Source organism: Tachypleus tridentatus, chromosome 7 (assembly GCF_004210375.1).
Source record: "Tachypleus tridentatus isolate NWPU-2018 chromosome 7, ASM421037v1, whole genome shotgun sequence".
Lineage (NCBI taxonomy): Eukaryota > Metazoa > Arthropoda > Merostomata > Xiphosura > Limulidae > Tachypleus > Tachypleus tridentatus.
In genome coordinates this window covers 124,148,188-124,220,276 of record NC_134831.1, presented here as the reverse complement: position 1 = coordinate 124,220,276, position 72,089 = coordinate 124,148,188, and the positions used below count along the sequence as shown (strand labels likewise).

At 35.3% G+C, this 72,089-nt stretch overlaps 1 protein-coding gene across 1 annotated transcript; it reads right to left on the bottom strand.

Moving 5' to 3' along the window:
* Nucleotides 1-32,299: 32,299 nt before the first annotated feature.
* On the bottom strand, nucleotides 32,300-70,793 carry LOC143257795 (glycine receptor subunit alpha-2-like). The gene is made up of 9 exons (XM_076516827.1): nucleotides 70,580-70,793; nucleotides 53,748-53,826; nucleotides 53,030-53,127; nucleotides 50,636-50,703; nucleotides 48,190-48,416; nucleotides 44,146-44,228; nucleotides 42,612-42,746; nucleotides 36,075-36,451; nucleotides 32,300-32,380 (listed from the first exon to the last, which is right to left on the bottom strand). Exons 2-9 carry the CDS (start codon nucleotides 53,804-53,806, stop codon nucleotides 32,300-32,302), a joined length of 1,128 nt encoding a protein of 375 aa, XP_076372942.1. The 5' UTR covers nucleotides 53,807-53,826; nucleotides 70,580-70,793.
* Nucleotides 70,794-72,089: the final 1,296 nt, after the last annotated feature.

The following is a 72,089-nucleotide window of genomic DNA, read 5'->3' as shown; positions in this document are numbered from 1 at the left end:
CCATGCCGGGCCCAAAATACAGAAACAAACACTAATAGTACGAATGCCATTGTTTTTAATGGACAGCTTAAATTTCAGGAACTTTTTGTTGTGATACAAAACTGTTATATGTGTCAGTGTATCTGTTAAAGACTTAAGTATGATCTTTTATCCTATCTGTGTTGTTAACGTTAATGTGCGTTCGTTAATACAACAATGAGATGAGTTGTTACAATTATAATATCTTATTATTGTCATAATTACAAGAAGTGAAAATTGATATTTCCTGTATGTATGTCTTATGTTATTAAAAGTAAATATAAAATAGTTAAATAATTCTCGAGTGAAACCTTTTAAATGACATTACGTTTCCGGAAATAGAGATTGTAAACTGTATACTTTATTTGTACAAAAAGAAATACCACATGTAGTGAAATGCAATATAGACTTAAAACTAAATAGTTATGTTGTGTAAAAGTGTTCTGTGCCTCCGGGAAAGACTTTATTCGCTGATAACATTCAGTAATAGTTGAAACTCATTCTACTCGGAATCCTTGTATAGGAGAGCTGACGAGAATACGCTTCAGATAAATGTCATGCGAAGCATACGAAATAGATCAAGAACTAGGTATTACAATGTAAATTTCCCGACGGAAAACAATACAAAACGCTGTTGGTTATACATACACTTCTTGTAATCTAATGCGACTCTCTTTTTTTTATCCAATTAAAATAGAGAAAGTAACCCTAGCGGACCTCATTTGTATCCTTTTCAGTGTCTTGTGAAAACTGTAGAAACTTTCAGCTTGTCACGTGACAATCGCAGCCAATACAAAGTCGCAATGAAACGTCATGTGTTTGATAACACTGTTTGATGTATAGTAGGTAGCGATGTGCCATCGAATTGATCGCTTTTTTGTGATGATGTGTAACAGCCGTTTCCAACACAAAATACTCGTACACTCAGGTTATAAAGATGTGTTCAGGTCGGGGATATTCTGTTTTACTGAATGACGGCTAAGCGTGTTAAGGCGTTCGACTCGTAATTCGAGGGTTGCAGGTTCGAATCCCTGTCGCACCAAACATGCTCGCCCTCCCAGTCGTAAGGCAGCTAGTCCTCACCACCTACAGCCAACTCTTGGGATACTTTTATCAATGAATAGTTGGATTGACCGTCACATTATAACGCTCCTACAGCTAAAAGTGCGAGCATGTTTGGTGTGACGAGGATTCGAACCCGCAACCCTCGGATTACGAGGCGAGTGCCTTAACCACTTGGGCATGCCGGGCCTAACAAAAAGCCTTTAGAGTGTGTGTTTTCTTATGGCAAAGCCACATCGGGTTATCTGATATGTCCACCGAGGGTAATCGAACTCCTGATTGTAGGGTTTTAAGTTCATATACTTATCGCTGTCTTGTTTAGTAATCAAGAACATAATTTGGTAATTAAGAATAATTTTATTATAAGCATTTTCATTTGAAGTAATTATTAATTAACTTTTATTATACGTTTTATTGTAGTGTCGCAGTGTTGCTGATAGATGTAAAAATAGTCCATCCAAAGTGAGCGTTATTAATCGTGTAGCAGCGCTATATGTTACGTTTCAGTTCGCCCAGCTGTTTGAGATCTGGACGGTTATTACACTGACTTACTAATATGTTGTGATCGATTCGTAGAAACAGTAATGATTCACCACATGCTTTCAGTCCAAGAAACAACCTCTTCTGTTTTCATAACAAGAAACGCTAGTTTGCCTGGACTACAACACAAACTAGAAAGTCCATTCTTGAAAAAATGGAAAAGTGTGATTTCTTTTTCTCTCTTCTTATTAGAACCGGAACGGCTAGGTATAAAAACACTCGACCTGTAATCCGATGGTTGCGAGTTCGAATTATTTATGCAGGAACCGAACCAGAAGCTCGCTTATTTATATGTCATATAAAAATGATTGAAGTCTAGTTGAACGAAATTCTTTTCACGTCGCATTAGAATTGATCTGAGAGTATCTATTTTGTTTTGTCTGGTACTGTAATGTGATGTTGGAAGCCGTGCAGCGTGAGGTATCGGAAATTTTCTTTCTGAGAAAATGGGCACAAATTAATTTCATAGAGCAAAATAGGGCATTGCAACAAAAATAAACATGTGATTTAAGAGTTTCCTGCCAAGCTAATAGTACGGTTTGAAAGATTTTGAGAAAACTGATATTATTAATGAGAGTGCAGATTAGGTTACACATCAATCTTGCTTAAAAGATTCACCTAGTCGAAGGCGGTGACAGGAGTGGGATTGGTTTTAAAATTTCCAAACACTTGCTTAAAAAAAGAACAATTTAAGCTCAGCTGTGGCTACTAGTAAAATAAACAACAACAAAGAAATAGTGGAAAGATAAACAGCATTATAAAAATTGAACATTTTTCAGCATCCTGCACTACAGTGTAACAAGTGATAAGAAGTGACCAGATAACCCGTTACGTTGCTTTACGCGTAACAACAAACAAACTAAAAATACTAATAATAACTGTAACAAGACAAAATAAATTACCTTAATTGTTGTCATAGAATTATTTCAAAGTTATTCCAACAGTAGAAACATAATGCATTTTAAATGTGCTTTAAATATTATAAAGAAAATGCTGGTAGAATAGTTATATTAACACTACAACAATTAATCGGATGTTTTATTGGAATATAGTGATGTTTCTCTTCGTCGTCCCACCACGGTGGCCATCTCATCACGCTAGAAACAGAGTTTTGATACCCGTTGCGGGCAGAGCAGAAACAACCATTTGTGTAGCTTTTGCTTAATTACAAACAGACACAACCATTCAACTTTTTTTTCTCACGGCAAACTTTTAGCCTAACATAATTAATTTCTCAATTAGATCTCCCGATGGGACGGAAATGAACCTTCGGATTCACAACGCTAAAATCAGGAGTTCGATTCCCCTCGGTCGATTCAGCAGATGTGGCTTTGCTATAACGAAACACATACAAACATTATCATTTGGTTCAACACAGATAATAATGAAGAGCTACGTCGTGTCACTGTTTGAATTACTAGACAAAAGTTAACATAAAATTATTTTTAGGCTTAATTTCTGAATTAACGTTAAAATATACCTTCTACTAACCTTAATTTTTTTAACATTTTATCTCCAATAAAAAAGTATGCGATTCGTGAAATTGGTTTAGTAGTATAATGAAAAGCGTAAGAGAAAAATTCATGCAATATTCGCGGTTCAACTACAAATAATATGAAAATAAATCATATGTGGATGGCATAAGCACAACATCTCTGCGGAATGGATAGCTAAACTAGGAGCATGCGCGCATAATAGTGGTTTTGTTACGTTTTGTTTTTGAATTTCGGGGAAAGGCTACACCAGGACTATCTACGCTAGCCGTCCCTAATTTAGCAGTGTAAGACTAGAGGAAAGGCAGCTAGTCATCCCCACCCAGCGCCAACTCTTGAACTACTCTTTTACCAACGAATAGTGGGATTGTTTGTAACTTTATAACATCCCCGCGGCTGAGGGGTCGAGCATGTTTGGTGCGACGGGGATTCGAACCCGCGACCCTCAAATTAGGAGTCGAGTACCTTAACCACCTGGCCATTCCGGGCCTAAATGTCGTGGAAATAGCACTCGTTAAAATGGAAAAACAACAATAATAATTTTCTATTAAATCTTACCTTAATTCTTACTTGTAAGTTTTTCATATAAAACTGATAAAATATTACACTTTACTGTCTAGCTCACAACAATGTAATTTGGTAAGTAGGGTCTTGACTGCTATTGTGTCTCTCTCATATCTCATGAGACCAGGCAATTAGCGAAAAGCCACGTCGGCGTCTGATATAAAAGATACAGCGTGGTTATACACTCCTCTTTTCTTTCTTTCTTATAACCTTATAATACTATGAAACTAATACAATTTCTCTGTAGTGAGAAGAATTATCCAAGTGCATAGAATTTCGATATAAGAGACTTAAGGGACTTCAGAGCTCGAAAAGCAACAGTAAAGCACACGCTTCGCAATTTCAGCAATGAATCACTGTGACGAAGGTTGTTGTCAGCTGGCTGCTTTCCTACTTCTGGCTACTGTCTCCAAATTATTTATGAATATACCTGAGTCTTAAGGATCTCTGGCCTTGCTGTTCAGCATAAGATACAACCCAGGAGCAAAGCATTAATTTTAATTATTACTAGATGACATAACTTAATGGATATTATATGAGTAGTGAATGTATTTAATGACATTTATATTCTAAACCAGTATATATAAACTTAATAATATTTTCGTGTCTATTATTAGTATCCACTGGGTAACAAAGTCTTGTGAAATATCATGGTACAGTACCCACTGGATAACAAAGTCTTGTGAAATATCATGGTACAGTATCCACTGGATAGCAAAGTCTTGTGAAATATTATGGTACAGTATCCACTGGAAAACAAAGTCTTGTGAAATATGATGGTACAGTATCCACTGGATAACAAAGTCTTGTGAAATATCATGGTACAGTATCCATTGGATAACTAAGTCTTGTGAAATATTATGGTACAGTATCCACTGGATAACAGTCTTGTGAAATATTATGGTACAGTATCCACTGGATAACAAAGTCTTGTGAAATATTATGGTACAGTATTCACTGGATAACAAAGTCTTGTGAAATATTATGGTACAGTATCCACTGGAAAACAAAGTCTTGTGAAATATGATGGTACAGTATCCACTGGATAACAAAGTCTTGTGAAATATCATGGTACAGTATCCATTGATAACTAAGCTTGTGAAATATTATGGTACAGTATCCACTGGATAACAAAGTCTTGTGAAATATTATGGTACAGTATCCACTGGATAACAAAGTCTTGTGAAATATTATGGTACAGTATCCACTGGATAACAAAGTCTTGTGAAATATCATGGTACAGTATCCACTGGATAACTAAGTCTTGTGAAATATCATGGTACAGTATCCACTGATAACAAAGTCTTGTGAAATATTATGGTACAGTATCCACTGGATAACTAAATCTTGTGAACAAACGATGATACGTGTCCATTAAATAACTAAGGCTTGTGAATAATTATGAATAATTTAATTAGCCACCCCAAAAAAAAGAGAAAAACGTTGTATTTTTCTTTCCTAATAAATGTTTAAATTTCAAATTCCTTTACACCTCTGAAAAATTACCTAAACCATTATTTAATAAAAGCATGTATGTGTGTGTCTGTCCGTAATATTTGACAAAAGTATGTATATGTGTATTTGTTTGTTTGTTTGTTTAAAATTGACGAAACTTTGTTGGGATGATTATTATTATCAAGCCTCGAGGCCCGGCATGGACAAGTGTGTTAAAACGTTCGACTCGTAATCTGAGGGTCATGAGTTCGAATCCCGGTCGCACCAAACATGCTCGTCCTTTCAGCCTTAGGGGCGTCATAATGTAGAGGTCAATCCCAGTATTCGTTGGTAAAACAGTTGCCTAAGAGTTAGCGGTGGGTGGTGATGACTAGCTGCCTTCCCCTAGTCTTACACTGCTAAATTAGGAACGGCTAGCGCAAATAGCCCTCGAGTACATTTGCGCGAAATTCAAGATAACATAAATATCAAATATCAAACCTCGCATGTATACTCAGAGCCCCCTGACGAGTGACATAAGAAGCTTGACGTTCAAAGCTGACATTATATTTTTCCCCACCGGGATGATTTATGTCATTCCCGTGGGTTGAACGGGTACATCAGCTAGTGAACAATATTACATGAGGTGGCTCATTGCTTTTATTTTTTACGTTATAAATCATTATTTTATTCAAGATATTTTTTCCGCAATCTTTAGAGATTTCATATTTTGCTCTAAGACTTACGTTGAAGAAGGAACACACGGAGCTAACAACATTCGTGCCTTGCTATAAAACAAAACCATACTTTGAGCTGTTAAGTACTTAAAGTATCTGACACAATCGTTAACGATTCGAGTTGCTTTCGCGCTCTTGTTTTGAACGATGTCGTAAAGGTGTCTGATGATTGTACCAATGGAAAGGAAACTTGAATCTATCTCTCTGAAGGATGAAGGTAATTCTAACGAAAGGAAGGTATTTCTTGATATTGGATTTTGGAACGCTAGCTTTATGTTAAAATCCATGATGCATTATAGATATTACAAAGAATGCGACACGGCGAAAGTTTATGAGACACATTCATTTCAAGATTTTTTATATATTTTTTAGTAGTTAGAAAATTAATTTTGGTTGTGCTTAAACTTTATTTTTTCATTAAGAGTTTCTCTCTTCCTCGGTAGATAAGTTCAGACCCAACTTCAGATAGACAAGGCGAGTAATGGAAAACTCTGGAAGACTTTTTAAAACCCTTTATAGTTTTTTTGCCTTTTCTATTGTTAATAGTTCCCACCGTTGATGAAGTAATCTTTCTCACGAGACATAAGCTTTGATAAATTGATGTTAAAATAATGAAATACGTTACTTTAATAGCTTTTGTAAAAATAATACAAAGAAATCTTTAAACGGTCACGCTTATGCAAGATGAATCACTTAAGTAGCTGGTAATAGTGTGTGGTCCTTTTGACCTATGCCAGCCTCGTCGTCATGGGCGACGAGTTATTTACTCCTACGGAGATTCAGACACATTTTTGTCTCTAAATTAGATTAAATTGTAATTGTCAATAAATAACATATTACAGGTTCAAAAACAAAATGCATTCCTCTTTAACACATGGTTAAACTGTCACTGATCTTCAGAATTTGGTTTACAGCTTTCTCCCATTCTCTTATTTTTTAATTTTATTCGTTGTTAAAAGGTCAGCTGACTCGCTTCTTTCAACATTAAGGCTCTGCATGGCAAGATAGTTAAGGAGCTTCACTCATAATCTAAAATATGTCTTTCTCTTTTTTATATCTATAATAAAAGTATTTTTAAAATGTTGTTATTGTGTATTAAGCACAAAGCTACGCAATGGGCTATCTGTGCTCTGCCCACCACGGGTATCGAAACCCAGTTTTTAGCGTTGTAAATCTGCAGACATCCCGCTGAGCCACTGGGAGGCCTTTAAAATATATTACTTTATAATAAAAGTCACAATATATACAATATTTCCGTATTGTTAAGGTAATAATGGACACAATAAACCATTATTGTTAAGGCAATAATGGATACAATAAACCAGTATTGTTAAGGTAATAATGGACACAAATAACATAAAACTGTAAGGAACTTTCATCCTCTCTTATCTTGTTTGTTTATTTTTGAATTTCGCACAAAGCTACACGAGGGCTATCTGCGTTAGCCGTCCATAATTTACCAGTGTAAGACTACAGAGAAGTCTGTTAGTCATCACCACCCACAGCCAACTTTTGGGATACATTTTTACCAACGAATAGTGGGATTGACCGTAACTTTATAACGCCCCACGGCTGAAAGGGAGAGCATGTTTAGAGAAACGGAGGTTCGAACCCGCGACCCTCAGACTACGAGTCGAATGCCTTAACCCACCTGGCCATGCCGGGTTCTTCTCTTTTATCTTAGACATAATGGAAAAGCCTCACACAGAAAGTTTTCCATGTTTAAATTAAAGCATAAATAATTTGAAGTTTTCCAAATGTAATTCCATATATTACTGATTCTATATAATCTCATTAGATGAGTCTCCGCAGTCCAGAAACATTTTCGATTAAATAACTTTTTTTTTAAATCAATAACAGCGTAGGTTTGTTTCTTACATAACCAGTTTATCGGGTTTGTGTTGTTGTTTTTCAATCCACTCATTTTCTATACGTTTACAGTTCCTCACATATATTAACGTTTTCCTCTTCTTTCCATATTAGACTTAATTCTCCTCATACATTTTCGTAATATTACTCGTGTCTCTCCTATCACGTTTTCGTTTTTCGTACATCACTAAAAAATAACGTGGATAACTCCCTGTCAAAAACAAAAAACGACGTTAAACTTCCAGCTAGTGGCATTGCTCTATTAAACGATCTTACAGTAAATATCGGTAAAGTTATAAATATAGGTTTTCCACGTGAGAAAAGCATTAGCTATTTCTGACAGTGACAATTGCAGGTCAATAAAAAAAAACAACATCTATGGTTAACGAGCGTTAGGAAAGACCTCAAAAGCGTAGCACCTCTACAATTACAGAATTACTTGGCTTCAAGTTGGGCTTTCTCGATAGAGGATTCATGTTATTTCTTTACAACTTACCCTTATACAAGAATGCTTGGTGTACGAGCTATACTCTGAACCTTTTTCTGACTAATATGTTAGAGTTATTATGCTCAGACTTGAGATAAAACAAACCTATGGAACCTTTGCTCTCTTCTCAAACCAGTCAAAGCACATTGATAAAGCTTTTGACGTCTCAACTCTGCATTGATATGAAATGAGAGAATTTTATCAGTACGTTTTAAAGATCCGGGTTAAACAGAGAGACAATAACTAGTGGTATAAATGGAGTGTCTAAATAAACTGCTGATAACACAACTCTTTTTATGAACTAAAATAGCCTTTTAACACGTGGATTTGAGTGTATTAAAGTTTACTCTATTAACATGTGAGATATGTCGGTCAAGGTGAAGCCGTCTTTTCTTATATGACTACATATATTGGTGGGTTTTACATTAGAGAGTATCTTGTTCAATACTTACAAATTTTATTAAAGAATATGCTTCAGTTCAATTCCATATCCTACTTTATACTGCATACACACTTTGCTTTCACTATGCCTATTTAGAAATATGTCAGAAGGCCTAGAAAGCTAAAAATCTGCTTTCTACACTCGTGGTGATACAGAAAAGATATACAATGGTGTTAATATTGTTTACATGAATAACAAAGTTTACTATAACGCATGCTTTTCTGTTTGCAGGCTAAACAAGCTCACATATTCTCAAGTACCATACCCAGTATTTACTTCAGTCATTCCCTACACTGAATATTTGAAATTTTAAGTGAATACAATTTCTTTGACAAGCCTGATCTCGTTTAATAGTTATTAGTATAACACAAGCTCCACTTAAAGAAAAACTGAACCTTTCATGTGAACAAAGTTAATATTCGTTCCAAACCCATGTGTTCAGCAGAATTTAAATGTTCTGCTGATTGGGTAGTACTCTTGTTGTTTAGAAAGAAAGTAAGAGGTTGCGAAAAACCACAGGAGTTAAATAATAATATAGGCAGTGATTTGACCAACATATTTAACCGTACCTAAGTGTGTATTAGGCTTAGATACCTAAACAAACATTTTAAAATGATAGGCAGTTCAATTACCTACAAGTAAAGATTAACATCCAACTTTAATGGGCCCTCGTAATCTGAGGGTCGCGGTTTTGCATCCCCCTCGCACCACACATGCTCGCCCCTGTCAACCGTGGGGGTTTTATAATGTGACGGTCAATCCCACTATTCATTGGTAAAAGAGTTTGCCCAAGAGTTGGCGGTGGGTGGTGATGACTAGCTGTCTTCCCTCTTGTCTTACACTGCTAAATTAGGGCCGGCCAGCGCAGATAGCCCTCGAATAGCTTTGCGCTAAATTCAAAAACAAAAAAACAAACAAACTTTAATTGTTTAACTTAATGAAACATGTCATCTAAGTACAGAAAAGAATGACATCTAAGTACAGAAACTATGTCGTCTAAGTTCAGGAAAAATGTACTCTAAGTACAGAAAATAATACATTTTAGTAGAGAAAAGGGGATATTTAAGTAGAGATAAAGTTTACAGTGCAACCCTCAATGTTTTATGTAGCTCATATGAGCTTCGTGACCACGAAGAGACTGGCATCGCCCTGTTAATCGTAAATGGGTGACAGCTGTCGTGAATTTTCTTAACATTGTTTAAACATCATTGCTACTGGACTTAGCACAGGAAATAGCGCACGTAAAAAGTTTATACATATTTAAACACAAAATCGAAACTTACGTCAACGCTTTGCTCTTAAATAAATTAAAACAGAAAGCCTATTTATATAATTATAGAAAACGTAGTCATTCGTTTTTTGTTTGCTTGTTTGTTTTTGTTGTGAAAACAATCGAAAATAGTTCTTTAGAAGTCATTATTATGTGGCTTCACTTCGTCTCTCTCGAGTTTCTCACAGAGTAAACTGTAGTAAATTACTCAACAGATTTCCTCTAGGATGTATGAGGTGCTCGTTAATCAAGAGAAGTGCATTTAATGTACATTTTACTGGCGAAATCAAACACGAAGTTGCTCCGAGTTACGTTCAAAATTGTTTTGTTTGTTTGTTTTGAATTTCGCAAAAAGCTACTCGAGGGCTATCTGTGCTAGCCGTCCCTAATTTAGGGAGTGTAAGACTAGAGGGAAGGCAACTAGTCATCACCACCCCTCGCCAACTCTTGGGCTACTCTTTTATCAACGAATAGTGGGATTGACCGTCACATTATAACGCCCCCACGGCTTACAGAGCGAGCATGGATAAGTTGGATAAGTTCAAGATAATCCTGCACTCAGAAGTTCAAACTTTACAGCTACTCATAATTAAGGTTCGGAAGTTTTGTTAAACTCACACGTAGGTGACAGAGAAACCATCGCGTTAATACTAAAGTTAAACATGGCTTATAGGGTTGTGTTTGTGTGTTTTTTCTGATAGCAAAGCCACATCGAGCTATGTGCTGAGCCCACCGAGGGGAATCAAACCTCTGATTTTAGCGTTGTAAATCCGTAGACTTACCGCTATACTAGCGGGGGGCTGGCTTAGGGGGGGAATAAACTCACTGAAAGTCGCACGTGATTAGAGCGAAAACTCAACAATTGTTAAAGTCACTCATGACTAACAGAGAAATAAATGCGTTAAGATTAACGTCACGCGAATGCGTTTTAAAATATATACATGTTTGACATACCTCTCTGTTATCTAATAAAAGATATAATAAATTAAAAAGCATTTCCATGTGAGGAACATTTCTTCGCCCCCTGTACACCTCCGTTATCCCACGTTTTTGTCCCTTTGTTTTTGTTTTTTGTTTTTGCATTTTATCTAAGAATTTAAATATCACGCCAGTAGTTCGTCAAGACGTGTGCTGTAATATTGATTATAAAGTAATTAGTGAATACTTAAATTACTAATAAACACGATAGACAAAATAGTTTCAAGATCCTCACATAAATTTGTTACAATGTAGATTAACCGTCGGCAATTATTGTATTTCAATATTTCGCTTGGTATCTGTATTTTTTGTATCTTTATTAAACATTCAAGAAAACGCTCCCGATCGATCAGTTCCTAAGCATACTTAAGACATGGAGCTGTTACATACTGAATGAAGGTTACTGGTTAGGTTATATAATATAGGATACGTAACATCTGTACAATTAGAATATTGTGGTTAGGGTACTTGACTCGAAATCTGGGGGTCGTGGGTTCGAATTCCCGTCCCACCAAATACGATCGCTTTTTCAGCCACAGGGGCGTTATAAGTACAGTCAATCCCACTATTCGTTAGTAAAAGAGTATCCCAAGAGCTGGTGGTAGATGGTGATGACTAGCTGCCTTCCCTCTCGTCTTTTACTCTTTAATTAGCGACAGCAAGTGCTTATATTCCTTGTGTAGCTTTGTGCTAATATTCCTTGTGTAGCTTTTTGAGATATTAATAAACAGATATCGTGTACACATTAGTCTTTTTGTCATCTGACTTCCTAGTGCCATAATCTGGTCGTTAGGACTTTCAATCTGTTGGTCGTCGATTTGAATCTCATCACCAAGCATAGACGCACTTTCAGCCGTGAGGGAGTTATATATGTGACGGTTAATTCCACTATTCGTTAGTAAAAGAGTAGCCCAAGAGCTGGCAGTGAGTGGTTTTAACTAGCTGCCTTCCCTCGTGTAGCTTTGCGCAAAATTGAAAACAAAGAAAGAAATTCAAATTCATTATCGATATCGAAAAAGTCAGTGTGGCTAAATGGACTGACATATTGCATGACAGAAATGGAACTACCCCAGGATATTATTAGCTGGCTATCAAACTTTCTAGAAAATAGAAGTTGTAAAATAAATGTAAGGGGGACCTTCTCAGAGCCATTTACTCCAGAGGTTGGTGTATCCCAAGGAGGAGTAGTTAGCCCCGTTTTATGCATCATGTATGTAAGTAATATGGCATCAAAAGACCAAAATTACAGATAAACGTTAAAATTTTCGGATGTGGGGGCATAGTAATGTGACGGTCAATCCCAATATTCGTTGGTAAAAGAGTAGCTCAAGAGATGGCGGGGGGTGGGGATCACTAGTTGTCTCACATTAGTCTCACACTACTAAATTAGGGACGGCTTGAGCAGATAGTCCTCGTGTAGCTTTGCGTGAAATTCAAAAATAAACAGATTGAACTTAGTTTCTGGTGCAATAGAGTGCCCTCTTGTGAGTAAAATGTAATAACCTGAACTGTCTAATAATTGGTTTGTCCAAAACGAACACTCGGTATAAAAGCAAGCTACCGATGTTTTCTAAGATAAGATCAGATAATTAGTAATGAATGTTAATATTTATTGCATGAATGTGATTTTCTGAAAGTATAACACGTGTACAATCTCTGATGAAATCAGACTATGTTAATATTAGTGTTTTTATACAGTTATCTTTGTTGTATAAATTGAAATACTATAAATATGTTTTAAGAATAAAGGAAAACAGATTGCCAAGAAACTCAATTAATTGTAGGCCCATTGAAAGAATGCAGACAAAGAGACCAATAAATACTTGATGTGGAACGATGGAGTTACGTGCTTTGCGCGGAATTTGAAACAAGTATTCACTACTGAAGAGATAATTATCTTCAATCGTACTTGTTAATAAAGTACTTCCACTTGATGTGGAACGATGGAGTTACGTGCTTTGCGCGGAATTTGAAACAAGTATTCACTACTGAAGAGATAATTATCTTCAATCGTACTTGTCTGCCGGCATCTCATTTTGTTTGTCAGAGATACATCAGTAAGTCTTCGGATTTAAAACGCTAAAATCATGGATTCGATTCCTCTCAGTGGACACAGCATATAGCTTTGTTGTAACAAAATAGACAAACACACAGCTTATAGTTTTATTTTATATGCCATACTAATTAGTTGACCATAAGTCTAGTTTACAGTAATTTTTCATATTGGTTTTACATATTTTAACCACTTGCACCACAATACAGTAGTGTGTTGTCTGTCAATCAATCAGTTGATATTAAAACATAACGGACGTTAACACTGCAGTTTGTACTCTCTTGACGTAGCTAAAACGTACTCATGCTATAAATCACAAAGAATTACGCACTCTGTATGCTGCAATATAGCATAATGTATTAACTTAAAAAGCAAGAAATAAAGATATCTGTTACTCTTAATTTTAGTTTTAATTTCTTTTGAAACAGAACACTTATGGGGAACCTGCGGAAGTTCATCTAGTAAAGTGATTCGTGTTATTTTATAGCAAACCTGTGAAACTAAACGTGAAATTAAAATACAGTTTTCTTTGACATCAAGAGCTCTAGATTCTGCTTGTAAAATGTCTTTAAAACATTTATGTACACAAAATTTCGCATCCACAGCCAGAGTGATGGTGAACACTAGCTGTTCCCTAAAAGTAAGAGTATGGGTGTTAGGCACGGCTGACTTAAGAAAACTTTGCTACCTACGGGTAAACCATGAAAAGACAGGTTTAACTATTTTAAGTTTAACTCTGCTAACGTTTTTGCTATGAATTTGATTTTCACCGTGTTTGTTCATGTTTATCAGAGTATGCATTTTATAATAGAACATATTGATGTGTCATTATTAGAACTTATTGATGTATTAGGCTTATGATATGTCAAAAAAACAATCGTAACAATTTTTAATGGCTTTATTTTCTCTCTTTTTATCTTTATTTTATTTTTTTACCGTTGAGCGCAAACCTACACAATGGCTTTTGCCCATCAAATGTATGAAAACCTGATTTGTAGCATTCTAAGCTCTCAGACATGTCGTTGAGTCACTGGTGGCCTTTTGAAAAGTAGTAGTTATTTCTGTGTGAGTAGATTTTGATCACAGAGAAAGAGAATCGAAAACTGTACTTTTTTAGGTTCTACGTTTGTAGAGTTCGGAGTTGCTTTCTGCTACAGATATCCTGAAGAGAAACCGATTCCCTCAACCAGCTGCTAAACTTGCTTAGCAATAAAGCGAGAAAGTAGACGTGATGGCACAACCAAAATGTATTTGAATTATAAATTACTTAGGAAATAGTTACTGGTATTTCATTTATTTTAAACTTTTGTGGTTATATTTTCGTGTAGTTGGAAATCTTGCATAGGGCTTCAGAAAAATATATTCATTGGATACATAATTACGTTTCACTTTTTATTAATCTCAGTTGTACTTATTAAAACATAGAGACTTCCTTACCAAAGTAGCAAAATAACTAATAACCAACTTATGTTTGATTTTAGTTACAATATTCTAAAACAAAAAAAGAATATTAACACATTGTCTCAAACGCAACTAGTTGTTTGTTTTTTGAATTACGGGCAAAGCTACAAGAGGGCTATCTGCGCTAGCTGTCCCTAATTTTACAGTGTAAGACTAAAGGGAAGGCAACGAATCATCACCACTCACCGCCAACTCCTGGGTTACTCTTTTACCAACGAATAGTGGGATTGACCGTCACATTACAATGCTTCCACGGCTCAAAGGGCGAGCATGTTTGGTGCGACGGGGATTTGAACCCGCGACTCTCAAATTACGAGTCGAACGCCTTAACTCGCCCTACGTGACTATTTCAACCTCTGTGGGTTCTGTCTAGACTTCGCTTGTCTGATGTTTTATCATTATTGACAGAACAGCTTTACGTAGGACTACTGCTCTCGAAAAAAATTCACTACAGCTACAACTCTGAAAGTGGGATATAAGTCCGCATTAAATTACCTTCAGTCTATTACGTCGAGAATATCATAATATAAAACCGCTTTCTTGATTTTGTTATTTCTTTTCATAAATTTTCATGACTTGAAAAAGTAATAATTGGTGTGTTCATCTTAAGAATCAAAACCTATTTTTAACTACACAATGGGATATTTGTGATCTTCTCGATTTAAGAATCAAAACCTTATTTTTAACTACACGATGGGATATTGGTGTTCTACTCATCTCAAAATTTGAAACCTCATTTTTAGCTAAACAATGAACTGTCTGTCCTCTTTACATCTGAAAAAACATAATCTTATTTTTGGCATTGTAAGTCCTCAGACTTATGTATGAGCCATGAAGACCCATAATCATTGAAATTTACTCTAACATAAAAAAGTTCAGTTTAGTTTTATTGACTGTTTATTATTATTATTCAGATAAGAGGATTGAGCAGCTATACGAAGTAGAATGTTGTTTTGTACCATGAAACCATTATATTCTGAAAAGATAGTTCGCAGTTACTAGCCGATTACGCGTGGCACAAGTGTATTAGATTCGCGTGTGACGTTTTCATGATGTCATATCTGCACCCTGTGAATGGAGAAGAAAAAGGTTTTCCGAGACGGGAAATGGAAACAAAACGGGAAAGTCGTGATCGCAATTGCAAATCTACATGCACACAGGTTAAAAATTTAGGGAAGCTGGGGGTTGAACATCGCGTTATAAAAAGGTTTTTCTAGTATCATATAAGCAATAGTTCCATTATAGTATGATAAAGTTATCTTGGTTTGACTTGCTAAAGCTAAATTTTTCAAGTTCCCTAAAAATGGTATCGATAACTTTTCTTTCAAAGATCCGAATAATTTAACGTTGTGCACGTGACTCAGTGCCTTCATTTAATTAGAAACGAATAAGCCGAAGAGTAACCTTTTGACTTAAGATAACCTTTTTGACGTGAAGAGAGAGTTACACATTAACTATACAATTATTTTAAACGAATAATGCGCATCACATATTAAAACGACACCTGTTGCTGCTTCATATATTTCTCAATATTTAGAACATTTTTGTTGTATTTCCAGTTTCTTATTATTTTCTGTTGTTGTTATTCTTCCATTTCTCAAACTTCAGTCAATGTTTAATTATTATAACAAAATTATCTACGTTAAAATAATGGTATCTATTAGTGAAACAGCAACCTTGAGCTACATTTCACAGACAAAACGTATTCTGTATGCTGAATGTCAAAGTATTGTAATGTTCTACACAAAATATCATATCGTGCTGTTTTTGCTACGATGGGAATGATCATCGAAATCATGTAAAAATTATATTGTTAATTTTTTTTAGGATTTAAAGAAGCCTTGTGGTCGTTTCCGAGAAAAAGAAAACAGCTTCAAGCTAATTTCAACTTGATTTGTTTGTTTCTTTGTTTTTAAATTTCGCGCAAAGCTAAACAAGCACTATCTGCGCTAGCCATCCTTAACGTAGCAGTGTAAAAATAGAAGGAAGGCAACTGCCATGTCATCACCACCCACCGCCAACTACTCTTTTACCAATGAATGGTGGGATTGATCGTCACTTTATAACGCCCCACTGCTGAAAGGACGAGCATGTTTGTCGTGACGGAGATTTGAACTCGCGACCCTCAGATATTATGTGGTCGATTATAATATCGACCATTAGTGCCTTAACACCTGGCCATGCTGGTCCAGCAACTTGATTTGTATCTGATTACGTGGCATTTGACAATACAGTATCGCGAAGCCTGATACGATTCTATCGATACATGGTTCGGTACGACATAATGCGATTTAGTTATGTATCTTCAAGAAATCTGCGAGCCTTCAGTAAAATTTGTAACCTTCTGTATAGCAAAACAAATGCGAGTTATAATAAAGTGTTTCTGCTAAATATTATTATTTTAATATAGGGATCAAACTAGTCACTGCTTCGACAGAAAACACTTTTCATGTTAAAATTAAAATACTTTTGTCCATCTAAAATTTAATAATTCCATCTTTTTTTGATAATTCTTCCTATTTTCTCTGTTCTATTTGCTACAATAAATTAAATTGGAGTCGGTCAGTTTGAGCAACCTCGTAACCACTGTAGAAAATACAAAATTATTCAAAATTATCTTTTCTCTTTCTAGAATTATTTCAAACTGTAGCATCAAACTATATTTACTTACATTAACTTAAAGCTTTAAAATTATGCATATCTTTCTAACTAAATGTTATTGTCAAGACTTTCAAACTTTGTATCAAACCGTTGGTATCGTATCGCGGCACCAATATCTAAATAGGTAGCGTATCGACCATAATCGTATCGTATCAGCTCTAGTAATTATGTGTGGTTTAACCTGCTCTTTGTTTTATATACATATATATCAGTCGGTCAATTACGGTATCCATTGAATTAAGACAATAGACGACTTTGTTTTTTCCATCTTTCTTCATTCCTGGCTTCTTTAGGCAACTTTTCTAATACAAGATTCCCATCTTTAATTTATTTTCTAATATAAGTCAAAAGTGTCAATTTTAGCCTGTTTTTTTTGATCTTCTTCCTTCTATTATAGCTATCACAAACTCTGCCAAACTTCCATCAGATACAATTATATGACCAAAACAGTTAATCTTTCGATATCCAACACTTACCCAGCAGTTGTCGTTGCACGTTCCAATATTTGCTTATTAACATTTCTTTTTATTGAGCTGATCTTCGTTGTTAATTACTGGATTTGTTTATTTTTCAATTTCGTGCAAAGCTACACGAGGGCTATCTGCGTTAGCCGTTCCAAATTTAACAGTGTAAAACTAGACGGAAAGCAGCTAGTAATCACCACCCACCGCCAACTTTTGGACTGCTATTTTATCAACGAGTAGTGGGATAGCCGTCACATTATAAAATCCTTCGGCTGCAAAGGCGAGCAAGTTTGCTATTCGTTGTTAAACGATTAGTTGGCGGTGGATGGTGATGATTAGCTGCCTTCTCTCTAGTCTAGTCTGACACTGCTAAATTAGGAACACCTAGTGTAGATAGCCCTTGTGTGGCTTTGCGCGAAATTCAAAACAAATCACACTACCATGAATATCGTATTATAAAGGTCGGATGAATCCTGGAACGTTTCGAAAGGCCTCGTCGGCATCAAATATGATAGATGATTGACATGTTATTATATATTAATTTTTGGATTCACTCACAAACGTTTAGAAATTATTTCGTAAATCCGAGTTAGAATATGGATTACGGTTCTTATTTTCTTACTTCTGTGTAATGTTAAAATAATAAATAAATAACACAAATCGTTACACAATTACAAACATTTTTTGTGTAGTTCACTGCAATTTATTTCCTCTAAAATGTAGATTCGTCATCTATCGACGTTTATTACATTTTCACACAGATATTAAATGGGTCTGTGGTGACAGGGATTCGAACCTACGACCCTCGGAGTACAAGTCGAGTGCTTTAACCACTTGGCCATGTCATACCTCTCTCTCTAGACACAGTGTTAACATGCTCATCCTTTTAGCCGTGAGGACATTATAATGATACAGTTAAACCCAATATTCGTTGGTAAAATATCGCCCAAGAGTTGGTGGTGGGTGGTGATGACTAGCTGCCTTCCCTCTAGTCTTACATTGCTAAATTCGAGAAGGCTAGTGCAGATAGCTCTCGTGTAGCTTTGCGCGATATTAAACACAAATCAAACTCTCTAGATACAATGTTAATATGTTCACCTTTTCAGCCGTTCGGGCGTTATAATGTAACGATCAATCCCACTATTCGTTGGTAAAAGAATAGACCAAGAGTTGGCGGTGTGTTGTGATGACTAGTTGCCTTCCCTCCAGTCTTACACTGTTAAAGTAGGGACGGCTAGTGCAGATAGCCCTCGTGTAGCTTTGCGCGAAATTCGAAACCAAACAATCTTCTCTGTTGTAATAAAATTGTTTACTGTTCTTTATTAGAAATTATATCCTATTTCTGGTGTGATTTCCATTCTATTTGTTTTGTACCACTAGTTACTAAAGATACCTGAACATTTAATAAATGTTTCATATAATTAATTATTCTCTTGTTATTCCTTTTACGTATTATTCAATTCAGATTTAGAATGAAAGAAAAGTGTATTTAATATGATGTTAAGAGTACATTACACAATTAATTTGTACCTCTCTGGTGGCCAAGCATAGTCAGGTGGATCAAGGCGTGCGACACAAAGGCCAATCATTTCTTCCCTCACTTGAAAATCTCAAGTTACATATCGAACCCAAAACATCAACTGTGCAGTGTGACTAACATCTGTTGACTCATCTAGTGCTAAAGAAAAATACAAACAATCTTTTAGTTGTTCAAACAACTGATTTTCTACGCCTTTCACTAACTCTAGCATTCTGTGGACAATTGTTCTTTGGCTTAATAACAAATTGCTTACCTTTTGAAGAATCTCATCTTTTATTTTTGAATCATAATTTACCAACAGAGTTTCAATGACCACAATCAATATTTCTTTTACTAGTTCAGCATCAGAAAATGATTTCTTTTCTTAAGCTAGAATCCAAGATACTTTAGAGCTAGCTAAGGTAACTAGTTCTATCAATGATTAAAATCTTTTAGGCCTCCCCTTTGTTCATAAAGTTGTGTTTTCAGACAACCTATTTAATTCATACATTTGTTTTTTGCTATCAACTTGAAATTTTACATCAAATTCGTTGTGAAAATTGTTAAAGTGTTGCCTAAGGTTGTATACTTTATTATTCCTAAAAACTTTGTTACACAAAAGACACACTGGTTTATTATTTGCTTCAATCACTACAAATTTGAACTCTCAACTTTAATTAAATTCTCGTTTCACGTTTCTCCAGTCACGCGCCATTCTCTTTACGTCAGTAATGACAGAATCAATTAAATTGTCTGAGTGTTCACCATCATCTGGATAGTCCTCGTGTAGCTATGCGCGAAATTCAAATCAAAACAACCAACCAAACAAACCAATCTTTCGCTTTCGAATTATCCACTCACCATGTTATAGGGTTAGAAACAAAATCTATTTAAACACTTGAAATTTGCAGGACAAAAATATGTTTGCAAAAGCATGCAAAACAGCGCACACTCGATAGCAAACATTTAAACCCGACTACAGTTACAAAATGGGCGGTGTTTGTATTTGTATTTTAAAGCTACACGAGAATTATCTGCGCTAGAGGGGGAGCCAGCTAGTCATCACCACCCACCGCCAACTCTTGGGTTACTCTTTCACCAACGATTGACTGTGACATTATAACGCTCCCAGGGCTGAAAGAGAGCGAGCATGTTTGGTGCGATGGGAATTTGGACCTGCGAACTTCAGATTACGAGTCGAGTGTCTTAGCCACCTGGTCAAGCTGGATCCGGTGAGGAGAAACTATCCATTTAATTAACTTAGGGATTGTGGTTTGCTTGTAACGCCAAGGCCCGTCACGGCCAAGCGTGTTAAGGCGTTCGACTCGTAATTCGAGGGTCGCGGGTTCGAATCCCAGTCGCACCAATACATGCTCGCCCTTTCTGTCGTGGGAGCGTTATAATTTGACGGTCAGTCCCACTATTCGTTGGTAAAATAGTAGCCCAAGAGTTGCCGATGGGTGGTGATGATTAGCTGCCTTCCCTCTAGTCTTACACTGCTAAATTAGGGACGGCTAGCGCAGATAGCCCTCGAGTAACTTTGCGTGAAATTAAAAAAAACAAAAACAATTGATTACTGTAAGTGATTACCACAACAATTACTGTGATTAAATGGGAAAAAAATGTAACATTGCAAATTAATCATCGAAGTTTATATTATATAGCCTTAAGTGTGTATTTAAGGGCAAAGCAAATATTCCAATATTTCGATCAAATTTGTTTCTGTATAGCGTCTGAAAAAGAAAGCACATCGTGATAATATGATATACTTATAAATCATTGTTTTCCAGTTTAAAATTAATGATCAATGTTATTAATCTGACCTCATTCTAAGTACATACTAAGTAATCGAAACAAATGCGAACTTTCAGATTCCTATACGTTATAGCTACACTAGTGATTTGTAACTAAATAAACCAAAACCTAATAAAAAATTAATTGAATAACTCGGTGACTTATTATTTTTTTAACACAACGTTTTATTTACCTTCTGCAATCAATATTCAGTGAAAATGAAGAAACCAGTAGAGTAAAAGATCAATTAGTCTTCTCTGCAACAACTCAAAATAAAAAGAGGTAACTTAATCTGACTGATTGCAGAATAGAAAAGGTTATGACAATAGGTGTCGGTAGCCCAACCCTTGTGTAGCTTTGTGCAAATATCCGAAACAAACAAACTCTTTTTTGTTTGTTTTTGAATTTCCCACAAAGCTACTCGAGGGCTATCTGTGCTAGCCGTCCCCAATTTAGCAGTGTAAGACTAGAGGGAAGGCAGCTAGTCATCACCACCCACCGCCAACTCTCGGGCTACTGTTTTAACAACGAATAGTGGGATTGACCGTCACATTATAAAGCCATCACGGCTGAAAGGGTGAGCATGTTTGGCGCGACCGGGATACGAACTCGCGACCCTCAGATGACGAGTCGCACGCCTTAACACGCTTGGCCATGCCGGGCCAACAAACTCGTACAATGGTTAATTTGTGCATTAGGGACTTCTGTTTTATAAAATTGTTTAGATTTTAAATGCAATTAAGTCATGGAAGTTTCTTTATTTTAAAAATTCTGAAGTGGGTGCTAATATATCAAGAAACATAAACATTTCATGATTAGAAAAGAAAACCCATTTTATATCCTCATCCTTCAAATGAATCTTGCATAACTTATCAGAAATTTTCAGTTAGGGAAGTTTAATTTTTAGTTAATATATTGAACTTGTGATTAATTAATAATATCATGTGCCGTCATTTATTGCTAAGTTGAAACGATTCAAAATTTTCGACACAAGTGCATTGTCGAGTTAATTTTTAAAATAATTTTCTACTTTCTTACTAGATGGCACTTCATCAAAATTGTTCAACTAAATAATAATAGGTTTCATTAATTATTACTTAGTAAAATAATGCAGAAACAATTTAGAATTGAAAAAAAAACCACCAAAAACATTGTGTTTTCAAGTGGAGGAAACGATTCCTTTTCTTATTACTTCTCAGCTTGACTTTCAGTGTTTATTTTTATTTCTTCTTAATAAATTAACCAGAAGAAAAGAAAACCCTAAAATCGTGTATGAAGCAAACGAAATAATTATCACTTTGAGTTTTGCTCTCAAGTTTCATTTTATGTGATATATCAAAGAGTTGGACAAATATCACCGATGAGTCAAGGCGAAGTTCACATATTTACAATGTTAAAATCTTGGGCTTGATTTCTTACGGTAGACACAGTGCACATTGCGTAGCCTTGTACATAAAATCCAGCAAAAGTGTCGACACTTAAAATGCTTTAGTTTAAATTTTGTTAAATGAATTGTTCATCTATATTTACATATGTTTTTGACAAGGCCAATGTTTCATTTTTGCATACAGTTTTCAATGCTATAAATAACCTGAGAAGCATACTTTGTATCAGCAGACAGAATGGAGTATTCAAAATATAAATATTTCAGATAAAAATATTCAACACTTTGCGTTGCAATAAACTTATTACAAAAGGATTGATTGGACGTAATAAACACGCGATATGCAAAATGAGGTTCAGTTAACACAGTGATTGGTGGAAAATGCATGTATGGAACAGGAACCACTATTTTGAAACTGGCTACTTTGAAATATATCTTTCTTCTCACGTTCTATATAAACATATGTATATAAGTAGAAAACAATACTTTACATAACTAATATAAGTATGCCGCTTGTACAGTGGTCAGTCTGCGGATTTACAATGTTCAAATTCCTGCTTCGATTCACCTCGGTGAACTCAGAAGATAGCCCGATGTGGCTTTGCTACAAGAAAACACACACAATAAAACTTTATTTTAATAATATCGGTTTCTTAAAGTAAACTATATAAAAAAAAAACCTATTACAAGAAAAACTAATAAAAACTTGAAATGTAAAATATTAAATTTAAAATTTTAAAACAGGTTAAAAAATGGTTTGTTGTAATTGAACAGAAAGCTTCACACTTTGCTATCTGTGCTTTGCCCACCACAGGTACCCAAACCTGGTTTCTAGCAGTACAAGTCTGCAGATATACCACTGTGCCACTGGGAGGCGAAATAATATTTTGTATCTGTAAAAGGGCATTAGTATAATTATTTCAAAATTGTAAATATATGTATGTGTAACAGCGTAAGATGGTTTGTAATAAAGCGTACACTAGATTTAAACTTCCTATTATATTTAGAATTTCCCGGCATGTCCAGACGGTTAAGGTACTCGACTTATAATCTGAAAGTCGTGGGTTCGAATTCTCGTCACATCAAACATGCGCGCCCTTTTAGCCATGGGGACATTACACTGTAACAATCAATCCCACTATTCATTGGTAAAAGAGTAGTCCAAGAGTTAGCGATGGGTAATGATGACTAGCTGCCTTCCCTCTAGTCTTACACTGCTAAATTAGGGACGGCTAGCTCAGATAGCCCTCATGTAGCTTTCCGCGAACTTCAAAACAAACAAACAAATATTAAGAAGTTAGGTTATTTTACGAATTTGTTAAAAGCACGGGATGAGCCCTTGGTGTAGCTATGTATATCGAATTTAAAAATATAACTTTCAGTCCCCTAAAGAGTGACAGACGGGTCAACATGACCCAAAATATTAAAAAGAGGGTTAAAGGGCAATTTTATTTTTCTAATCCCCTCTTGTACATCGGTAAGTCTACGGATTTACAACTCTAAAATAATGAGCTCGATCCCCTCGGCTCAGCAGGTATCCAGATGTGGCTTTAATATGAGAAAAACCCCACACGCATTTAACCATCGAAAATATTTTTAAAATGAAGTGGAAATGAAATTTCTGTCTGACTTCTATGTATTTTTGCGGATCTGTAATTTTCAAAAGAAGCGTCAAGAGAATTTATGTCTTTAATAAATCTTTTGTGCTCTCAAAAACTCTCTTTGACAAATATAGATTTATGTGCAAAAACATTCATAGTAGTAGTATTATAAAGATACCTATAGGATTTCTGTAATATTATTATTGTTTGTTACTAATCATAAATCTAAACAAACGGCTATCCATGCTCTGTTCACCACAGGTATCGAAACCCGGTTTCTAGCAGGCATATCGCTGTGCCACTGGGGGATCCTTTTGCAATGAATTAGCCTTAATATGGAACATAATTACTGTAAGGATAATTTTTGTTAGTGATTCTATATAATAAAAATTTGCTTCTTTAAATGTCAAAAAGACTTGTCCATTTAACAGTGGAAAAACGAACTGAAAACTCACCCTATGACTGCAGTGAGAGCTGTTTCGTTCGTGATCTTAAGTGCTTGCCAAAAGGCTTTAAGACCCCAAACAGATGAGAACGTTTTGTTCCGTGTACAATTGCGAAGGTAATTCAGTGAATTCTAGATAGGATCACGTAATCAAAAACAAACGGAGTACCAATTATAGTGGCACAACTTGTGGCATTACTTATTGTGGCATTACTTACAGTGGCATCACTTATAGTGGCATTACTTACAGTGGTATTACTTACAGTGGCATTACTTATAGTGGCATTACTTATAGTGGCATTACTTACAGTGGCATTACTTATAGTGGCATTACTTACAGTGGCATTACTTACAGTGGCATTACTTACAGTGGCATTACTTACAGTGACATTACTTACAGTGGCATTTCTTACAGTGGCATTACTTATAGTGGCATTACTTACAGTGGCATTACTTACAGTGGCATTACTTATAGTGGCATTACTTACAGTGGCATTACTTACAGTGGCATTACTTATAGTGGCATTACTTATAATGACATTACTTACAGTGGCATTACTTATAGTGGCATTACTTATAGTGACATTACTTATAGTGGCATTACTTACAGTGGCATTACTTATAGTGGCATTACTTGTTGTGGCATTACTTACAGTGGCATTACTTATAGTGGCATTACTTACAGTGGCATTACTTATAGTGGCATTACTTACAGTGGCATTACTTACAGTGGCATTACTTATAGTGGCATTACTTATAATGGCATTACTTACAGTGGCATTACTTATAGTGGCATTACTTATAGTGGCATTACTTACAGTGGCATTACTTATAGTGGCATTACTTACAGTGGCATTACTTACAGTGACATTACTTACAGTGGCATTTCTTACAGTGGCATTACTTATAGTGGCATTACTTACAGTGGCATTACTTACAGTGGCATTACTTATTATATTTTCTTTCTTCTTTTTTCCATCTCCTTTCTCATCCGAATCATTTTTTACTCAACACTTTCGATAAGAATTTAGTTCCCGGAAAACATTTGATAGAAAGTTCCTTCTGGCTCGTGAAGTAATTAATGCAAACTACGAACTTCAATCAATTATTCTCTTATCTCTCATACAATCAATTAATCTCGATTTTAGAACTTTGTTCGTTTCTTTTGGAATATTCGCGCAAAGCTACACTCGGGCTATCTGCGCTAGCCGTCTCTAATTTAGTGGCCAGGTGTGACCAAGTGGTTAAGGCACTTCATTCGTAATCTGAGGATCACGGGTTTGAATCCCCGTCACACCAAACATGCTCTCCCTTTCAGCCGTGGTGGGCGTTATAATGTGACGATCAATCCCACTATTCGTTAATAAAAGAATAGCCCAGTAGTTGGCAGTGGGTGATGAAGACTAGCTGCCTCCCCCTAGTCTTACATTGCTATACATTAGGTACGGCTAACGCAGATAGCACTCGTGTAGTTTTACGCGAAATTCAAACCAAGCCAAACACTAATTTGGTAGTGTAAGACTGGAGAGAAGACACTTAGTCATCACCACTCATTGCCGACTCTTGGGCTACTATTTTACAAACGAATAGTGGATTTGACCATCACATTATAACGCCCCCACGACTGGAAAGGCGGACATGTTTGGTGTGGCTGAGATTCCAACCCGCAACCCTCAGATTAAGAGTCGAGTGACCTAACCACCTGGTCATGCAAGTTCTCATTTTGTTCTGACGAAACTAAAAAGCCTTCCTAAATGGTACTCCAGAACACATGTCTCCAGACCAAAACTAACAAAGATTTCTTTCCGTGTCGCTTCCTTTTGGTTCTTAGAGCTTATAACACTATAACTGGGCTTCAATACCTGTACTGATAAGAGCATAGACAGTCTATTGTGCAGCTTTGTGCTGAACAAATAAAAATAATGAGAGAAAAACTGTTTTCCCTGACACGAAATAAATTTTCTGTTCACCGTTGTCGGTACAGAGAGAGTGGTATACTGGCAACACGACTAACTACATATTAAGATAGTGATAACTTAGCAAGTGTTATCCAAATGGGGTATTGATGCCTCTCGCTTCCCACGATGTACTTTATATGAATACATCTAAATAAATATTCTGCAAATTAATATTCATATTCCATCTGGTGGAACCGTTAAAATATAAAACATGATATCGTGCTGCTGTTAGCAATTTGTTCTCTCTTTTTCTAAAGGACTTTTGTTTATTTTGTTGTTAATTGCAAAACAGTACCATTGACAATCCGTTTTGTGCGCACCACAGATGTCACAACCTGGTTTTTAACGTTGTGAGCCTTCAGGCTTGCTACTCAGTTACTGTGAGGGCTGAAAAGAATTTTTCTTTCAGCGAATTAATTACTAACAATAAATTGGTTGTAAAATGAAAACTGTTTTCCTTACACACGAGTCTTTATACAAAATTTTAAAAGTAATTTATATTTTACCATCAAAGACGAATTAACTTGTATCATATTAAAAACATTTTAAGTCACCACAGAATGGAATGAATCTGACTGTATGCGTGGTAGTTTTACAGTGAGAGAACTGTCGGTGTTTTTGCTCGAATGGAACCCACGTTTGTTCTCATTATATTACTAACAAATTTTCTAACTCAACTTATCAAGATTTCAGTTGCACATCTATCTAACGTTTTTGAAAAATAGAAGGATGCGTTTAATGAAGGTAAAACATCCACTTTCGATTTCGATTTTACACAAGGATGTCACATTTAGCTCGAAAACTGATCGAAATATTGAATCTTTTAGAAACCTACATCGTAAGAATGCGTATTGCTCTCTTTATTGTCTTTGATTAAATGACTCGATTGTGAACCAAGAAATATTGATACAGTATTGCCATAAATATTGAGAAAAGAAATCTCTTGGAAGTTGGCTGACACTGTTGAATTTGTCTTGGTATTTAATAGAATAAAACTAATGTGAACACAGTTTCCTAATAATGTAAAACAGTAGCAGCTTCCTTTGTAAAAAGTATTTTAGATTACTTAATCTTCAAGTTACTGTCTTGATTTTTGTCAGATCTTTAGTTTCATTCGTTTGACATCCTTTCAAAGTTTGGTTCGACATGGCCAGGTAGTTGAGGCACTCGACTCGTAATCTGAAGATCACGGGTTTGACTACCTGTCACATGAAACATGATCGCCCTTTCAGCCGTGGGGACGTTATAATATGACGGGCAATCCCACTATTCGTTGCTGAAAGACTAGACCAAGAGCTGGCTGTGGGGGTGATGATTAGCTGCCTACCCTCGAGTCTTATACTGCTAAATTAGAGACGGCTAGTGCAGTTATTATTTTTAACTATAAACGTTTTCTAAACTGTTAAAATATTGTAAACAGGAACAATATCTAATAATAATACCAATATCAGCTTTACAGTTATCATTGTTGCTAGAAGAAAGCGCAACACAATAGAGGTAATATTGATGACTGAACATCTAACATAAACCTCGAAATTTGTGTATAATATTATTATGTACCCACGCTCTGCAATAGTTTATGATGTTCTGGTGCAGATGAAAAGACTGAAGATTATATGCAAGATAATAACTGAAATAATGCAGATTATAGAATACAAATTATAATTATTACATTTTGAGTAATATTGGAAACTACTGTTATTACAAAGAATCAAATTTATTACGGCCCAGCATAGCCAGAGGTCAGGGCATTCGACTCGTAATCTGAGGGTCACAGATTCAAATCCCCGTCACACAAAACATACTCGCTATTTCAGCCGTGGGGAGCGTTATAATGTTACGGCCAATTTATAAAAGACTAGATCAAGAGTTGGCGGTGGGTGGTGATGACTAGCTGCCTTTCCTCTAGTCTCACACTGCTAAATTAGGGACGGCTAGCAATACAAATAAACTACAAATAAACAATAGTCTACAAATAAACCCTTCAAAGCTCCGTCTAGGGAATCCTTAACATGTCTCGTAAGAAAATAAAAATAAACACAAAGTTTTAAAGAACTTCATATTTTCAATACAATTAGTTGAACTTTGATAAAAAGGATTGTTCAATTAGCTTCTTGTTATAGTTGGTTTAACTTAGATAAAAAAATTAACCACAACTACCACGTGCTGAAACCATTTCATTTTAAGGTGTGTTCTAAATTTGTTTTTGTTTTTTTTTTGGAATTTCACGCAAAGCTACTCGAGGGCTATCTGCGCTAGCCGTCCCTAATTTACTAGTGTAAGACTAGAGGGAAGGCAGCTAGTCATCACCACCCACTGCCAACTCTTGGGCTACTCTTTTACCAACGAATTGGGGGAATGACCATCACATTATAACGTTCCCACGGCTGAAAGGGCGAGCATGTTTGGTGCTACCGGGATTCGAACTCGCGACCCTCAGATTACGAGTCGAACGCCTTAACACGCTTGGCAATGCCGTGCCCTTGTTCATAAGAAACCGAATGTACGTGATTAGAAACGCTTCATTAAAATTAACTATTCAAATTCTGGATTTTTGTTTAGCTTATGTATCACAATATTTAGAATGTTCGATTTACAAAAGACGTCAAACGTGTGTATTCGTGCGTCTTTATGATTAACATACATTTATCGAAATTCTTTGTTTGACATATGAAACGATGCCCTTAAACATTTGTTGGAATATTATTACATACATCCCTAACGTTGTTTTACCATATTTTTCAGTAAGATTTATTTTAATAGCAACTATTTTTGTAGGATATTGTTTATTCGAATGCATGATGACCGCATCTCAAATTCCTCGACGTTCACCTATCGCATACTTTGATTTTTACATTAACAATAATTAAAGTTACCATAAAAGAACCGTCTTTCTGCTTTGCCGTATCTATTCTACCATATCAGTAATAATGTGCATACTGTGACGTAGGTGCTTACTAAAGTCTTAAAGAAAAACAACACAGAACCTCTTTCTAAAACAACTTTATTTGTGCTTTTATTACATGAGTAAGATTAATCCAGCCATATCTGGCGAAATGGTGTTTTTAATATTGATTCTGATAAGCTATGTAAAAAATATTCTAAAGTCTTATTCACTAGAGAGAATAGAATCCCTAATTTGCTTATTTTACTAAACTTTTGTCTTTCTAATTATCACTTCCAACATTTAAATGAACATGAATATCTACAAACAGTGTTCGAACGAATTGTAAAAGGTTTCTAACATTAATTTTAATAACCAATGCCCTCTGGTGTGGGCTTTCATGTATGTCTACGTTATATAAGTGTATTTAAACTTAAAGCATAACGAAACTCATACTGTGAGACCTGTTCGGGTTGTTTTCATTTTGTTCAATTCAAGTAAACAAAGAAATCATGCTTTAAATATTGTAACATTACTGTTTCTTATTTACAAACTTTATCTAGAAAATATAATAAGATTTCAATTTAACAATGATAAGAAAATGTTTATATCAGATTCTGACTTTATGAACGTTAGCACAAGAGTGAGAGAAAACTAGTTTTATTTAGAGGTTGACAAACTTTATAAACAACAAAAACGAACTAGGTATATACAAATGGGTATCTAAACATTTGTTAAAATAATTAAAAAACAATCAATAGTTGAGCACACAAATATTCTTTGGTATAATCTCATCTAAACCACGCTGTTGTTTTTTCTAGTAGTTACTGATAATTGAAAAGGTTTTTTGCTACATGAGAGACACACACTATGAATTGGTACAAACCTTAGTGAGAGGGAAATCCATAGACATGTCAGGGCATGTCAAAAACCCAGTTGAAAATTTAAATCGTAACACCCTTTACTGGCCCAATCTGAGCTTCCAGCCAGAAGTTTTCTCAGCACTTCGCCTATACTTTGTTCTTTCGTATAACCATGCCGAAAAGGATTGTTTGTTTGTTTCAAGTTAAGCACAGAGCCACACAATGAGTTTCCTGTGATCTGCCCACCACAGGTATCGAAACGCAGTTTCTAACGTTGTAGGCCTGCATACGTGCCACTGGTGGGCTCCGACAAGGATTATGGTTTAAAATCAGAAGTAATTAGGCTCAGAATACAGATTATTAATTGAAACGTTTTTATATGGGCCACCTATGAACCATCAAGTCTTATAGCTTACAACGGACACATTCACATTTTACTCAGAATTGATACACATTTCTTGTTAGATTTATCACTTTTTATAAAAGCACAAAAGTTCAAGATAATGCGTGCATTATTTTGAAAATAGACATATTTTTATTGTTCTTACCAAAACAATAACTTAGTTAAAAACAAAGTTGAATATACAAATGTAACATAACATTGTTAATTATTTTCACAACGTAGCATAATAATAATGGTTAAAATCATAAGGCTTATCAGATAATAGCTTTTGTCTACGATAATTCAAGGTTACTACTTTAACTTTTCTACTGAGTTAACCATTGTGTTTTATGGTTCATACATTTAATCCTGTAATAAGTTAAACATTATAGCATTTTAATGTACCTATTTCTTGATGTTTCAAGTGACGCACGTGATATGCTACAGTTAGCGATATTCAGCTGGGAACTTAGGAGAACAGTGAAAAGTCCTTATAATTTATACTTTCGTTTCTGGCCATTATTTTTAACTGTGTTAATCCAGAGACTTAGAGCCACTTTAACAATTAAAATGTGATTTACCTAAATAAACGAATATTTTTTTTTTATTTTTGCCATCTCTAACGAATTTTTTAAATCTCTTTTTACAAAGGATTTATTCGTTATAATGCATATTCTGTTTTATTATCAACTGTTATGTATCAATGACTGTGGATCCGGCTTAGTCAGGTGGTTAGGGAAATAAAACTTTGTTAGTGTGTTTCGAGTACCATTCAGGAAGACGTTTTAGTTTCGTCAGAACAAAATGATGATCTGAGGGTCGCAGGTTCGAATCCCAGTCACACCAAACATACTCGTCCTTGCAGCAGTAGGGGTGTTATAATGTTACGATCAATCCCACTATTAGTTGGCAAAATAATAACCCAAGTTCGAATCCCTTTCACACCAAACATGCTCGCCCTTTCAGCCGTGGGGGGCGTTATAATGTTTCAGTCAATACCACTATTCGTTGGCAAAAGAGTAGCCCAAGAGTTGGCGGTGGATGGTGATGACTAGCTGCCTTTCCTCTAGTCTTACACTGCTAAATTAGGGACGGCGAGCGCAGATATCCCTCGTGTAGCTTTGAACGAAACTCACAAACAAACAAACAATGACTGTGCTCACGGTGATTTTCACTGCTTTTTTCAACAACGAAATTCCGCGTTTTTGATAATACTCGTCGTATAAGTCTTCAAATTTTTGTACGCTGTTTGATTGGATTATTCATGTTGTAATAATGAAAATCATAATATATTAAAGATGAAGGGTGATAGTAAACCAGAAGCAAGTAGTTGAATTACTCTCTCATATCGCACGCCAACATTAAACGAAAGTAACTTCAGGAAGAAACGTTGTTTGATATGCAAATTGATTATCGTTTTGACCTAGTTCTAAATTACCCATTACTTGGCTAAACAAGAAATTATATAGAGAAGTTTCGGTGGTTTTATTTCCATAAATATAAACAGAACGTTCTAAGACATGGGAGAACTTTTAAATATTTAATGTTTAACTCAAAGGAGAAGAAAAATTGCCTTTGTTAACGTTTCAAAATAATCCTCAGTATATTTATTAAAACATTTCTATACTTACTCATTAAAACACGACTGTGAACTTTCTACAGATAAGAAAACATCTTGAACTCTATGTATTAATCCCGAAGTCACGCAGTTAAGCCTACAGAAACTTAACTTCCAAGATCTGTTTATAATGTCACAAACCATCGAACGTTCGAAGATTCTATCGTAATTAGTTGAGCCTCGAAGTTTTTGTTTTTAAAGAACGAAGTTACGTCAAACTTTGAAGGATAGTTATTCTGGCGAGGAGTTGAGAAACACCGTCCAGTAGATAGCATTGAGTACAAGAAACATGAATGGAAAACCACGCGAGAAACCTTATCAATCATAAGGGCTTGTTCTCTTACGTTGCCTGACGTGAAAACTAACCCTCCTTGTTCCATTGGGGGCTGGTTCTTCTTCCTAGAATTACAAACGGCAACCAATCAATGCCAACTCAAAGCACGTATAAATGATTCTATAAAATTATATCACAATATAACCGTGATGGTGTACTATAGTTCTTTACAACCACGTGTAAGGTAATTTTTATGTGTATTTTGTAAACTATATTAGCATTAACTATAAGGTTTATTAAAGGATTTCGTACATTATCGTATTACTTTAAGATTCGTTGTGTGGCTTTGACAAGATGACGTTAAAACTACGGATAATTTTATCACACAAACGATCAACCTTCGGTGTGAAACGACTGACAAGTCTCTTAACGAGTGATACATAATTATCTATTTTGCTAGATACTACAAGCATCTGAAATTAACACAACGGTCATTCATTGGAAAGACCTTGCAATATGTAAATAAAGAAAACATGGTACTCCAGTGATTAAATACTCGACAAATGAATAAAAGAACCTCAGGCTAAAATGCGACGTAAATCACATTACAATTACAATGAATAGCATTATTGTAATAACAATTGTTATAATGACAATAATAAATTGCATTATCGCATATTAAATAGCATCTAAATATATTTGTTGTTATACTTCGTAGAGAAAGACGGCTTAATTAGGACTGAATGTCCAGTGATGATTAGCAATCGTCATACTTTCATTTCATCTTTTGTCGTCACTTTCAATCAATTCGTCGCCTGCAGCAAAACAAAATCGTTTTCTTACTTTGAAGATATTGAATTTTCTTTAAATTTTTATTTTCCAATAAACACAAAGAAATGACTGCTTGAAAAGCAGGAAAAGTGAGTTGCACCTGCATAACAGAAACTGTCCATTTCTATAGAGCTTTACCTTTCTTCTCATAACAGAAACTGTCCATTTCTATAGAGCTTTACCTTCTTTCTCATAACAGAAACTGTCCATTTCTATAGAGCTTTACCTTTCTTCTCATAACAGAAACTGTCCATTTCTATAGAGCTTTACCTTTCTTCTCATAACAGAAACTGTCCATTTCTATAGAGCTTTACCTTTCTTCTCATAACAGAAACTGTCCATTTCTATAGAGCTTTACCTTTCTTCTCATAACAGAAACTGTCCATTTCTATAGAGCTTTACCTTTCTTCTCATAACAGAAACTGTCCATTTCTATAGAGCTTTACCTTTCTTTCTCATAACAGAAACTGTCCATTTCTATAGAGCTTTACCTTTCTTCTCATAACAGAAACTGTCCATTTCTATAGAGCTTTACCTTTCTTCTCATAACAGAAACTGTCCATTTCTATAGAGCTTTACCTTTCTTTCTCTTAACAGAAACTGTCCATTTCTATAGAGCTTTACCTTTCTTCTCATAACAGAAACTGTCCATTTCTATAGAGCTTTACCTTTCTTTCTCATAACAGAAACTGTCCATTTCTATAGAGCTTTACCTTTCTTCTCATAACAGAAACTGTCCATTTCTATAGAGCTTTACCTTTCTTCCTCATAACAGAAACTGTCCATTTCTATAGAGCTTTACCTTTCTTCTCATAACAGAAACTGTCCATTTCTATAGAGCTTTACCTTTCTTTTCTCATAACAGAAACTGTCCATTTCTATAGAGCTTTACCTTTCTTCCTCATAACAGAAACTGTCCATTTCTATAGAGCTTTACCTTTCTTCTCATAACAGAAACTGTCCATTTCTATAGAGCTTTACCTTTCTTCTCATAACAGAAACTGTCCATTTCTATAGAGCTTTACCTTTCTTTTCTCATAACAGAAACTGTCCATTTCTATAGAGCTTTACCTTTCTTCTCATAACAGAAACTGTCCATTTCTATAGAGCTTTACCTTTCTTCTCATAACAGAAACTGTCCATTTCTATAGAGCTTTACCTTTCTTCTCATAACAGAAACTGTCCATTTCTATAGAGCTTTACCTTTTCTTCTCTTAACAGAAACTGTCCATTTCTATAGAGCTTTACCTTTCTTCTCATAACAGAAACTGTCCATTTCTATAGAGCTTTACCTTTCTTTCTCATAACAGAAACTGTCCATTTCTATAGAGCTTTACCTTTCTTCTCATAACAGAAACTGTCCATTTCTATAGAGCTTTACCTTTTAGAGCTGTCCATTTCTATTCTTTCTTCTCATAACAGAAACTGTCCATTTCTATAGAGCTTTACCTTTCTTTCTCATAACAGAAACTGTCCATTTCTATAGAGCTTTACCTTTCTTCTCTTAACAGAAACTGTCCATTTCTATAGAGCTTTACCTTTCTTCTCATAACAGAAACTGTCCATTTCTATAGAGCTTTACCTTTCTTCTCATAACAGAAACTGTCCATTTCTATAGAGCTTTACCTTTCTTTCTCATAACAGAAACTGTCCATTTCTATAGAGCTTTACCTTTCTTTTCTCATAACAGAAACTGTCCATTTCTATAGAGCTTTACCTTTCTTCTCATAACAGAAACTGTCCATTTCTATAGAGCTTTACCTTTCTTCTCATAACAGAAACTGTCCATTTCTATAGAGCTTTACCTTTCTTCTCATAACAGAAACTGTCCATTTCTATAGAGCTTTACCTTTCTTCTCATAACAGAAACTGTCCATTTCTATAGAGCTTTACCTTTCTTCTCATAACAGAAACTGTCCATTTCTATAGAGCTTTACCTTTCTTCTCATAACAGAAACTGTCCATTTCTATAGAGCTTTACCTTTCTTCTCATAACAGAAACTGTCCATTTCTATAGAGCTTTACCTTTCTTCTCATAACAGAAACTGTCCATTTCTATAGAGCTTTACCTTTCTTCTCTTAACAGAAACTGTCCATTTCTATAGAGCTTTACCTTTCTTCTCATAACAGAAACTGTCCATTTCTATAGAGCTTTACCTTTCTTCTCATAACAGAAACTGTCCATTTCTATAGAGCTTTACCTTTCTTCTCATAACAGAAACTGTCCATTTCTATAGAGCTTTACCTTTCTTCTCATAACAGAAACTGTCCATTTCTATAGAGCTTTACCTTTCTTCTCATAACAGAAACTGTCCATTTCTATAGAGCTTTACCTTTCTTCTCATAACAGAAACTGTCCATTTCTATAGAGCTTTACCTTTCTTCTCATAACAGAAACTGTCCATTTCTATAGAGCTTTACCTTTCTTCTCATAACAGAAACTGTCCATTTCTATAGAGCTTTACCTTTCTTCTCATAACAGAAACTGTCCATTTCTATAGAGCTTTACCTTTCTTCTCATAACAGAAACTGTCCATTTCTATAGAGCTTTACCTTTCTTCTCATAACAGAAACTGTCCATTTCTATAGAGCTTTACCTTTCTTCTCATAACAGAAACTGTCCATTTCTATAGAGCTTTACCTTTCTTCTCTTAAGAACGTGTCACATAATCTGATACTCCAGGGCCAGGCATGACCTGGTGGTTAAGGCGCTCGACTCGTAATCCCAGGGTCTCGGGTTCGAATTCCTGTTACACCAAACAAGCTCGCCCTTTCAGCCGTGGGAGCGTTATAATGTGACGGTCAATCCAACTATTCGTTGGTAAAGACTAACTGTCTTCTATCTAGTCTTACACTGCAAAATTAGAGACGGCTAGCGAAGATAGCTCTCGAGTAGCTTTGCGTGAAATTAAAAGAACAAACAAACTGATACTCTAGTGGTTAACTGTATATTCTATTTTTTTTAGTAGCAGTACAAGACACACTTACCGGAACCTTGCTTATTGACATGACGTTAGCTAACCCTCTTTTCATTGCTAAATCTTCTGTGTCTCCCAGTAGGATGTTAACTAAGGCGTATTCCATTAAAGAACCAAATACGAACACAGTGCATGAAATCATGAATATGTCAATAGCCTTAATGTAAGACACAGGCGGAAGTGACTTCTGCGACTGCGCGTGTTGTGTAGACAGGGTCAATAGGCTCGTGACGCAGAGAGTGACACGTGCAGGAACTGCTTCCGGTCTGATCCAGAATGATATCCAGGACATAATGACGATCAAACAAGTTGGAATGTAGGTATGAAACATGTAGTACCCCACGCGACGTTTCAGAGTAAAGCTAATTTTGATACACGTGAAGTTCCCTGCAATTATCGGAAAATATTTTAAAAAATAGCTATTTAAATTTAAACGTATCAAAGAAAATAATACAGTAGATTATAAGATATATTAATTGAAACGTTTGAAAATATGAAAGCCATAAAATAAAATAACTTACTTTATGTTAACTACTTACGATTTTTCCTGTAAAATATGTAATAGTATTTCAGACTGTATTTCTTCGAGCAATAAAAATATGAGACCAGAAGTATAAAGAAACAAGTGATTGGAAAATACACAACAAAAAATCAGTTGAGACAAGCTATACGCGTTTCGGCAACTTTCAACAGACACAAAATGTATTATTACTTATACTGAAGTGTATCTGATGTATACAACAGATGCTGTACATGTTGTTACTTATATTGAAGTGTGTCTGATGTATACAACAGATGCTGTACATGTTGTTACTTATATTGAAGTGTGTCTGATGTATACAACAGATGCTGTACATGTTGTTACTTATATTGAAGTGTATCTGATGTATACAACAGATGCTGTACATGTTGTTACTTATATTGAAGTGTGTCTGATGTATACAACAGATGCTGTACATGTTGTTACTTATATTGAAGTGTGTCTGATGTATACAACAGATGCTGTACATGTTGTTACTTATACTGAAGTGTATCTGATGTATACAACAGATGCTGTACATGTTGTTACTTATATTGAAGTGTATCTGATGTATACAACAGATGCTGTACATGTTGTTACTTACACTGAAGTGTATCTGATGTATACAACAGATGCTGTACATGTTGTTACTTACACTGAAGTGTATCTGATGTATACAACAGATGCTGTACATGTTGTTACTTATATTGAAGTGTATCTGATGTATACAACAGATGCTGTACATGTTGTTACTTATATTGAAGTGTGTCTGATGTATACAACAGATGCTGTACATGTTGTTACTTACACTGAAGTGTATCTGATGTATACAACAGATGCTGTACATGTTGTTACTTATATTGAAGTGTATCTGATGTACACTGATGTGCTACATGTCGTATTCGACAACCTTCAACAGACGCTGTACATTTTGTTAATAATTAATAAGACGATATCCCTGATGTGTTTTCTCAGTTGTGATGTGTTATGGTTAGTGGCTACTTCTGAGAATGTTGAAACAATAATTGCAACCTAATTTACAGGTTGGTAAAACCTGTAATCACTCCAACCCCAACACTCCAAATAAACAAAATTTCATAAAGGTGATGTTTGATTAATGTTTTGAGCCATTAATGACTCAAGTAGAAAATCACACAAATAAAAACAAATATTTTCGGGGCGAGAGTGTAAACGGGTACGGGATTGTAGGGGGCGTTGTAGTTAGACGGTAGGTTATTTATTAATATAGATATAAAGGTGTTCCTTTATGTTGATTAATTTTGGTTTGAGTTATTGTATAAGTAGGACTTCTTTCATTTTGCATTTGTTTATATTTGTTTCCCTACTTAGTATCTGAGTGTTTTCTATAGTTATGAGGTGTTTATTTGATTTGCAGTGTTGAAAAACGTGTGAAGGTGTTTCTTTGTGTTATTCAAATCTGGTTTCCATTTTTCTGTTTGTTTCTCCAATATAGAAGTCGTGGCAGTTGTTGCCTTGCATTTTATAAATAATGGTGTTGTGTTTGTCAGTGTAGTTCTTTACATAGTATGGACTTTTGATTTGTACCTGTTTTTTTAATGACTTTGGTGTTTACTGGAATGCTGTGTTTTGTTATAAGGTTTTTCCAAATGTTGGTTATTGTTTCACTGATATCGGTAACATATGGTATGCAGCAGTGTAAGGTCTCCTGTGAAGACTGATGTGCCCACTACGGGTATTGAAACCTGAAGTTTAGCGCGATAAGCCTTCTTATTAAACTCCAGGCCACTTCACAGAAGTCCCAACTACTGAAGCCTGCAAGATAGCTTTAGAACAACAAACTACAAAACCTTATACCGTATATTACCGACATCAGTGAAACAATTACCAACATTTGGGGAAACAAAAATTATAACAAAATACAACATTCCAGTAAACAACAAATTTATTGAAAAACCAGGTACAAAATTAAAGTCCATATCAAGTTCGTCAATATCTTATTAAAAATATAACTTGGTGATTATACAATATTCAGTTTGAAATGTTAATTTAAATTTACGTACTGTCAAATCAGTAGACTTAATAACGAATATAATATAAAGATATTTACTAGTATATTTTATGTTTAGAAAAGCACGATTTATTTAAAAGTGAATTCTTAAGAGTTTCATTAACTGTATATTGACATAAGATACACAAACTCTTATTTGATTTATTTACCTCACAATAAAAATCCGAAACTCACTAGTATAAAATATGTGTACACATTAGCGAGAAAAGCATGCAAATAGCAATTAATCACTATTAACTAATTAATTATCTAAGACACGTTTCGGTAAACACAGTAGATTTACAAAGGGGATCAAAATACATCTTTTCATTTAAATTCGCAAATGTTCAAAAGTGGTTCTAATAAACTTGGTCAATCACCTATGGATTTTCTCAGGGATTTACTAAGCCTAGTTTGACATATACGTTAAGCCGGACATGATGTTAGAAGTCGTTGTACTGAATATATATTCTAAAGAAATCGATACTATTTTACTTCTAGCGTTACTGTTATAAAAACTAACACGGGTAAAAAGAAGCGAAAGTTTCTAACACCCGGGGTCGTCTTTCACTCTCCCAAACGTTTCACTTTTTTTATCTGAAGCTTGAAAAGTTTTGAATCTACATTCTTGCCCACAAACTTGATTTGGAAGCTCTGATTATGAAAGTTTTCTTTTCCAGGAATAAAATAAGTTAATAAGTTAACTTTAGTATTTCATTTAATACCCTAGGTATTAACGAGATTCAAGCCATAAATTACGTTGTTTCAGAGTAAGTTAAGTCACCTGGAAAGCTATTGTAAAGCAACTACTGATTTTGTTTTCCAAAGGGAAAACTTTGAAATCTCTAGGTTTGATTTTCTCAAACTCGCTATACACGCTTTGAGAGTCACCTGGTGGGAAAGGGTGCTGTGTTCGAAGACTGAAACTTAATCGTCATGGAAGATTAAATGTATATTTCTCAGCAACGTTTCTAATTAAAACACAGAGTGATATAACGGTGCTACCACGTTACAATACACATCGAAGTTACTTAAATTACTTTCAATGTGAAGTACAGGTGGTGCTGAGTCTTCCTGTTTTTTACTTTTGTATTCAAAGTCCCTAATCGGATGAGAATTCGAGAAAGTAAGAATCTCGTGTTATATATGTTTTATTCATTCTGATAAATGGCTTGGTCTTGGAACTGTTTGTTTGTTTGTTTGTTTCTGAATTTCGCGCAAAGCTACTCGAGAGCTATCTGCGCCAGCCGTCCCTAATTTAAAAGTGTAAAACTAGAGGGAAGGCAGCTAGTCATCACCACCCACCGCCAACTCTTGGGCTACTCTTTTACCAACGAATAGTGGGATTGACCGCCACACTATAATGCCCCCACGGCTAAAAGTTCTAGCATGTTTGATGTGATGGGGATTCGAACTCGCAACCCTCGGATTATGAGTCGAGTTCCTTAACCACCTGGCCATGCCGGGGCTTTTTGAACTGAAGACAATATTCAACTTTCTACATGTAGGCTTAAAAACTTACGTATAGATCACAATATATATAATAATACATCTTGTTTAATAGCTTCTATCCCAATACATTTGTCATATCTACATGTCTTTTAAAATGAAATCCAATGTTACTCTTCGTAATAGATACTCATTTGAGTAACAGTTTTTAAGATATCCTACATGATATGTTTACCGCATCAACGTACGAATAAGCACATTTTAGTACGCCAACAGTATGGCCAACTTGTTTATTGGTCACTCGGCTTAGAAGTATCCGAATTCTTTTGTTCACCCTCAGTCAAATGATTTATTTTGAAACGTATTTATGCGATTGAAAAACAGGATTTTTCAACGTAGCACATCAGCATTCATTATTCACAACCACTAGTCTTTAAATTTTCATCAGTGAAAACACGTTCCTTGTGTGTTGTTTAAAAACTGCGATCGTAAATTACATCAGCTAATCTCATAATGTGTTCACGACTTCACTAAGTGACGTCTTCCCTACTAACTAATTGACGAACTAGAATTCTCTGTCTATATAAAAGTAATGAACAGAAGTAACAGATTTTTCTATGTACACTGAAATGGTACATTGAGTTTGAGTAGATGGATGTCAGTAATTACACTGATCAATTGCTTCGTAATTGTCAAATACTTCATTTTTCAAGAACTTCGATTTTCGTGGAATGATATTTTAACGAATCTGGAAAGTTAAAACTGACAAAACAATCTGATAAGATAGATATGTATATTGGAAGATTCTAAGGACATGGTTTCATAAAAGAATGAAAAACACAGAAATATGTACAACAGTCTGAGAGAAAACTGATTATAATTTTATCGAGTATTTATTTTTGTCTACTTGCTAAACTATAGCATTTGAGACTTTAGCATCTGTTAATGTACTTCTAAGTAGATAAAAATATATCATTGTCCTAGAATAGGTTCGTGTTAAAATTCTGGCATTATTTACGCTAAAACGTGAAATTATTTGTAGCTATCCAACAAAATCTTCAAAAGGTAAATCTCATTTTTGTAAAAGTAAGGTTTTAAAAAGCTTGCATGTGTATCACTGTTGGGTATAGAAAGAGTTTCAGATTGTATTCATGGTTCTGTATCACTGTTGGGTGTAGAAAGAGATTCAGATTGTATTCATGGTTCTGTATCACTGTTGGGTGAAGAAAGAGTTTCAGATTGTATTCATGGTTCTGTATCACTGTTGGGTGTAGAAAGAGATTCAGATTGTATTCATGGTTCTGTATCACTGTTGGGTGTAGAAAGAGTTTCAGATTGTATTCATGGTTCTGTATCACTGTTGGGTGTAGAAAGAGTTTCAGATTGTATTCATGGTTCTGTATCACTGTTGGGTGTAGAAAGAGTTTCAGATTGTATTCATGGTTCTGTATCACTGTTGGGTGTAGAAAGAGTTTCAGATTGTATTCATGGTTCTGTATCACTGTTGGGTGTAGAAAGAGTTTCAGATTGTATTCATGGTTCTGTATCACTGTTGGGTGTAGAAAGAGTTTCAGATTGTATTCATGGTTCTGTATCACTGTTGGGTGTAGAAAGAGTGTCAGATTGTATTCATGGTTCTGTATCACTGTTGGGTGTAGAAAGAGTTTCAGATTGTATTCATGGTTCTGTATCACTGTTGGGTGTAGAAATAGTGTCAGATTGTATTCATGGTTCTGTATCACTGTTGGGTGTAGAAAGAGTTTCAGATTGTATTCATGGTTCTGTATCACTGTTGGGTGTAGAAAGAGTTTCAGATTGTATTCATGGTTCTGTATCACTGTTGGGTGTAGAAAGAGTTTCAGATTGTATTCATGGTTCTGAATTTACTGTAGATTTTTCGTCAGTGTTCGCCGCCATTTTGTTTTTAATGACCACAGTGTTCGGTGAAGAAGGACTCGTAGTGGAGTCCGAAACTTTGTCACTAATTAAAAATACAAAGCAAGAGCTGTCTGAAATAAAACTTTATCAAATGTCGACTAAACTGTTCAGAGCTACCTTCAAAGGAGAACTTATCACACCAACTGAATTATCTTTATGGATCAAAACTCATGTGAGATTTTAACGAACCAAAATAAGAATCATATGGTAAAAAACTACTGTTAACCTTTATATGACGTGAGTTATTTTTCTTAATTCACCAGTATGTGTTTGTAAGAAAGAACGTTTGTGAAATGAGCTTATCAATAAATCAACAAGAAGTGCATAAGTCCAACGACAAGTGTCTTTCATTATTTAATTTATAACTGCGATAATGGAAAGAAATATTCTTCAAGATCGAGGTTCTTAGTTCGTATATATAAGTGACTTTTTCTATTGAGACTTGAACCGAAACTAAATACTAAACCTAAACCAAGATCTGAACAAATTTTAACTTATTCTATTTTAAAAGAATATATGTTAAAAAGCAATAGTAAATTTCCTGTAAAACATATTTTAAACACGATCTCCTAGCTTAGTTTCTACCAAGTTATGCTCAGGTAGTACATTACCTGTTGAATATATCTGAGTACAGTCTCCTAGCTTAGTTTCCACCAGGTTATGTTGAGGTAGTTCAATAAATTCATCTACCACCAGTGGTAGATATTTCTCCCAATCAAACACAAGATCATCGGTAGTGTAAGACACTACATCAAAACAGAAGATTGAAATGGATTAATTAATAATGCACAAATAATTTCGATCTCGTACATCATGGTGTGAATTACAATTTTACCCTAAATTATACTTTATCTGTTTGATAAAAGCAAGACAAAAACACAATACCAGAAAACTGTATCCAGATTTTGATGATAATTCTTTGATTAATTAATTACAGTCTATCGATCAAGATATGAATTACGTTTTGTTTTCTTTCTAGCATCTACAGCTAACTTTATTGAATCAAACCTAGTCTACTACTTAGCTTGCCGAACGGATGATCGAAGGTCCATGGTTCACATCCCGTTCTCACAAAATCAAATCTCTTATACTTTGACGCCGTGTAAGCTTTGTAAGAGCGAATACCATATTCTAACATTCAATCGCAGTAGCCTGAGAAATAAGAGTGAGTACGTTTGACTAGCCCTCGAGCAGCTCTGCGCGAAATTCAAGAAACAAACAAGTACTACAAAAAAACATTATTTTGTTTTCCAACTGCTGGACTAAACTTGACAACCCGAATAGTACGATTTGACTGTCACTCTTATAAAGCAGCCGTGTCCCTAAAGTACAGGGTATGGTTCATTTAATCATGGAACCTAAGTCTGACACACCTTACCATTATCTGCTCTCAGTATTTAAAAAAAAAAAAAAATGATTCTTAAATGACGGCACAAATAGCCTAGCTGCTTTGCGCCATAAAACATCAAATCAACCAACTTAAGTGCCAGAAATGAAGGTATTTTGAAACAAATATGCCCGAACTATTACGATTGGGTAGAATCAGAGATGACAAGATGGGATATAATACGTATTTTACAAATATATTTACAAAAATAAGGTATCATGTGTGCTTCCCGTTTCTAGTCCTTTTTCGAACTGTCTTTATTTCTTTATGTTTTAATTTTCATTGTCTTACAAATATTGTGTCGCCTTCTTTAGAAATCTTTGTAGGAACAATTGGCATTATAAAAGTTAACATAAGCAAACAGATTATAAAAACACCCTTCCATACGTAAGGTACGTATGTTTACTCAATTTCTTTGCATTGTTAAGAAAAATACAAAATATTTTCACTTACGTCATTTGCGAAGTGATGGTAAAAATCCATTATGGAAGTTATGCAACACAAGAACGTATAAGTTAAAAATAAATATGGATCTCAAACGATCATTCGATTCGCCGTTTGTCACCGAGTTAAACTGGTTTAGGGAAATTCAGCCCCTCCTCGGTAACAGGAATTCAAAAAAGAAGACTAGGCTTCTGATATTAGTGGAGTGTAAAATATAACTGGAAACAACAACACGTATACAATAAATAAAGTAGTTTGAATAGTAATTAATATGTAATTAGAAAATAGTTAATAAAAGAACAAAAAGAACTTACGACTTTCAATTTTCAATAAGCACGTTTGAGTGTCATGTGGATAAGTTTCAAATTTCATTGCACAGGATAAGAGCAGAGTTAGCCTATAAAAGTAATAGGGTTTATGAACTGTAGAAACACTAATGAACAAAGTTAACCTAAAGAACTAATTACAATCAGTAGAAACAAACAAGAAACAAAACAAACTAAAGAAGTAATAACAATTAGTAGAAACAGACAAGAAACCAAACAAACTAAAGAAGTAATAACAATTAGTAGAAACAAACAAGAAACCAAACAAACTACAGAAGTAATAACAATCAGTAGAAACAAACAAGAAACCAAACAAACTAAAGAAGTAATAACAATTAGTAGAAACAGACAAGAAACCAAACAAACTAAAGAAGTAATAACAATTAGTAGAAACAGACAAGAAACCAAACAAACTAAAGAAGTAATAACAATTAGTAGAAACAGACAAGAAACCAAACAAACTACGGAAGTAATAACAATCAGTAGAAACAAAACAAACTAATTTTACACAAAGTTACGCAAGGGTTATCTGCGCTAGCCGTCCCTAATTTTGCAATGTAGGGCTAGAGAGAAGACAGCTAGTCATCACCACCCACCGCCAACTCTTGGGCTACACTTTTACCAACGAATAATGGGATTGACTGTCATATTATAATGCCCCCTCGGTTGAAAGGGCGAACATGTTTGGCGTGACTGGGATTTGAACCCGCGACCCTCAGGTTACGAGTACAGTGCCTTAACCACCAGGCCATGCCGAGCCGGAAGTTGGTAGTCCTACTGCCATTCCACTGAGAGGCGGAACGTATCGGTTTGATGCACCTGTTGTACTTCTTGTTATAACGTATTGAGGAAACTAAATACTAAATGATATAGTTAGTAACTTCAAAATAACTTTCTACTAATTATTTAATCTCTGAGAACAAAATATGTTATATTTATTTGTCTTACGTGTATGAATTCACGGCTTCGAAATTTCGAAAATCCTTATGTTTTAGTTTTTTAAACAATCTAAAACTTTTGCCTGTGCTCTTTAACTATTAATTTCTGTGCCTTCCCACATCAAAAAAATTCATATAAAACTGTAAACTTATCTATATTGTCCACCGGTGAGTAAGCGGTAAGTTTAAGAACTTACAACTCTAAAACCAGAGTTTCGGTTTTTACGTGTGTTCTCTGCTGTGTTTGGGCTAATATAAGAGCAATTTATTTTGTTTTGATTTGGAAAACATTGCATGCAGTTTCACATCGTTTACGATTATTGGCGGGCAGCTGAAATAGCTTTGTTACTCTGCTTACGTTGTATATATACATATGTTTGTGCGTGTGTGTGTTGAAGACTGCTGATAGAAAAGAAAGGAACTGCCCAACACATATATACAGTCATTAAACAGTCGGTCCGTTTTCTGTCCAACACATATATACAGTCATTAAACAGTCGGTCCGTTGTACAATATTAACTAAAGAATTTGGCAAAATGTCATAACAGTAGTCTCAAACTTATATTAATTTAGGTTACCATATGGTGAAGTAAAACGAAATGAGAAAAACTGTGTTTTTGTTTGAAATAGCTAGTTAGGAAGTACAGTTTATCTTGTACTACGTTTTAAACTTGTTTTGTGTTTATTTATATACATTTGTTTTTAGATTTATTATCTGTGTGGCTTTCTACTTGCTTCTTTCACAGTGTCCTTCGCTGGGACAGCAGTAAGTCTTCGGATGTAGAACGCTAAAATCAAAGGTTCATTTCCCCTTGTTGGATACAGCAGATAGCTCGATGTGGCTTTGCTATAGCAAAACACACACACACTATTAATAGCCATCATCTCGTCAGACACGATTAGAACTTTTAATACCATCTGCTAACAACTGTTTACACTCTGGTAAAAGACGTAACACCGTGTAAATATCCTTTCTCGAAAATGTCTGAGACACGTTTCTCCATCACCAAAAAACTATACAGGAATGGACAAACTTATCTTTGCGGTACAGGAATTATAAAAAAAAAAAAGAAAACTGTATAATCGCTTTTGGCAAACACTATATCGGTGCTAATGATATCATTGGTACGTCATGGGTTGCATAGCAACGATTTGTCATTATACGAGAGTATAAAAATCGTTTTAATTAATTGTCACCCTGTATAAATTACCATAACGCTATATATGGGGAACAAAACAGGCTGTTAAGTTAATGACCACTCATCGTATATTTGTACAACTTGGATCTGTTTAGAGACGTGGATTCCTACGAAATCATAACAAAAAAGTCACTGACTAGTATCCTTGTGTGTCGTTTCTTAACTCATTGAATGCCTTTAAGCCAATGTAACTGAATCGATAACATGGTAAAGAAATGATAAAATAAAACAAGACTGGGATGACGTAGATAAGATTTACGAACCTCCAAAAAGTTAGGCCCCGGCACGGCCAGGTGGTTAAGGCACTCGACTAGTAACCTGAGGATTCTAATTCCCGTCACACCAAACATTCTCGCTCTTTTAAGCCAATCCCACTATTCGTTAGTAAAAGAGTAACCCAAGAGTTGGCGGTGGGTGGTGATGACTAGTTGCCTTCCCTTTAGTCTTACACTGCTAAATTAGGAGCGGCTAGCACAGATAGCCCTCGTGTAGCTTTGCGCGAAATTTCAAACAAACAAAACCAAAACCAAAAATTAACTTCCACTTATCTTACTTGTAGACAACATAACAATGCGCTTCCATCAACATTAAATCTTGTCGTCTCAGGCGCATAAAAAAATGTTTTCTGGCTAAGTTTTATTTGAAATAGAACTAAATGTCCAAAGCTCAAAACGCTTTAAACTTCGGAAGACAAACTGAGGAAAACATTCCGAATTATTTACTCAAAATGTTTTTTTGAAACATAGTAGAAAAACTAAGAAACAGAATAATTGACAGAAAAAACATAAAGTAATTTCGCATTACACCGGTTCACGATATTGCATATTTCAATGTATTCAAATGCATTCATCTGAAAACAAAGAAACGCACGAGGGAAATTTATTAGACAATTGAAGTAAAGTAGTTCACATGAATAACACTTTGCGATCTGAAGCGATGTAATTGTTACAGTTACAAGTGTTGTCATACTTCGTCTGTTGACAGTTCATTTCGTATAACAATAAGTGCAAAAACGAGAAACGTCATGAACTAATAATCCACTTGGGGGGTCACTGGTATATTTACCTACTTTCAACTCTAAAATCCTGTGTTCGATTTCTCGTAGTAGGCAGATCACTGACAGTCTATTGTGTAGCTTTGCACTAAAGCGAATACATATACAAAGTGGTTCAAATACTCTATGTTGTAAGCATCAAACTTGTTTTACTTCGATTAAGCAATTGTCTAGCTACGTCTCATTTTGATGGCTTAAACAATCAGTGGTCACTATTTGACCAGGTGGTAATTCGTAGTAACCCATTAATAATATTCAGAACTGATCTGAAAATTCTTGTGGTTTAATATTTGACAAAAAAGTGTGTTTTCAGATTGAAATGTTCGTGATTGTTTGATTTAACTCTGTATACTGAAATACAAGTGCCGTTACTTTCTGTTATTTAGTTAGAAATACTCCGTTTTCTGTATTACGATGGAACAACAGGAAAACCGTTCTACTGTCCATTTGTTTTGGAGTAATACCACATTGGGAAACCTGCTGTATCCATAGCGGGAAATCGAACCCTGGAATTTAGCACTGTAAACCCGTAATTTACCCCAGTCTCACCTCGGAACCATAAATCCCACTGCGTGTTTTAGAGCAATACCACATTGGAATATCCGCTGTGTCCACAGCAGGAAATCGAACCCAGAATTTTAGCGTTGTGATTCCGTAAACTTACTGTTGTCTCACTAGGGGGGTAGGACTATATGTTCCTTATCAGATGGCTTCATGATTAGTTTTCAAACACATATTCATTTCGCAGTAACAAGTTCATGAGGTATTATTAAAACTAGCATGCTGATGTTGCTTTCAATACTAAAATTAAACAACTGAAACCATTTAAAAAAAATCTTACTTCACCATATAGAGAATGGTTTTATCGTAGTACAGCCAGATGTAGTGATTGGGGATGGTCATTTCTTGGAATGTCACCTTTTTAGCGTTCTTGAAGAACGAGTCTGGTCTCCACATTTGTTTTAACCAACTTACAGGCAGAAGACGGTAATATGTAGTCATGTTTTCTGGTAGTCTTAGTCGGTAGTCCTTCCAACTCTGGGACATAAAAATATCTGCTACGTATGTCTAAGTAAAGGGGAAAATTATTAATCTGATTAGAAAATAATTAGATATAATCTCAGTATATACATCTTAAATATTCATAGTTTTGCGTATAAACCACAATAAAAAATGTAGAGGGTGCTCTAAAATTATCTTTCCTATTTTTAAATTTAATTATATATTTTTTAAATTTAATTATAAAATAACTAAAGAAATACAACCAATGCAGTTTCTAATATCTTTGAGCCCAACTAAAACAGTTTTTATTGGCATGTCACTTGACTTCCACGTGCACAAAATTAGTGACTCTCAGTACGTGTAACCGATATTCGATTTCAGTCCAGTTTCGCTGCAGCATGCCAACAGTTACAATATTTATGGTATTCAATATCTTAGTTTTTGGCTCAGTGATCTTTACTATAGACATGCGATATACGATATCCTTAACATACCCGCGAAGAAAGAAGCCTAGTATAATGGCATTTGATGAAAGCGGATGACACGGAATTGGCTCACCAGTCAAAAGAAATGACTCGTTGAGATTTTTCTTGCACAATTGCCATTTTACGAGGTAACATTACTCACCGGAGTGAAAAAAAAAAACAAGACAATAAAAAGTTCTTTCTTCTTGGCTGAAAGACGTTTGAAACCGCATTGTACTTCTTCGGTTATTTAAATACTCAATTTGAAAATAATAAATGTAATTTTTGTCCCCCCCCCCCCCCCATGTATTAGGGAGATAAATATAACATTTTCTTATTGCACTTCAGTCGTGTATCGAGAACAATGATTGGTTGGTAGCAAAGTTTCAAAAACAGTGATTGATTAAGAAAATCTGTATAAAAGGCAAATACTACTAGCATACCATTCCTGAATTCTGCAACAACGAAATAAACTCACGTGATAATAGTTAATACTATAATTGGTTGGCCTCGATCCAGTTAGGAAATATTAACACAGCATAAAGCCTATATATGTACAGAATTGTGTGGTATACCCAGTAGTAAATAAGAGGCAACTAAATTAAAATGTTGAAATGGGCATCGAACCATAAACAATAGAAAGAGCAAAGCTGGAAATGTGTGCTATTTATAGATGAGCCCAAACTCGAATTTTTGTTCAACTATCAACGACAATTTGCTGAATAAAGGGGAAGATAAAAGCATCACGGTCAATGTTGAACATCTACAGTGATTCATTGTGAGGAACAGCTGGTAGAGATACGGAGGAACCTTTCTTCTCAAAAATACAACATATTATGATCCCTCATCTAGTTCCCTTAGAAACATAGGATGGGGACTTATCTTTCAACAATACACTTGTGGTAAGCATACAGCAAGTGTGGTTAAACGGTAATAACTCGACGATAAATTAACCAACATAATACCCACAATCATGACTTGATGTACTCAAAGTCCCAAAATGAAAAATTTCGAGCCCATTTAGACTTACATAAAAACTGATAGATACCATGGGAACTAAACAGCATTGGTGACGTGTGCAGAGTAAAAGAGGACATGGAGAACAATATTTGATCAGTATACGTTGATGAACATGTACAGAAAACTGAAAGAAAGATGGATTGTTTTGGGCAACCCAGAGAACTCGTACACAAAATACTATTAGTGCATTGTTGAACTTATCCACTATTATTTTCTAATTTTACACAATAATATTTTTACCATTAATAACTTCACTTTTGAATGTGTTTCCGTAATTATTTCCATTACTGTGTCTATGCATAACAAAATGTCCAATGGACAATAAGGACACGGATTTGGATTGTAACTTATTTATATTTTAAACATCACAAACTGGGAGAAAACAGACACATGTTTTTTTTCCTGAAACCACATTAATACAGACTCAGGTTTTTTCCTGAAACCACATTAATACAGACTCAGGATTTTTTCCTGAAACCATATTAATACAGACTCAGATTTTTTTCTGAAGCCATATTAATACAAACTCAGGTTTTTTCCTGAAACCATATTAATACAGACTCAGGTTTTTTTCCTGAAACCATAATAATACAGACTCAGGTTTTCTCTCCTGAAAGAAACTATATAAATGTTTTAACGAGTAGATAACATTTTAAAGTGTCATTGATTATACAAATATTTACAACAAATTTGTTTATTTTTCCTATATTATTTTATCATAGTTTAATCATTTTACAAAGAAACAACTGGTACGTTTTAGCTAACACTAAAAAGAAACGTTTATTTAATATAGCTTCCTACCATAGATCCTTCATCAACGGAATCTAGACTCAGTACGGTAACATGGAAGCTAACAACTGTTGGTTCTCCTGCAAGTGTACAATAGTCTAATTAGAATAACGTTATCGATTCACAGGATACATTTTAAAGATCCTGCTGAAAATACAACTGTTGCAGTTGACTGTATACACACTTTTAAGTAAGTGTTGTTGTCGTTCTCGAAACCGTAATTTTTATTACCTGTCTACGTTATTAGTTGATAATAAAATACGACATCAGTTTATGATTTTACTTTATATTTCATAGTCTATAAGTTCTTGTCATAACATAAGAACGGTTACGAACTATCAAACAAAGTACAAACACATATACTCAAATTACAAATATAACACAAGGAACTTACATGATCTGTTACGAATGTTAAATGCAGGATAAAAATAGCTCGTGTGGTTTGTTAACTCTTTAATTCACAAATAATTCTTCAGTCAAGATAATAATTAGTTTTATAATGATTTGTATTTCAAAGATTATCCTTAATAATATGTTACTTTTGTAGGATTATTTTTATTTCGACTGGATCATAGACGAACAAGAGTTTCTAGATAAAAGCAATATCAAAAACTACACCTGAATAGTAACGGTAAAACAATATCAAAAACTACACCTGAATAGTAACGGTAAAACAATATCAAAAACTACACCACCTGAATGGTAACGGTAAAACAATATCAAAAACTACACCACCTGAATGGTAACGGTAAAACAATATCAAATATAACACCACCTGAATGGTAACGGTAAAACAATATCAAATATAACACCTCCTGAATAGTAACGGTAAAACAATATAAAATATAACACTCCCTGAATGGTAACGGTAAAACAATATTAAAAATAACACCCCCTGAATGGTAACGGTAAAACAATATTAAAAATGATACCCACTCAATGGTAACGGTAAAACAATATCAAAAATAACACCCCCTAAATGGTAACGGTAAAACAATATCAAAGATAACACCCCCTGAATGGTAACGGTAAAACAATATCAAAAATAACACCCCCTGAATGGTAACGGTAAAACAATATCAAATATAACACCTCCTGAATAGTAACGGTAAAACAATATAAAATATAACACTACCTGAATGGTAACGGTAAAACAATATTAAAAATAACACCCCCTGAATGGTAACGGTAAAACAATATTAAAAATGATACCCACTCAATGGTAACGGTAAAACAATATCAAAAATAACACCCCCTAAATGGTAACGGTAAAACAATATCAAAGATAACACCCCCTGAATGGTAACGGTAAAACAATATCAAAAATAACACCCCCTAAATGGTAACGGTAAAACAATATCAAAGATAACACCCCCTGAATGGTAACGGTAAAACAATATCAAAGATAACACCCCTGAATGGTAACGGTAAAACAATATCAAAGATAACACCCCCTGAATGGTAACGGTAAAACAATATCAAAGATAACACCCCCTGAATGGTAACGGTAAAACAATATCAAAGATAACACCCCCTAAATGGTAACGGTAAAACAATATCAAAGATAACACCCCCTGAATGGTAACGGTAAAACAATATCAAAGATAACACCCCCTGAATGGTAACGGTAAAACAATATCAAAAATAACACCCCCTGAATGGTAACGGTAAAACAATATTAAAAATGATACCCACTCAATGGTAACGGTAAAACAATATCAATACCTCCTAAATGATAACTTGTTTTTGTTTTATTATAATGATTTGTTAATATCACTCCAGTGGGTTCATTGTGTTTCATTTATCTTTTATTTCTAGTTAAGTCTTAATATTACTCAGAATAGACTAGATAGTTTTAGGCACAAATATATAAAATAAAATAGCTAAATATATCACTGACGGCTAATTAACTTTTAACCTAACATTAACTACGTACCAAAATTGTTATCCACAATTCTTAAATCTTACACTGATCAAAATGGTTTGTTTGTTTGTTTTGAATTTCGCGCAAAGCTACACGAGGGCTATCCACGCCAGCCGTCCTTAATTTCGTAGTGTAAGACTAGAGAGAAGGCAGCTAGTCATCACTGCCCACGGCCAAATTTTGGGCTACTCTTTTACCAACGAATGGTGGGATTAATCGTTATATTATAACGTCCCTACGGCTGAAAGGGAGAGCATGTTTGGTGTGACGGTGATTCGAACCCGCGTATTACGAGTCGAGTGCCTTAACCACCTGGCTATGTCGGGCCACACTGATAAATTGCTGATAACTTCCACTAGATGGTGCATCTCTTTTATTTAATAAAATAAACGAACAGAAAAAAAGCTTAACCACATTGATTTCACAGAATTATCAAAACCCTTATGTTTCAAGTGAACAAAGATTATTAAATATTTCGGTACCGTTTTCCTTGGGTGGTTGGAGTCTATCATAATCCTTGGAATTTTCTGGAAGAATACCGTCAAAGTCCAGATTCTCTCGACTCAACCCAGAACAGAAACTAAAGATAAAAATGAATAAAAATTCTTTACTCATTCATATACAACTGTACATAATAAATAATCAATTTTTGTTACTCTGTAAGTCATGTTGAAATGTCTCATTAAGATCATTTTCTGCATATATAATTTAGTAATTTGAATAATTCGATGTGTTTAGTCAAAACTTAAACTTCTAGAAGCTTTAGGGAAAGAGCATCATACGTCTGGCACTCTTTCCTCCAAATCCTATATAAAATCTATACTTTTAAGTTTCTGTTAAATATAACACAAATAATATTATCTATCATTGGTTTGTTTCTGAGATAGCAGAACAACACACATATACTAAAGCGATCCACAAAAAAACTTCGTTTTACTAATAGAAAATAAAAACACAGACATACCCCATTAAATCTAAAGAAATGGACACGGCTCTAACAGCTAAAACACAACGATTTGTCTAATAGTTGAAATATATCAAATCACCGATGATCAACATAAAACCGTTTTGTTACAAATATGTAACAAGGAAGGAAATTTCCACGAAAAGGTTATAATGAAAGTTTCTACACCCAACGTTATTAGAACCAGTTAATTTCAAGTCCATAAAATATATTATCTTCATGTTGTACGTACATACCTATCAGACGTTACGATAAACAGTTGCAGCAGTACAGAGTATATGGCTTGTTGCTTCATATGTTCTCCCGGTAAATTACCTGAAACACGAAGTCCATGATTTAACCAAATATTCTAACTGTAATTTGCATAATAAAACTACAGTCAAACAACAGTCAACAAAAATCGATATACTCCTATATGCCTGAGCATCCTCACTGGGTATCCAGTGCACTTTTCCAATGGAAAAACAAAATAAATAATTTCTTATTACCATTCAGAACGTGTACAAGTGAGTATTTATTCTCTTTAAGTCCTTTCCTCTTTTTTTTTTTTTGCCAACGAACTTTAACAAATTCATAACTAACTCGTCATCCTTAAAGTACGAATACCATGAAACTACAAATACTATTGGCTAAATTAGGAGGTTTGTTTCCTTTCAACCCTTCACTCTTTAACTGCCTTCTCCAAATAGCCTACAGCTATAGTATATAAAATGTTATTTAGTTAGATGATTGTTAAATAGTCATTAACAAATGTAGTTATTTGCATCAAGTCTAGAGCAGCATGTAGCATCCAAATAATACAGCCAGTGGGTTGCTGATTTTGTAATTTTTTTTTGTCAGCTGGGTCTACACGGATTAGTTTTATGGATTGAATTTATTCTATTTTCAGTCTAAGTATTATACCTTATGATATTCTAACAGTGGTTCATAATGATATATGTATGTAAATTTTCAATAACGAACATTGAAATGGTTTTACAATACTTATGTAAAATAATTTACTGTATCAACAATGGACCTCGAACATGTAACTGAACAACGGAAATATAACAACACAAAAACTGTCTAAACAGTCAAATCACCGATTTGTCATTTCTTATCACAGTGCATTCACACAGTTGACAGAATACTGATGACGTAAGCAGTTCCTACGACAACTGAAGGCAGATGTTACGAAATAACTAATACATAACAATTTTTTACACAATGTTTCGTCAAATGTTTTCTACTACTGAAACCTTGCAGTTAACAGTTGAACAACTGTTAACATAATGACATAAGAAAGGTCAGCTATGAGCTACCAAAATCTTCTACGTTTGTTAAAGACTTTTAGGTTTTAAAGACCATTGGGGAGACCCCAAAGTCAAACCTGGGGCGCTCAGAAACTTCTGTTTCTCTTCAGCTCCGCTCATGTATGAAGGTTAAAGTTGTCATGAAGTGTAAGGTAAAAACACTTGGTTGTTTTACGTATTGGTAGATTTCTGATGGTCGACTTGGGGTTATTCGGACGCAGCTGCAATGAAGGCCAGATGAGCCGGAGAAGAAATGGTGTCACAAGCTGAGGGAGGTAAAAGAGGGCAGAGTAGGGAAACAGATTAATGTAGATACTGCATGAAATAAAGAAATGTAGAAAGGTATCGTAACAGCATTGACACAGGATAACGGCCCTCTTTTCAGGGCCTGGATAGAGAAATACCCAAACTTTTGCTGTAGGGGAAAACGGAAGTACCCCGAAGAAAACCAACTTTCACGTTCAGGGCGTTGAATAATCTACCCTGAACGTGCCCTGGATAGCTGGGGAAGGCTGAAATGGAACATCAAATAATTATGGGGGCTAGACAAGGCTAATCATAACTGGAGAGAGATTGTACTAATCGGCAGCTTGAAGCCTAAGGTTTGCCATCGCCTCAAAGTCTCTCTCGACCTCTAGTCTTATTTTCTCAGAAAGTTTCGGAAATAATCTTTTCGGCACAGGAAGATGTCTATCTTCATAAATTGTCTGGGCACTAAAGTCGTACTCGTGATCCTCTGCACAGGCTTGTGATGATCTTGGTTTCAGGAATGTGGACCTACTTCGTGAAGGGGGGAATAAGACAAGTGGTTGGTCATCAGTTACTGAGTTGACTGGTAGTTCCTCTATTGTCTGGGAATATTTGTGTCTTCTGGGTGCCCTAGTTTGAGTCCCTTGAGAATTGGTGGGTTGCATGTATGTTATATGAGTTACTTGCATGGTTTGGGTTTGGGTTGACGTTTTAAAACTTAGGGTGTTTAATGGCGTTTGACTGATTTTTTTGTTATTTTTCGTCTTATTCTGGCCTTGCTCGAGGGCCTTATCCTCGTTAGTCTGAGAGTGAACATTATTCTTGGTAACTGTTGGTGTTATGCTGGTTGTTGGCTTCACGGGAGAGTGATATGGATCACTAAGCATGTTTTCCTCGTGTGATTGTTGATTAGATGGTGATTCGGTAAGTTGAGGTGAGACTTCAGGTTGTGGTCTTAAAGGTTTAGAGGTTCCGGAGTTGGTGGGGCGGAGGTAAGGACGTTGGGCAGTAAAATGAAATATGTGTCAGTGGCACCCGTTATGTAAAACATGGTCAGCACTTTGCTTTGAAGTAGTTACAATCTCGATGAACCTGGTGGGTTGATTAGACTTCTTGGAGAAAATTCTACATATATCAATCAGTATATATATCAATCTTGTATTGGATTTCCAAGGCAATCTTGATTTAACTAGGCTGGATAGATGTGTCAACACCTTTCAGGAAAACAGAAAAAACAGGCTGGTCGGGTTTTTGACGGGAGAGCAGATAACATTGATTGCAGTATTCCAGTTTTTACGTAGGTAATATAAGCCTGCTTGAGTGGAAGGCTGGAGGAGAATTCCTCCTAGTATGCGTGTCTTGGACGGGTCGATAGACGCTCCTGGTTTAGCCTGGGCGAAGAATGTGGCGATTTGTAGTGGCGGCAGGTCGTCGACAATTACCGGCGGGACTGGTGGCGCGATTGGCGAGGAAGGTCCGGCCAGTGAGAACACCATGCTAACAAAGACAAGGGAGAAAGCACGTCTTACTTGTTCAGTGTCTTAGCTGGGAGCTCTTCAAATCTTCTACTGCTGGTCTGCTTTACTTAAAATTGTAAGAAAGACAACACAGTAACCTCAAAACTACTATATTCTTAACTATAATTCTTATTTTGGTAGACAAATCGGTTAGAATTAAAATTGACATATATGTAATAGAACAAAACGCGTGTAAGTTTTTAGTATTTGTTTGTTTGTACAAACCCACACAATGGATTATCTGTGCTGTACCCACCACGAGTATCTAAACCTAATTTATAGCGTTGCAGTCTCACATATTTCAGGCTAAGAAATGCGTGAGTAGGTGTAATAATTAATTTTCCTATTTGACAACCTTAATCTTATATTTATATATCATCATATATATGATGTTTAGATTTATGAGCTAATCTTGTATATTTTCTCTTAAGTCATATGTCTTAAACCAATGGTTAATACTAAGTGACAACATGATCACTTATAAACCAACCACGTTCTAAATCAACCACATTCTCATAAGACTGTTCATAATATCTGATACACTTTGCACATTGATTGTGCAGATTCTGAACTGGGGACACAGAATATTAAGAAGTTCAGGCCACGTGATAGGTTTCTGAGCATTTCTTCTTCAGACATATTTTGTTTCCTTCATTTGTAATATAGATTACTTTGGGTATCATAACAGCATTTACTGAATAGTCTTCTTATGTTCCTAACAGTATCACACTTTGGTGTTGCCAAATAACGTAACATTAGGAAACTGCAATTTTATGGCTTTTCATCTAGATTTGCTTAAAGTTAAATATTTCAGTTTTGTAATTTACAAAGTGTTAAACTTCTGTAAGAATTAATTTAAAAGGAAATAATGTTCGAAAGAGTTATACAATTTCAAAGACTCAGTAGTTTCAGTTATACGACTTAGAAAAGTCTAAGCTCAACTGACAACCACTAAACAAGGAAATGAACCCCCCAGATATACGGATGTATTTTACAAAATAGGCACTTACACCTACACTTACACTGCTTACATTTACACTTACGCTTTTGTGTGTCATGTGATATGTTGAATGCAGCAGTGGTTCAAATTAAATATTTGGGATGTTAAAATCTATAGTTTTGTACGAATTAGTAACTCGAATTACCGAAACTGACAAGCTAGAATACAAAATACAAACCTACTATCTTTTCAATTTGCTAAGATATCACTGATGAACTAAATCAAAAACAGTGCCCCGCTCATCTCTGTTCAAATTTTGAAACGGTCCCATATATTCCATTACTTCTATATATGAAATGTGAATAACCAGTCAAAAGATGGCCAGGTAGTTAGGGCGCTGGACTCGCAGTATGAAGGTCACAACTTCGAATCCCCGTCACCAAAACACGCTCGCCCTTTCAGCTGTGGGGGCGTTATAATATGACGGTCAATCCGACTATTTGTTGATAAAGGAGTAGCCCAAGAGATGGCAGTGGGTGGTGATGACTAGCTGCCTTCCCTCTAGTCTTACACTGCTAAATTAGGGACAGCTAGCGCAGATAGCCCTCGAGTAGCTTTGCGTAAAATTAAAAAACAATCAAACCAATATTCTTGAATAAAAATAAGTCCAATTAAAATATACCCTGAACCATAATTATTAGTTCACAAAACCCATTACCGAACTAGAAATGATGACATGTGAAGATGATATTCCAAACTTTAAATCACAAATAAATACATCACTCATTTAACCATCCTTTACAACACTATAAACCGGCTTCGTTACTCATGGCCCGGCATGGCCAGCTGATTAAGGCGCTCGACTCGTAATACGAGGGTCTTGGGTTCGAATCCCTATTACACTAAACATGCTCGCCCTTTCAGCCGTGGGAGCGTTATAAGGTTACGGTCAATCCCACTATTCATTGATAAAAGAGTAGCCCAGGAGTTGGCGGTGGGTGGTCATGACTAGCTGCCTTCCCTCTAGTCTTACACTGCTAAATTAGGGACAGCTAGCGCAGACAGCTCTCGAGTACCTTTGCGTAAAATTAAAAAACAATCAAACCAATATTCATGAATAAAAATAAGTCCAATTAAAATATACCCTGAACCATAATTATTAGTTCACAAAACCCATTACCGAACTAGAAATGATGACATGTGAAGATGATATTCCAAACTTTAAATCACAACAAACAAATAAATACATCACTCATTTAACCATCCTTTACAACACTATAAACCGGCTTCGTTACTCATGGCCCGGCATGGCCAGCTGGTTAAGGCGCTCGACTCGTAATACGAGGGTCTTGGGTTCGAATCCCTATTACACTAAACATGCTCGCCCTTTCATCCGTGGGAGCGTTATAATGTGACGGTCAATCCCACTATTCATTGATAAAAGAGTAGCCCAATATTTCAGAGCCTTACAATTAATGATGGGGAAAAAACGTTGCTCATCAATTTTTGCATGAATTCAAATTTGGTCATAATACATCACAAACAGCTCACAATATCAACCAATTATAGAGCGAAGGAACCACTTCTGAACGTAGAGTACAGCGTTGTTTCAAAAGCCGTCCCGAATTTAGCAGTGTAAGACTAGAGGGAAGGCAGCTAGTCATCGCCACCCACCGCCAACTCTTGGGCTACTCTTTTAATAACGAATAGTGGGATTTACCGTCACATAATAACGGCTGAAAATGTGGGTATGTTTGGTGTGATGGGGTTTCGAACCCGCGACCTCAAATTACAAGTCGGATGCCCTAACTACCTGGTCATGCTGAGCTTAAGGTATTCAAACCAAAATACCTACCACGGTATCCGGATACAGAAATTTAAGTGTTTTCTTTCTTATAACAAAGGTACGTCGGGGTATTTGTTGTGTCCTCCCGAGGGAAATTGAACCCCTGATTTTAGTGTTGTAACCAGTAGAGTTACCACTGTTCCAGAGGGAAAATTTAACTGATTTAACATTTTATAGCTCATAAGTAATAACAGTTTTTTAAGCAAATAATTTTATAAAGGATTTGTTATTAAAGAGCAAAGGGGTTTTGGTTGGTTTGTGGTTTTACACTTCGAGAGCTGCAAGCGTAGCCTGGTGGTTAAGACACGCGACTCGTAACCCGAGGGTCACGGGTTCGAATTCCTTTCACACCAAATATGCTCGCCCTTTCAGGAGTGCGGGTGTTATAATGTGACGGTCAATCAGTTAATTTTCTTGCCTAAGTCTATAGCATGTAAACCCAAACACTGAAGGACTGAATGTTCAGACTAAAAATAACTTAAGGTTCCGAAATTTTCGTTTTATTTGCTAGCAATGAACAGTATGAATTCTAAGCACATTTTCTAAAATTCAGAAAGCAACTCAAAGCTGCCCTCCCCCTAAAAAATCCACGTAAAAAGTATACTTGTGAACAAATGGTTAATAATAAAAAATCGACATATGCAAATGTAAGAAATTAATGACTAAATTTTGGACCACTAATAATTTTACAAATTACAAATATTTCTTTTCATTCTTAGAGAAGGGTTACAGCGTCAATTCAGGCATATTTGCTACGCTTCAGAAAGTAATTTAAAGCCCCCCACCCAAAAAAATAGCTATAAAAAACAGAGTATACTTCAGCAGAAAATTTTTAATAATAGCATACTACACCTTAAATATTCAACGCCTTTGGCTAATTCAACTTAAATCGGAGAAAGATATTGGAGTTTAGATTACTGTGCTTATAAGCCTCTAAGCAAAGTAATTATTTTTTAGCTGAGAATCCCAGCACATCTGAACAAAAAATGAGTGGTGTGAAATTTTTAGCCACTCATCCAGTGATTACTGTTCAGTTCCTTCCCTCTTCAATAATACTTTAATTCAGGATTCCTCAGGGGTGGATATACTGTCTTTTTGTTGTTGTTTCTTGGACCGAACAGCTAATGGAAACTTGAAAGAAACCACAGAGACCATCAATTTGAAACAAGCGACTGCGCAAACGGCTAGATTTACTCAAAAATGGAAAACAACGTGATAGGGGAATTAACCGTAAAAAATAAATAAATATAAAGTAACTAGAAAAATAAATGAGAAAAGTTTTGCTTACTCAGTAAATGTCGTTTTATAATTTTGTTATTATATAAAAAAACTTACTTTCATAAGATTTACGTTAACAGAATATCGGCAAAATCCTGAAACTGTTTAATTGTCTCAATGAATACGAAATTTTATTTAAACAAAATAGGCTTAATAATTTCAAGAAAACTATTGCTTTTACCTATATCTTTAAACCTTTACAAGAGAGAAAACAAGTTCTTTATGTATGTGTAAGGTGTTTTTATATTATTATAGTCATTATTTCAACGAATAGTGGGACTTACCGTAACATTATAACGCCCCCACGGCTGGGAGGACGAGCATGTTTGGCGCGACTCGGGCGCGAACCCACGACCCTCGGATTACGAAGCGCACGCCTTAACGCGCTTGGCCATGCCAGGCCCGAGTCATTATTAATGCTGCATTGTTCAGGTTTATTGAACAGTGATGAAGTTTTGATAAATCAGTATAGCTTAATGACCAGTGGTAACTCAAATCACAGATTAGACTTAGAATTTATTTTTTAGTACTCGCAAACTTAGTAAAATTTTATTTCATTCGTCATTCAAGGTGGGCGCTCAATAGTTGTAGAATTAAGGGTTAAGATACGATAATAAATATTGTGTTAAATATCACAGATTATTTTTGTATTTTCTAAAGGCCTGGCATGACCTGATGGTTAGTGTACTCGACTCACACTGCGTTGTTGTCGGTTTAAATCTCCATCACCAAATATGTTCACCCGTACAAACGTTGAAGCGCTTTTACTACGATGACCAATCTCACTATTCGTTGATAAAGACAACCCTAAGAGTTGACGGTGGGTGGTGATGACTAGCTGCCTTCACTTTGGTCTACCACTGATAAATTAGAAATGGCTAGTGCAGATATCCTTCGAGTAGCTTTATGGAAATTCAAAACAAAACTTTGAAGTTCCGTCATACCAAACGTGCTCACCGTTTCACCTGTGGAGATATTATAATGTGACAGCCAATCCCATTATTCATCGGTAAAAGAATAGCCAAGAGTTGGCGGTGGGTTGTGATGACTAGCTGCTTTCACCTAATCACCTGGTCATGCTTTCCCTCTAGTCTTACACTACTAAATTAGGAGCAGCTAGCACAGATAGCCCTCATGTAGCTTTGCGCGAAATTCAAAACAAACAAACAAACTACGTCCTTTCCTGGTGGCCCCCGCTAGTACAGCGGTAAGTTTACATATTTACAACGCTAAAATCAGGGGTTCGATTTCCCTCGGTGGGCTCAGCAGATAGCCCGTGTGGCTTTGCTATAAGTAAAACACACCCTTTCCATCTATGTTATTATTATGTTTAATGTAATAGTATTTCCTAATAAGTCACTGAACATAATCCAGTATGACCGGTGGGGCCTTAGGTTAGTGTTCCGAGATTGAAAATTCCCAAACGACTTCTACACTTTCGATCTGTTGATGGACCATGACAATGATTGTAAAATATCTCTATTTATTCATTATTATCAATGGTTTTAAAACAATCAGAAGCCTTAGCACATTCGAATGGTCGACTATTCTTCTTTAAGAATAAAAAGGATAAAGGATAATAAATATCAAAAAATTCGCGCCATAAAAGTAGAAAATATTTGACGGGAAAGCTAGCCAACTTCGACTGAAGAAGTATATACTATTAGAGAACAGAAATGTCACATGGCGCAAGGTTATAAAATAAGGAAGGGTGTGGCTAAAGCTTTTGTTTTTGAATTTCGCGCGAAACTACGCAAGGGCTATCTGCGTTAGTCGTCCCTAATTTAGCAGTGTAAGACTAGAGAGAAGGCAGCTAGTCATAACTATCCACTGCCGATTATTCCGCTACTCTTTTACTGACGAACAGTGGGATTGACGACTAAAATGACGAGAATGTTCGGTGTGACAGGGATTCAAGCCTGCAAATCCTTGGATTACGAGTCAAGCTCCCTAATCACCTGGTCATGCTAAGCCTACTAAATGGACATTAACCTAGATTAGTTCTACTAAAAGAGCATAGTTGGATGTGTTTTGTTATTGTTGCTTATGGTGTTTTTTATGTTATTAATAAGATATGCCGCTACAAAAACAGAAACGAATAATGTTCTTAAATGGTTCATATTCAGTTCACTTCGAAATTATGCACGGAAACAGAAAAAATACAGTAACAAAGGATAGGAAACAAACAGAAATTGCAGCTTTCTTTATTTATTTTTGGTAGAAACTGTCAAATCAAATGAGTTGTGGTAAGCACGTGCATAACATATACCGTATTACTCCGAATTTAGGCCCTGACATGGCCAGGTGGGTTCGACTCGTAGTCTGAGGGTCACGGGTTCGAATCCCTGTCGCACCAAACGTGCTCGCCCTTTCAGCCTTGGGGTGTTATAATGTGACGATCAATCTCACTATTCGTTGGTAAAAGAGTAGCTCAAGAATTGGCGGTGGGTGGTGATGACTAGCTGCCTTCCCTCTAGTCTTACACTGCTACATTAGGGACGGCTAGCGCAGATAGCCCTCGTGTAGCTTTGCGCGAAATTCCAAAAAAAACAAATCATACACATCCCAATAACTGATATCATCCATGCATTTTTGTGCAAGAACTATTACATCTTTGTAAAAATTGCATTTTGGCAATGTTTATCTGTTTAATATGGCATATGGTGGTAATTTATTTCCATCTGCAGTTACACATAACATAACACTAACTCTTAACTTTTCATAACCAGTGATTTCGATTGTCATCTGTTTTTCTCCTCTGGCATGTACAGTGTAGTTGCGCGCCATGTCAAAAACACAACAAAAAACAACTGCTGTTTCATCTGCATTGTCGATTTGGTCTAAGGAATACTGGTTCCTTTGACGTAAACTAAAAACGTAACGTGGATATTCAATAAGTTTTGTTTCCAAATCTGATGGTAATTTTTGACTAATTGTTGTCCTACGCCGTAATGATAAACCTTCTCTTTTCATAAATTTCTCACACCATCTATGACTAGCCTTGAAAGAAACACCACTGTTTCCTGCGCCTTCCTTTGTTTTTAACATTAAGACTTCTCACGTTTCAGGCAGTTTTATTTTTCCTGATTCTCTGAAATACGTTAAAATGGCTGCGTCAATTTCAGGAGGTCTTCCTTTTCTTCGGCCAGAAAACTACTTTGTACTCTTCTTGCAAGCAAACAAGTTGGTTTTTATACCACGCCTGCGACGTACATTTGTCTCTCTCACTGTACACTTTTTACAGACTGCACAATTCCTAATATATTTGGCGCGCAAAATAACTTTTTTTTTTAATTCAGCATTGTAAATAAAACGCTTTTCCATGGGGAAAAACCACAATAAAAAAACACAATATAATAGCGTCTTAACAACAGGAAAAGTTATACAAAGACTGAAGACGGTGATATCCAACTACACCGGTAGAGGCGCTGACATCGGCAAATTTAACGTTTAGTACGTGTTTTTTTTTTCAGTCTTTCTGAGTTAGGTTCTTTTTGAAATATAGTCCAATCTGTTTGTTAATGTTAATATAGGATTTTTTCGAAATCCTTTGTTGTTCGAAAAAAAATGATGGTTTCTAGACTTTTGAAGAGTGAAAAATAATACCTCGGATTTAAGACGCACTCTGGTTTTCAGTTCGAAAAAATGCGAAAAAAGGTGCGTTTTTAATTCGAAGTAATACGTTATTATTAATCAACTCATGTTAATGGTATATCATTCAAAGTCTTAAGTTGTTTTATTATTTAATATCTTTTCAGAAAATCAAGTTACTTAGTGCCTTTCTTCATTAGACACAGGCATCGTCACGTGGTTAAGACACTCGATTCATAACCTGAGAGTCGCGGGTTCGAGTCCCCGTCACACCAAACATGCTCGCCCTTTCAGATGTGGTGGCGTTGTAATGTTACGATCAATCCCCACACGACGACTATCTGTGCTAGTCCTAATTCAGTAGTGAAGGACTAGGTGGAAGGCCCACCCCACCAGACAATCCTTTAGGCACTTATTTATCAACGAATTGTGGGGACTGACTGTCACGTTATAACGTCCTCACGGCTGAGATGGCTGTCATATTCGATGATGGAAATTCTAATTCATGATTTTCAAATAGCGAGTGCCGTGCCAGGCCTCAAAACTATCAATAATATATTATGTAAATGCATGGTTTATTAGGATCCCAACCTTAACAAACTGTGAAAGACAAATCATGTGCTAATTCATCACTTAATGGGAAACTGTTTTTGTACAATGAACAAGCTGTGAAACACGTTAAAATCCTCCAAAGTATAAATTGACGTTGCAAACTTATAGATAGATCCCTTCGGCTGAAATTAACATATCTGTAAAATTATGATATGTAACAGGCCTATATTAGAGACAAGGTCAAATTCAACTACATTAAACTAATTCTTAAATATTGTAAAGTTAGGTCAGACTATTCAGGTCATGCTATAATCCTACACGCTTTGACCACTGATTATATGAAATTAATTAAAGCTGAAAACAAGAGCTTCTAGTCGTCCCAGCCCTCAAGCGGTACAACGTCATGTCTGCAGACTCACACCGTTAGAAGCCGGGTTTCGATACCCAATATGTAGCTTTGTGCTTAACAAACAAACAGGGCCCAGCATAGCCAGATTGTTAAGGTGCTCGACTCGTAATATGAGGGTCGAGGGTTTGAATACCCGTCACTCAAACATACTCGCCCTTTCATCCGTGAGGGCGTTATAACGTGACGGTCAATCCCACTATTCGTTGGTAAAAGAGTAGCCCAAGAGTTGGCGGTGGGTAGTGATGACTAGCTGCTTTTCCTCTAGTCTTACACTGCTAAATTAGGGACTGCTAGCGCAGATAGCCCTCGTGTAGCTTTGCGCGAAATTCATAAATAAAAAACAGCTTTTTGTTTTAAACCTAGAGTTAATTTTGTATTCCCAGCGTTCAGAGATTTAAATCTAAATATTGGTTAAGTTATTACTTTCATATTTTTTTTACATTTGCCTAAAAATCAGAGGAAAATACAGCAATTCTAATCATTCATTTATAGATATTTGTTTGTTTTTTTTTCAAAACTTTCACGCAAAACTACTGGACAAACAGCTATCAGCGTGTAGACGTCCCTAATTTTTATTGGCCCGCCATGGCCAGGTGGTTAAGACCCTCGACTCCTCTTCCGAGGGTCGCAAGTTCAAATCCCTGTCACACCAAAAATAGCCCTCGAGTAGCTTTGCACGAAATTCCAAACAAACCCTAATTTTTAATTGTTAAAAAAAACTAGTAAGGAAAAGCAACCAGTACACAGTCCTCACCGCCACCTCCTGGGCCCTATGTTAACTGGCAGGCCACTCCCGGTCTCACTTATACGTGAAATAGAAAACAAAAGAAATGTATTCCTGTGTTTTTTATCTCATTAACTCAGACCACCCAACATAAAAGATAATGGTGCAATATTTTGGAAAGGTTTAGTGTTAACTAATTTTTCATTTAAATAATAACAGCAAAAGTACATCAGTAAATGTGTGTCTTTCTTATAGCAAAGCCACATCGGGCTATCTGCTGAGCCCACCGAGGTGGATCGAAACCCTGATTTTAGCGTTGTAAATCCGAAGACATACCGCTGTATTAGCGGGGGGCACAGTAAAAGTAATAAAGATGGTAGAATATTGTGCTACTTGAAACCACTACTCGTTCATTATTACTACAAGAACGCCCCCCGCTAGTACAGCGGTATGTCTCCGGATTTACAACGCTAAAATCAGGGGTTCGATTCCCTCGGTGGGCTGAGCAGATAGCCCTATGTGGCTTTGCTATAAGAAAACACAAACACACACTACAAGAACAGTGTACATGTACAAAAATAAAAATCAACATGTCAAGGAGGAATGAACAGAATCTTTTCTATTTCCTTCATTCTTGTGGACGAACAAATTACTGGTGTGTAAAGTAGAAATAGACATCACTGACGTTACCTCTTCACCAGTGATTCCGATGTGCGCATTTAACTGACAACACAGTCTGTTATAGTTGTCGTAGCAACAGAAGATCTCTGGAGCACTGAACTCAACGACGACGTACTGATACTGGATTATACTGTGTGGATCGAGTAGAATGTCCAGACGTACATACACACAAAATAATAACCAGCTGGAGTACCCGTCTCCTGGATGGAAGTTGTGTAAATTCATTATTAATAAAACGTCATCTTAGGATTATAAAAGATGCTTCCCTTATATGTTATCGTAAAAAAAACGCCCACACAAACTGCTAAACGCAAAATGCACAACTGAAAATTTGTACGCACCCTCACACAAGGACCTAATGAACCTACACAACAATTGTTGAACATACATACATACCATGCGAAGTAGGTACACGGACATATATAACAGACACTAGTATTATATTTATAAATGTAAGTATTTACATGGTCATACAAAAGACAGTGCTGTTGTATTTATATAGATTCCCTGGTTTATCTTTGATATAAATCGTCACATGACCTATCTGTTGTTATAGTAACATAAGTATTATGACACATCAGTATGATCTTTTCACTGTTTTTATTCATTACAGAATGAAAGACACCAAATAATTGGTGGTTTGTCAGTCTCTCAGCTTATAACGCTAAAAAGCGGGTTTTGACACTAGTGATAGGTACAGCACAGATAGCCTATTTTGTAGCTTTTAGCTTTATAACAAACAAAAAACACATACAAAATTATGGACACACTGTCGTTGATGTTTAAAATTAGTATCAACTTTAGAATCAAGAGTAAAATCAGACTTTTAACTTGTTCGCAACTGTTATTTCTTTCTCTTCATCTGTACATTTCTGTTATTGTAATATGTGGGTAGAAGAGTTTCTGTAATATCTTATTCGTGTTCAATTTGTTTTACTTTATCTTTCCATTCATAAACTGCTTGTCAGCACTCTAAGTCACTTTCTCCTTTTGGTTTCTATAATTAGGTAGACAACACAAAAGTCACATCAATAACATTTCATTTCTACGATTAGATGTATATCACAAAAGTCACTTCAATGGCCTTTGGTTTCTACAGTTAGACGTGTTACAAAAGTCACCTTAAATTATGTTCAGTAAGTCATAAAGAAGGCCTTAATTATGTTCAGTAAGTCATAAAGAAGGCCTTAATTATGTTCAGTAAGTCATAAAGAAGGCTTTAATTATGTTCAGTAAGTCATAAAGAAGGCCTTAATTATGTTCAGTAAGTCATAAAGAAGGACAGAAGTCGAACGTTTGTCTTTCTTCCCACGCTTACTTCATTAGGAAAAAAAAGACCAAGCGACATTTACAAGGTGGACCATGTTAAAGTTACGATCTCAGTCCCTGACTTTGTTCTGTTTCCAACAAGCACACATTTTCGTATTAGGAAAACAAATATTTCAAGAAAAGGGTATTGTGTCTAGGAAGTACAGGTACTTGAGGAAATGTGTTGAGTATATAGAAGACAGGTATTTAAAGAAATGTGTTGAGTATATAGAGAAGACAGGTATTTAAAGAAATGTGTTGAGTATAGAGAAGACAGGTATTTAAAGAAATGTGTTGAGTATAGAAGACAGGTATTTAAAGAAATGTGTTGAGTATAGAGAAGACAGGTATTTAAAGAAATGTGTTGAGTATAGAGAAGACAGGTATTTAAAGAAATGTGTTGAGTATAGAGAAAAGTGAAGTAACGAGAGATGTTAGCTTACAAACCTGTTAACAGAACAAAATACACTAAAGTATCAATTAATCTTTCAATAAAAGATTAAAGAAATTCAACACTAACAAACCGTATATTATATGTATATACATAACAGGAAGTAACTAGGTGTATGTATATACATAACAGGAAGTAACTAGGTGTATGTATATACATAACAGGAAGTAACTAGATGTATGTATATACATAACAGGAAGTAACTAGATGTATGTACATACATAACAGGATAACTAGATGTATGTATATACATAACAGGGAGTAACTAGGTGTATGTATATACATAACAGGAAGTAACTAGGTGTATGTATATACATAACAGGGAATAACTAGATGTATGTACATACATAACAGGAAGTAACTAGATGTATGTATATACATAACAGGAGTAACTAGGTGTATATATACATAACAGGAAGTAGCTAGGTGTATGTATATACATAACAGGGAAGTAACTAGGTGTATGTACATACATAACAGGAAATAACTAGATGTATGTACATACAAACAGGAAGTAACTAGGTGTATGTATGCTTACATAACAGGAAAGTAACTAGGTGTATGTATATACATAACAGAAGTAACTAGATGTATGTATATACATAACAGGAAGTAACTAGATGTATGTATATACATAACAGAAAGTAACTAGGTGTATGTATATACATAACAGGAAGTAACTAGATGTATGTATATACATAACAGGAAGTAACTAGGTGTATGTATATACATAACAGGAAGTAACTAGATGTATGTACATACATAACAGGAAGTAACTAGGTGTATGTATATACGTAACAGGAAGTAACTAGATGTATGTATATACATAACAGTGGAGGTAACTAGATGTATGTACATACATAACAGAAATAACTAGATGTATGTACATACATAAGGGAGTAACTAGGTGTATGTATATACATAACAGGAAGTAACAGGCGTATGTATATACATAACAGGAAGTAACTAGATGCATGTATATACAACAGGAATAACTTAGGTGTATGTATATACATAACAGGGAGTAACTAGATTTATGTATATAACAGAGAAATAATTAGGTGTATGTATATACATAACAGGAAGTAACTAGATGTATATATACATAACAGGAAGTAACTAGATGTATGTATATAATAACAGGAAGTAAGTAAATAGATGTATGTATATAATAACAGGAAGTAAATAGATGTATGTATATACATAACAGGAAGTAATTAGGTGTATGTATATTCATAACAGGAAGTAACTAGATGTATGTATATACATAACAGGAAGTATCTGGATGTATGTAGATACATAACAGGTAGTAACCGGGTATGTATGTATGTAAGTGGTAATATTTGGACTGATAGATGTATCGTTACAACAAAGTTACATCCATTTTTATAGATTTACAAACAGTATTTTACGTATTTTATCTGATCAACATTTCAGTCTTATAAGATCCGAAATCGTTTTTGACAATTTAGTTTTCACAACTCGGAAATGAGTTGCATTTCTCTTATTTCGTTCATTATAAGATTGCAAATGATTAAAGTTTTTCAGTTTTCATATATCTAGGATACACTACTACTCTTCTGGCGGTTTCGTTCCGTGAATTGGTTTCCTCGATATACCAAATGATTGGACTCGAACGAAAATCTACTTCGACTACACGTAGGACTAAATTGGCTTTGTTAAAACTGTTCCAGACAAAGACAACTGTACCTTTAGAAATAACTTAATATGACCGTGGTTTCGCCCAGTAAAGGCGTCATCAGATACGGACGAAAACTTGGCAGTAAGCAACGAAATATTCATCAAAAATACAATTTATATATAAAAAACGGCTTTTTTTATGTAAAACATTTTCTCAACTCAAAAGAGTCGTTTTACATAAAATTTTCCCTTTACAAGTGGGTTTTCTCGACATCACCAAAAAATACAATTGTTTCTGTTCTCCCATTTCGCAAGTTAAGATTTTCACTAGTGATTTCAGGTACTAATTACGTAAACATATATATATATATATATATATCTAATGGATAGATATACTGATATGCCTGTTAATAAACTCACATATACACTAAATACGTCTATACATAAGTGTAAGAAAAAATGTGTAAATATAAATTCTATATTAGTATTCACAATTATAGTTTACCAACGGCATATATTGAAAGTTATTTAAATCCAATTACAATATTATCTTTCGTCGACTTAAAAAGTTGAAAACTGAAGACTTTACCTTTTAAGCTGTCAGGCACGAAAGAAACGAGGTATTATTTCTGGCTATGGTCGCTCTAATTAGTACAATCACTATATTAGCTTATGTAGTGATTTATATCAATAAATGGTATTGATAACTGGAAATGTGTGCATTACTTCTGTTTTACAATTATCTTACAATAAGATCTGAGCAACAGATTCGTCATTGCTTCACGCGCGTCTACTAATCTGGGCAGCACGCACGTACGCTGCTAAGGCGTTTCACAAGTCAGAGTTAAACTGGAAGGCAGCAAGTAAAACAGCCAGTGATAGAGCATGCGCGAATGCTCGGTGTCTCAAGTTTCTGTTTTTTACATTTTACGTCAGAAAATCATGAGAAAAGGTAAACAAAACATAGTTATACAGTCCTGAAAAAGGCTGTGTAACGAAAGAACGAAAAAATGTTGCACTGAGAAACATTGTTACGTATTACACAATAATTATTAGTTTCTGGTAAGATTTCTCAGTTACACAATAATTATTCGTTTCTGGTAAGATTTCTCAGGAATTTCATTAAACAAACATGAAACTTATCAACATATATTTCCATTGGATAACGAGATGGTTTATCGGAAGATAAATTATTTTCATATTGAATACACGTGATAAGATAGTATATCAATAACACAGGTCAAAGTGGAAAATTAATAAAATAGATGCGCATGTTTTCATCAGCTCATTTCCAAAGTGGATTTTTTAACAGGGCATGAGATAGAAAATGGAGGTTGACAAAGGTTATTTTGCCTATAATTATTCATAAATTCCAAAATTCTTCTTCTTCAAAAGGGCTACGAAGAACATTCTGCTGTAAATAGTCCATTAACATGTTGCTGTAAATAGTCAATTAACATGCTGCTGTAAATAGTCTATTAAGATACTACTGTAAATAGTTTATTAACATGCTGCTGTAAATAGTCCATTAACATGTTGCTGTAAATAGTCTATCAACATGTTGCTGTAAATAGTCTATTAACATGCTGCTGTAAATAGTTTATTAACATGCTGCTGTAAATAGTCCATTAACATGTTGCTGTAAATAGTCTATTAACATGTTGCTGTAAATAGTTTATTAACATGCTGCTGTAAATAGTCCATTAACATGTTGCTGTAAATAGTCTATTAACATGTTGCTGTATATAGTCTATTAACATGCTGCTGTAAATAGTTTATTAACATGTTGCTGTAAATAGTCCATTAAGATACTGTCGTAAAATAATCTATTAACATACTACTATAAATACTCTATTAACATCATGCTAGTACAGAAACAATGTAACGTATAAGGGAGACAATGTGTTATTTTTTGGCCAGGTGGTTGGGTCGCTCGACTCGTAATCTGAGGGTCACATTAAATATGCTCGCCCTTTTAGGCGTGAAGTCGTTATAATTCTCGGTCAATCCCACTATTCGTTGGTAAAAGAGTAACCCAAGAGTTGATAGTGGGTGCTGATGACTAGCTGCCTTCTCTGTATTTTAAAATGCCAAATAAG

Coding starts and splice junctions, on each gene's coding strand:
- LOC143257795 (XM_076516827.1), bottom strand. CDS start 53,806: ATGAAGCAACAAGCCATATACTCTGTACTGCTGCAACTGTTTATCGTA. Junction 44,229..48,189: donor ACCATTCTCTATATGGTGAA/GTAAGATTTTTT, acceptor TTACTTTTATAG/GCTAACTCTGCTCTTATCCT. Junction 36,452..42,611: donor TACTCAGATATATTCAACAG/GTAATGTACTAC, acceptor CGATAATTGCAG/GGAACTTCACGTGTATCAAA.